The sequence below is a fragment of the Nicotiana tomentosiformis genome, chromosome 2 (genome assembly GCF_000390325.3).
Source record: "Nicotiana tomentosiformis chromosome 2, ASM39032v3, whole genome shotgun sequence".
In the NCBI taxonomy this organism is placed as follows: Eukaryota; Viridiplantae; Streptophyta; class Magnoliopsida; order Solanales; family Solanaceae; genus Nicotiana; species Nicotiana tomentosiformis.
Genome location: NC_090813.1, coordinates 34,435,607 through 34,507,695, shown reverse-complemented (window position 1 = coordinate 34,507,695; position 72,089 = coordinate 34,435,607). Strand labels below are relative to the sequence as shown.

Genomic DNA, 72,089 nt, shown 5'->3' with positions numbered 1-72,089 from the left:
TCTTTAACTAAGCTAATGCATGCATTAAAAACCATTATATTGTTGATACCAGGTTTCCTATGCATTAATTATGCATATGATAATACGAAATAGGGTGTATAACTAATGTTTGCATAACTAATAGTATATAGGTTCAAAAAGTATACCAAACAAGTCATTATTAATACACAAAGTTAATGCATACATTATTTTATCTAATGCATCCTACCAAACGACCGCGCAGAGTGTATTCTTATTGTATGTACACACTTAAATATACACACACAATTCTAATCAAAAGCAATACATTCTGCTGAACACGCAAAATTTGTCTAAATCTGACTATTTCTGGTCACGAATAAACGAAGTGATTTATTGCATATGAAATGAAAAGTCTCTTTGTTTAATGTTTTCTCATAGTTGATGAAGGATAAATTGTTTGACAAAGTGACACTAATTAATTTGCAGGTAGCAAGTGCAACATCAACCTTTTCAATGACATTCTCATCCTCCATGTCAGTTGTGCAATATTACCTTTTGAAGCGTTTCCCTGTCCCATACGGTAAGCAACAAAGACAAAATGATATATAGTAGTAACAATTTTATCGCTTTAGATAATCTTGACTGTTTATATTTCAATGTGCAGCTGCTTATTTCGTTTCTGTGGCAACAATTGCTGCACTTGTTGGTCAGCACGTTGTTAGAAGAGTAATTGCTCTACTTGGAAGGGCCTCTATTATCATTTTCATACTGGCTATGACAATATTTGTCAGTGCAATTAGCTTAGGTATATATATATACTATGTTTTAATTCTCATTGTCAAAACGACTAATATTCATTTCTGCCCATTTCTGCTTTTCTGTTTTCTTGGCCATGAAAAGCGATGTGCTTGATAACTTGCAGGTGGTGTGGGAATAGCAAATATGATTGAGAAGCTGGAGAACAAAGATTATATGGGATTTGACAACCTTTGTTACCGATCCTAGACTTGCTTTGGTCCCTTAACCAGAGGGAGAGGGTTTTAAGACTGCATCATCTACAATCTACATTATGTAATAAGTTACATTTTCAATTATTTTGTCTATTTGTTTTCAAGGAGAAATCATAATTTGGATCAATTCGAGTGTTTTGATACGTACACAATAGACTAGAAACGATGTTTCCTTTCAGTTTTATTGGAGTCGTATTAAAGTAGTATTCTATTAAGGGCTCAGCAATAGAGGTTTAAATTTAACTCATTTAAATCTCAATATTGTAAGTGCAATTTTTTTGTTAGTCACTTATTATTAGTTCTTATACGTTCGAAACATTTAAACAATGTAAGTGTTAAAATCGTTAATGCGTTCACTTAAACTGGGCGGACCCAGGATTTTGTGCAAGCGGATTCAATCTTAGAAGTATTAACTTTAGTCGTAAAATAGTAGTTGTCAAGTGGGTTCAAATAAAATATTTATACAAAATTTACGCAACTTTAATCCTAATTTATACATATACACAATATTATTTTTTGATGAAGCGGGTTCAACCCACTACTTGCGTCCGCCACTGTACTTAAATATATCGGGAATGTATCATCACCTACCACCATACAAAGAATATCACTAAGTAACAACCATTACTATCATCGTTATTTCACACCTAGGGATTGCAATGGGGCGGGGCGGGTTTATACATATATGGGGCGGACAAGTTTAAACATATGCGGGGCGGGTCAACATAACAACAAATTCAGTTTTTTGCGGGTGCGGGTTAAGATTTAAAATTTTCGAATAAGTACAACTTTTCAGCTATCGATCACTAATATTCAACCAAGAGATATTTGTTTTCCAGTTTGGACTTATAGTTCCATTCTCCTGCGAATTGGATCATTGTAGTCTCAAATTGGTTTAGTTTTTTAAATTGATTCATAGTAGAAGTCTATTCAGTTTATTGTAAATATGAATGCTTCTGCTAATTGCATCACTAGGACGAAGAGATGCTTGTTTTATATTTTATTTACTGCTTCAAAGTCTCACTTTTAACTATATAGTTAATTTGTTTTAAGTTAAGTTGAGGTATATGATCTCATTACATTGTACAATCTGAATTGTATATTAGAATGACACACCAATAGCATTCGGTGGGATTTATAGTTATTCCCTAATTATGCGTATTCAAAATATGACTTCCTTGGTTTGCTACTGGATTCTGATGGAAACTTTTATATTAGCAATGACATATATAAATATAATTGAAAAGACAAAAATAAAAATAAGACAAATTGGAAGGAAAAAAAAAGGAAAATTTTGCGGACGGGGCGGGTAACGCGGGTGGGTGGATGCGGGTAAAAATGCAATGCGGGACGGGACGGGTTAAAATTTTGCGGGTTAAGGTAGAACCTGCACCGCACCCGCACCGCCCTGCACCGTTTGCCATCTCTATTCACACCTACCAACCACCTCTATAATTTGTCACCACAACCAATAATCTTACCATCAACTACCACCACCGCCGATCAAGAACGTATTTAGGGGGGGTTCCCAGGGCATATATATTAATGTTATATTTTTAAAATATAATAAAATATATATGTGCACCTAAACTCAAAGTATTATATGACCCGATGGTTATCGAGTGCACCTCTGTAGATGAGATTGAAAGTTCAAACGTTATGTTTATCTTGTTATTTTATTTTATTTTTTGTCTAGTGTCATTTCTTGCTTTTTAATTAAGTATTTTTTTTTCCTTTTTCTTTTTATTCTTTCAAAATTTTTAATTCTGACACATTGAAATTCATATTCTCCATTTGTCACAGTAAAATTTTATATGCTCAAACCAAATGTATATATTAAAATTAGTAGTAGTGGATGGGGTGTGTGTGTATCTATATATATGTGTATGTATTAGAAACTATAATTTTAAAAGCGTAATGGTTGCAATAGTAAAAACCTAAAAGCTAAATCTGTCAAATTTATATTCTAAACTAGTAAAGTGGTATGTGCTTTGCGCGGTTGTAAAATATATTAGTGAATTTGAAATATTATTTTAATAATATAATCGAGATAGATGAGATAATTTTTCTATGTATTTTCATACAAAGTAATTGTATATCTTGGCGACACCACAAATAAAAATATTTTTGATTGAATTAGAACTTAGATGAATTACTATAAGATTTACTTAAAAAGGAAATGGAAAAATAACTTTAAAGGAATTTTTTTACTTATAGATATATGTATATACGTGGTTTTAATACATGATTCTTTAAATGTAACATATATAAAATACGGAAAAGGGCCAAGAATCCCTTAACTATTGGATTTGATTCAAATTTGCCTTCTTTCACCTATTGGTCCATAATTGCCCTCAACATTATATTTTGGCCTAAAAATACCCCTCACACTAACAGAAAATATAAGAAGGATTTTAAAAATGACATGACACCATATAATTAGTCCACGTAGAATTATAAATTACATTGATGACCCGGCCCACCATAAACGAACCGACCCAACCGTCCAACCCAATTGCCTAAAACAACCCAAATCCCTCATTCATTCTTCCGGTTCTAGCCTATTTTCACTTCTAGTTGTAGTCTTCTCAAGGGACTTGTTCTCTATCACCCTACCCATTGATGTTTGGCATATTTCGATATGTGTTGATGTTACTTTGCCCATATTTTAACCACTTTTTGATGTTATTTAATCTTTAAAACACCCAACATGGTGTAATTATTGGTTTGATGACTAATTAAGTTATGTGTGACGATTTAAGGTGTTCGGAGTGCAAAATATGAAGAAAAGGTGGTTTAGCCAGAGGAAGAAGGGTTGGATGCGTCGCATCCAACCTAGGAAAACATCATCCTGCATGCAACCTTAGCAGTGAAGTTGGGCCATAGCGTCCGCCATCGCGTGCGAAACTGGGAAGTAGAAGAGAAGGCTGGATGCGTCGCGTCCGCCATCGCGTGCAAAGCTGAGAAATAGAGGACAAGGTGGATGCGTCGCATCCACCTTCGCAGAAAAAATTGAAATGGAGGACAAGGTGGATGCGTCGCATCCACCTTAGCATCAATCCCTGAAGCCGAATTGGACTAGGAATAGGAGAGCTTTGGCCCACGACTTTTGTACGCAATATATAAGCTAAAAACGCCTCTTTTAGGTTATCTAACATAGTGGGAAGAGGGAAAAAGCCACGACAAAGCTGTGGAGGCCGGAATTCATCAAGTTTCTTCTTTCTCCCACCAAACTTAGTAATTTTTATGTTTCTTTGTATGATTTGTTGTTTGGCTACCATGTCTATATGGAGTTAAACTTCACGTTCTAGGGTTGTGGTTCTTTCATGACTATTGTTATTCGGATATTGATTTTGGCTTCTTGATTTATCATATTAGTTTATTTATTCAATCTTGCACTTAATTATTTAATTGCTTGATCACCAATTGAATATTATCTACGAATCTAGAATTGAACTCGAAAGTGGGAATTCTATATTGCATATAGGATTGAGTAGGGCAAGTTCTTGAACTCGGGCATCGGGGAACGGATTCGTAGTTAGGATAGACATATACCTAATTGCCTTGCTTGGTTGATTTACAGGAATTATAAATGCGTTCTTGTTGATTCTAACTCCATAGACATATAGGCGTTAGGTTAGCTTGAATAGGCGAGTAAGAACTCGACAGATTCTTATGAGCAATATTAACCCTGTCAACCAATAAGCTAGATAAATTAGTCGGTCAATTCAATTGAAGAATACAATAGGATTGTTAGATAGCCCATAACCCTAGATCGTTTTCATTACATTGATATCATTAAAAATCTGCTCTTTCTCTGTTCAAAGTTCATTATTTATATTTTTCTTATTTAATTAGTTTAGAATAAAATATTTTTAGATTTAATTCTTGTTTAGATAATTGGGATAGTCTAATTTAGTTAATAGTTAATCATAAGTCCTCGTGGGTTCGATATCCGACTTTTAGTCACTTTATTACTTGACGACCGCGTATACTTGCGTGAGTGTGTTTGGTCGCAACAAAGTTTTTGGCGCCGTTGCCGGGGACTTAGAAATTAGCTACGTGACTAAGTTAAGCTTTTATTAGATATTTGTTTTCAAGTTTTAATTTTCAGTTTGCCTGGTTTGTGTCAACGCAGGGTTTTCTCTCGAATGCAGAGGAGTAGAAGTGCAAACAACCTCATTCCTCTTGATCCAGAAATCGAACGAACACTACATAGAGTGAGAAGGGAACACGAAGCTAGAACGAGAATAGAAAGAGATTTGGACATCGCAGTCCAACCACAGCCAATAGATATGGCAGGCAATGAAGAGCGTCCGGTAATTGAAGCCGCAAGGCCCAATCTTGCGAATATGACTCAGGCTATTGTGAAGCCTGATATCACTGGGCATTTTGAACTCAAACAGTACATGGTACAGCTGATTCAGTCCACAGGACAATATGTGGGTCTATCTCATGAGGACCCGCAGAGGCATATTCAGAACTTCTTGGAAATCACGGACACTTACAATTATCCGAACGTCTCCAAGGACTATGTCAGGCTGACACTATTCCCTTTTTCACTGTTGGGGGAAGCTAAAGAATGGTTGCAAAAGGAGCCCGCGAACTCTATCCACACTTGGGATGATCTAGCAAGGAAATTCCTGATCAAGTTTTTCCCAACTAAGAAGACAAAGTCGTTGAGGAGCCAAATTCTTGGGTTCCAACAACGGGATGGCGAGACACTTCGTCAAGCTTGGGAAAGATACAAGAAACTACTCAGAGACTGCCCGCATCATTGTCAAACTGATGAGGTATTGGGTCACACTTTTGTTGATGGGTTAGATGAAGCATCAAAGATGAATCTTGACTCAGCTTGTGGGGGTAGTTGCATGGCAAGACCGTATAGTGAAATACAACTCTTGCTAAATAATTTCACTGCTAATGACCATAATTGGCAAGGAGAGGGGGATTCACGAAGGGGAATTAAACAGAAGGCCGCCGGTTTGATTGAGCTTGATGACTTTTCCGCCATGAGAGCCGATATAGCAAAATTGGCAAATCAGATGAATAGAATGACAACACAACAAATGCAACATGTACAGCAGATGTCTATTTGTTGCGAACTATGCGGAGACAGTCATATGATTGACATGTGCCCCACGAATCCTGAATCTATATACTATGTGGGGCAACAAAACAGAGGTCCTATGAATCAACATGCGCAATATGGGAACACTTACAACCCAAACTGGAGGAATCATCCTAACTTCTCATGGGGCGGAAGTCAACAGAATCAGTATAGGCCTCAAGGGAATTTTACTCAACCTCAGAAGCCACCCCAACAAATGGAAGAAAGTACGAATGACTTGCTGAAAAAGTTGTTACTAGACAATCAACAGCTCAGGACCGATTTCAGAAATCTTGAGAGGCAAATGGGGCAGTTAGCAGCAAACCAAAATACTAGACCTACAGGCTCACTTCCCAGTGATACAGAGAAGAACCCTCAAATTAATGCAGTTACACTTAGAAACAGGAGGGAACTAGAGGAAGTGCCAAGGAAGATAAAAGAAAAACCTATACCTGGGGGGGAGTTGACACCTAAGGCAACACAAGAGTCAAAGGAAGATGATGCAAGTTCAGAGCGAATGGAGGTTACAAGGCCACCACCACCTTTCCCCCAAAGATTGCAGAAAAGGAATGACGATCGCATGTTCAACAAATTTCTCGCCATGTTGAGTCAGGTTCAATTAAATATTCCATTAGTGGATGTACTTCGTGAAATTCCAAAGTACGCTAAGTACATAAAAGACATAGTGGCTCATAAGAGGAAATTGACTGAGTTCGAGACGGTTGCACTTACTGAGGAGTGCACATCAAGGGTCCAAAACAAGCTTCCCCAAAAGCTTAAGGACCCTGGCAGCTTCACCATTCCAGTACAAATCGGTAATATTAACGTGGGACGTGCTCTGTGTGATTTGGGTGCAAGCATAAATCTGATGTCGTTATCCTTGTTTAAGCAATTAGGTCTGGGAGCTCCGAGACCAACCACCGTGATGTTGCAATTAGCTGATAGGTCCATAGCCTACCCCGAAGGAGTGATTGAAGATGTGCTGCTGCAAATTAGAAAATTCATCTTCCCAGCTGACTTCATTATTCTAGACTTCGAGGCTGATGAACAAGTTCCAATCATATTGGGACGACCTCTCTTGGCTACTGGCGATGCAATAATTAAAGTGAGAGAAGGGAAAATGATTATGAGAGTGGACAACGAGGAGGCAGTCTTCAATGTCTACAAAGCAATCCAACTCCCCCGCCACTATGAGGAGCTCTCTATGATATCTGTGGTGGAGGTGGATGAGAAACTTCTTAACACGAGTGTATATCTAGGCGACTGTTTAGAAAAAGCAATCATGATGTTTGATAGCTTGGAGATGGGTGATGAGGTTGAGGAGATGAAGGGAATCCTAGATACATCATGTGGTTACATGCAAGGAATAATCCCGTTTGAGCCCCTGAATAGGCCAAGTGGCCCCCCACCAAAGCCGTCAATTGAAAAAGCTCCAAATTTGGAACTTAAACCCCTACCCCCTCACCTTCAATATGCTTATTTGGGAAGTTCTGACACTTTACCTGTTATTATTTCTGCTCACTTGTCTAAATTACAGGAAGAAAAGCTATTAAGGGTGCTACGTGAGCACAAGCGAGCAATTGGGTGGACAATGTCTGACATTAAAGGCATTAGTCCAGCTTTCTGCATGCACAAAATCCTCATGGAGGACGGACACAAGCCAAGTGTAGAACACCAACGCCGACTAAATCCAATCATGAAAGAAGTGGTAAGGAAAGAAGTGATTAAGTGGCTTGATGCAGGTATTGTATTTCCAATCTCTGATAGTAAATGGGTAAGCCCCGTTCAATGTGTGCCGAAGAAAGGGGGGATAACCGTAGTAGTTAATGAAAATAATGACTTAATTCCTACAAGAACTGTAACTGGATGGAGAATTTGCATAGATTACAGAAAACTGAACAATGCCACCCGGAAAGACCATTTTCCCCTTCCTTTTATTGACCAAATGCTTGATAGATTAGCTGGCCAGGAATACTACTGTTTCCTGGACGGTTATTCGGGGTATAATCAGATTGCTATAGCCCCAGAAGACCAAGAGAAAACTACATTTACATGTCCTTATGGCACGTATGCGTTCAAGAGAATGCCCTTCGGTCTTTGTAATGCACCTGCGACTTTTCAAAGGTGTATGATGGCTATTTTCACTGACATGGTTGAAAGATATGTAGAAGTATTCATGGACGATTTTTCTGTGTTTGGATGTTCTTTTGATAGTTGTTTAATGAACCTTGATAAAGTGCTAGCTAGGTGTGAAGAGACGAACTTGGTGCTAAACTGGGAAAAGTGCCATTTCATGGTACGTGAAGGTATAGTTTTGGGGCACAAGGTTTCAAAAGATGGTCTACAGGTGGATAAAGCAAAGGTGGAGACGATCGAAAAATTGCCCCCGCCGACATCCATCAAAGGCATTCGCAGTTTCTTGGGTCATGCAGGTTTTTATCGTCGTTTCATTAAAGATTTTTCGAAAATTTCTTCCCCTTTGTGCAGGCTTCTAGAGAAAGACGTTACCTTCAAGTTTGATAATGCATGTCTGAAAGCATTTGAGGAGCTGAAGGGAAGATTGGTGACTGCACCAATTATCATTGGCCCCGATTGGGCACAACCATTTGAGTTGATGTGCGATGCAAGTGACATAGCAATTGGAGCGGTGTTGGGGCAAAGGAGGGATAAAATCTTTCACTCCATTTATTATGCAAGCAAAACTATGAATCCAGCTCAGATAAATTATACAGTGACTGAAAAGGAGTTGCTTGCAGTGGTGTGGGCGTTTGACAAGTTCAGATCCTATCTAGTGGGAACCAAAGTCATCGTCTACACAGATCATTCAGCTATCAGATACCTATTTGAAAAGAAAGACGCCAAGCCGAGGCTGATTCGTTGGGTCCTCCTCTTGCAAGAATTTGACTTAGAGATCCGAGATCGAAAAGGGACAGAAAATCAAGTGGCCGATCATTTGTCCAGATTAGAGAGCCGGAACCATGTAGCTGAAGGAGGGTCAATTAAAGAAACATTTCCGGATGAGCAAATATTAGCAATCACCTCAGGTGAAGCCCCATGGTATGCAGATTATGTGAATTTTATCGCAAGTGGGGTAACGCCACTAGAATGGACAGCTGACAATAGAAGAAGATTCTTACATGATGTAAGGTTCTACGTGTGGGATGAGCCATTCCTATATAGGCAGTGTGCAGATCAGTTGGTGAGAAGGTGTGTTCCTGAGGAAGAGATGAAGGCTATACTACATGACTGCCATGCGTCACCATATGGAGGTCATCACGGCGGGGATAGAACCGCCCAAAAAGTGCTACAATCAGGTTTTTATTGGCCAAAATTGTTTAAGGATGCACATGCCTTCGTTAAAAATTGTGATAGATGCCAAAGAACTGGAACTATCACGAGGAAGCACGAGATGCCCTTGCAAAATATACTGGCGGTAGAACTTTTTGATGTTTGGGGGATTGATTTTATGGGACCATTCCCATATTCTAACGGACACAGATACATCTTGGTGGCGGTCGACTATGTTTCTAAGTGGGTAGAGGCCATAGCTCTTCCTACTAACGACGCAAAGGTTGTGGTAGGCTTTGTAAAGAAGCACATCTTCACACGTTTTGGGACCCCAAGAGTGTTGATAAGCGACGGGGGAACTCACTTTTGTAACAAACTGCTGAATAATATTCTTGCAAAATACGGAGTCAAGCACAAAGTTTCCACTGCCTATCATCCCCAAACGAGTGGTCAAGTAGAAGTTTCCAACAGAGAGGTCAAGCAGATTTTGGAAAAGACAGTAAGTATGAATAGAAAGGACTGGGCCGGGAAGCTGGATGACGCATTATGGGCATATCGCACTGCGTACAAGACCCCAATAGGCACTTCTCCGTACAGGTTGGTTTATGGGAAGGCCTGCCATCTGCCCGTCGAGCTTGAACACAAAGCATATTGGGCGATTAAAAAGCTAAATATGGAGATGGACTTGGCCGGTGAGAAGAGATTGCTACAACTCAACGAGCTTGATGAGTTTCGATTGCATGCGTATGAAAATGCCAAATTGTATAAAGAGAAGACCAAAAGATGGCATGATAAGCATATCCAACATCGTGAGTTCGAACCAGGTCAAGAAATTCTACTGTTTAATTCAAGGCTAAAGCTTTTTCCAGGAAAGCTTAAATCTCGATGGTCGGGTCCGTTTGAAGTGGTTAGTGTGAAACCTCATGGTGCGATAGAATTGTGTGATAAGGGGTCCAATACGACATTCTTGGTAAATGGCCAAAGAGTAAAACACTATTGGGGTGGTGACATTGCATGTCACAAGACCACAATGGATTTAGTGGAGGCATGAAGAACATGTTGCGTCGTACCGCGACGTTAAATCAGGCGCTTCTTGGGAGGCCACCCAAGTTAGTTAGTTTTTTTTTTATTTAATTTTTAATTTTTTTTTTTTTTGTTGTTTTTTTTTCTTTCTTTTCGTAGGACATAGATTTTATTCAAGAAAACGAGGCGGATGCGTCGCGTCCCCCTCAGCAAAAAAAAAAATTGACGGGCCAATTGCTCAAGGCAGTGAAGTCTGCCTATCGCGCCCGTATCGCGTCCGAAAATTTTTGAAGGAAGACAAGGGGATGCGTCGCGTCAAAGCTCGCACGCACAGGTAAGTAATATATATTTTAACACATCTTAAGATAACCTATTCGGAAAAAAAAACGTTTCTTGCGACGCATCCACTCGTCTCTTTTTGGTGACGCCTACGAACGCAGAACAGAATTGTCTCATCGAAATTGTAACGCAATAAGCTCAAACGCGACAGGTACACATCATCCTCTTCGTTCTTCCGTTGGCTTCTCTCCTAATTCGTCTCTCCTCCCTCCTTCAATGGTAGCAACAAGTAGGTTTTGCAATTTCAAGATTTTTAGGGTTGTCGTTCTTGGTAGTTGTAATGGTTGCGAGATGATAAACTATAATTCCCTTCATCTCGTCCAATTTTGGGAGGGTAGTTGCATTGCTCAACTGATAGAATGAACTAGGCACACTTGTTGCATACCACATGTTCGACGAATTGTCCCTGAGGAAAATTTAGGCGTCGGTGAAGTCTGAGTTAACCGAGCAACATTGGTGTATGCTTGAGAATAAGTGTGGGGTCGAGTGAGGGGCTATGTGAAATTGAATTTTTGAAGAGAGTTATCACATACTTGCTGAAAGTCATGAGCTACAATTCCATGAAGAGTGAATGGCATGACTTTACGAATAAATTGAAGTCTGCAAGCTGTTGCAATTGCTTTCAAGCTGAACTTCGCTGTTTCATCTGCTAATTGTTGAATTCTTTGCATTGCAGGTACTTAGATTCGTAAAATGACAGCAGCGAGTAAACCATCCAAGCAACAAGACAAAGATGGTAACAAGCAACCGCCCAAAAAGCCTACCGGAAGGGCAGCGGGCGGTCCAAATCCACAGAAAAAGGAAGCGGACGGAGAAGGAAATGGAACTGCTGCCTAGGCAGTTAAGTGATGATTCAGAGCAAGAGGAGGAGGAAACATTGGTCAGGAGGACAGTGAAGAAGGGTATTACACCAAGCAAAGGAATAGAGATACGAGAGCCTGTGACATACCAAAGAAAAGCTTCGAGAATGAGTGCTCCAACTGATAAAGGGAAGGAGAAGATTACTACAGAATCTGAATCCGATTCCGATTCGGACAATGACCACCTACAGATCAACATGAGTGATGAAGACGAAGGTGAACCCATAGACCGAGTTGATTGGGAGAAATACTTTGTTAATGAGAAGGCATTCCGAGCCTATAAGAAGATATTGGTTTCAAAGAAGTACATTCCGGAAAAGCCGATAAACATCGGACCACTTAAGACAAAGTACTCAGAGTTTCTCAAGTCAATTCGAGAGGTGCAAAAATGGGGACCCATTCTGAAAGGTCATGGCAAAGCCAACCTCACCATTGTTAGAGAGCTCTACGCCAATTGGCGTCACGCAAGGGGAAACATTGTGCGAGTAAGAGGGGTAGATATTAATGTGTCAGCTGAAGCTCTGAATAACTTCTTAAGGGTGCCACACACACTCACAGACAGGTTTGACGCCATATGCAAAACACCAGATTATGCACACATTAAGTCTGTCCTATGCCCTACCAGGAAGGATGCAGAATGGAAGCATGGGAGTATGGAGTACCACTCTATAGCAAAGGAATTCATGAGTGCGTTAGCACGTGTGGCTCTAAATTTCATTTGTAACCGACTGCTGCCATTGCCAACATAAAACTGATGTCCCTCGTTACCGCGCACTCGTATTATATGCTTTATTAGAGGGGATACCACTCAACTTCGGAGCCATCTTGCATGATCAAATGCAACGAACCAGGATGAATTACAAGTGGAGGCTGTTCTTTGCTAATACCCTAACGGTTTTTTTAACAGAGAGGGGAGTACTATGGGACAAGGAGAATGACGACATTGAGGCTAAAGCTCCAGGACCATATGATGTCACTCATGTTCTAGAGCCGAACAAGGGAAGGTCTTCTAAGCTCACCATCCAACAATTATTTGAGCATATGCAAGCAGATATGCAAGAGAACAGGGCTGAGCTGATAGCGACTCGTGTCGAGTTGAGTGCCACCAGGGATGAGTTGAGACAGACTCGTGCGGATCTAAGCCGAGTTCAGACCGAGCAGGCCACGATGATGAAGGAGATATCATTACTCCTCAGAGCTCTGGTTCAATGTGCAGGTACAGACATCTCCCAGCTGATTGCATCATCCACTGCCGGACCATCCACTCCTGTTCCTCCCATAGTCACCGAGGCTCCACTCAACAGGCCTATTGAGGTCGCTGTAACACCTGATACAGAATCCGCACCAGTTGTTGATGATAGGAATGCTATGGATGCAGATGCTCCTCCACAGACTGCGGATGAGCCCTCCACCTTGACTTGAGGGAGTTCTTCTCACCCTACTTTACCTTGTTTGTGTGCGTTGGGGACAACGCACAGTCCTAAGTGTGGGGTGGGGGTGATTTATGTTTGATGTATGGATGAATGTACTAATATATTCACTGGATTAATGGCATAAAATAGCAGTAAATTCATCTATATGGAGTAACTATCAGTTTATCTATCAGTTTATCATTATGAAAAAATAAAAAATAAATATATATATATATATATATATATAGTATCTTTGTAGATAGTAATAATCCCCTGTGGTTTTTCTTTGTGCCTCGGTTCTTTTTCATGGGATGTAGTTTGAACCGGGTAATTTTGTTTTCTTTTTAGAGTAGAGTAGGAATGTAGGGAATAAAAGGAGGAAGAATGATGAACCTAGGTGATCTTGACTTGGTTGATACTGGCATGTTTAAGCTTTTACATATGTAATATCTTCCCTTCTCACTCTGAAATTATTGATGATGCCTTGTTAGAACGGATAGCATGTTTTGTGGCGCCTATTTCTCATTTTCTTGACTTGTGTTCACTTTGCGCTTAATGCTTAATATCTCGTTGCTCCGTGAATACTTGCATTACTTGAGAGTCGGAATGTAACCGTCCTTAATGAGTCATGTGCCATGTGTGGTAAGGTTTTTGTATTGTCCATGTATTGTACTTGTGTCTAGAACTTGCCCGGTATGTGAGTTGAAGCGAAATTTTAGGTGATGCTCGGTTTGAAAAATGATTTTAGGCTTTCTTTGATCTTTTTGAGCTTATTGCTTATCACAAATAAAATCTATCCCTAGTTAACCCTTTTGAGCCTGTAGACCTTTTATTTGGTACCCACATTACAAGCATATACCCTTTTTATTCTTAATTGACATTGTTTTGATCCTTTTACCTCTTAAAGCACTTTAATTGTTAGATGAGTGCTAAAAGAAGTAAGAAGGGACTAAGTGTGGGGTGACTTTTGAGTGAAACCAATGAAAGAAAGAAGGGTGCACTTATTTTGTAAAATAATACACCACTAGCGAAAATTAAAAGAAGAAAAATAAAAAGAAGAGAAAAATCTGGAAAAAAGAAAAGAAAAGAAAGAAAAATATAAATGAATAAATTGTTATCTTGTTCTTGCTAGTGGGTATGAATTAAAGTAGTGCTTAAAGAAAAAGGGACTGTTTTGGGGGTGATATTGTTTGTGAAATTGAAGTGGTGTTGAAGAATTTGCGCTTAAAGTAATTTTGTGATGTATTAAAGTGCTTAGGAGGGTGAGTCACTATTCCTTAAATATATCCTACCCGTCCCTTAGCCCACATTACAACCATGAAAAAGTCCTAATTGATTTTAGATCGAGCGAGCTTACATTAGTAGAGATTTACATTAAGGGCAAGCCTATGGTACCAACTACATGCATGTGACTTCTTTTGTGAGAGTGAGCGATTTTCTTTGTGAGCATGAGATTCGAATGTGTGGATTGATTCTACTCTCTCTGCTTTTGTTGTGAGGGCACATGGTTTCACGAGGGATAGGTAACGTTATTAGACTTCTCTATGATGTTGGTTGTTCAAGCCATGAGTGCATAGTGACATTGAGTCGGTTTTTGAGGTTAGGATTGTTGTGAGCATGTTGTCTTTGTTCGAATATTTTTAAAAGAATGGCTTAAGTAAAGCGAAGGGTATGTGATGCATAGCCTAGAGCCTAATTGTTGCAAATAACCACGGTCAGAGGTGCAGTGTGCTTTGAATGATAAGAGCTCAATTTTGTTTCGTCTACTATAGGATGGTTTGTTCGAGGACGAACAAAGGTTTAAGTGTGGGGTAGTGATGTTTGGCATATTTCGATATGTGTTGATGTTACTTTGCCCATGTTTTAACCACTTTTTGATGTTATTTAATCTTTAAAACACCCAACATGGTGTAATTATTGGTTTGATGACTAATTAAGTTATGTGTGATGATTTAAGGTGTTCGGAGTGCAAAATATGAAGAAAAGGTGGTTTAGCCAGAGGAAGAAGGGTTGGATGCGTCGCATCCAACCTAGGAAAACATCATCCTGCATGCAACCTTAGCAGTGAAGTTGGGCCATAGCGTCCGCCATCGCGTGCGAAACTGGGAAGTAGAAGAGAAGGCTGGATGCGTCGCGTCCGCCATCGCGTGCAAAGCTGAGAAATAGAGGACAAGGTGGATGCGTCGCATCCACCTTCGCAGGAAAAAATTGAAATGGAGGACAAGGTGGATGCGTCGCATCCACCTTAGCATCAATCCCTGAAGCCGAATTGGACTAGGAATAGGAGAGCTTTGGCCCACGACTTTTGTACGCAATATATAAGCTAAAAACGCCTCTTTTAGGTTATCTAACATAGTGGGAAGAGGGAAAAAGCCACGACAAAGCTGTGGAGGCCGGAATTCATCAAGTTTCTTCTTTCTCCTACCAAACTTAGTAATTTTTATGTTTCTTTGTATGATTTGTTGTTTGGCTACCATGTCTATATGGAGTTAAACTTCACGTTCTAGGGTTGTGGTTCTTTCATGACTATTGTTATTCGGATATTGATTTTGACTTCTTGATTTATCATATTAGTTTATTTATTCAATCTTGCACTTAATTATTTAATTGCTTGATCATCAATTGAATATTATCTACGAATCTAGAATTGAACTCGAAAGTGGAAATTCTATATTGCATATAGGATTGAGTAGGGCAAGTTCTTGAACTCGGGCATCGGGGAACGGATTCGTAGTTAGGATAGACATATACCTAATTGCCTTGCTTGGTTGATTTACAGGAATTATAAATGCGTTCTTGTTGATTCTAACTCCATAGACATATAGGCGTTAGGTTAGCTTGAATAGGCGAGTAAGAACTCAACAGATTCTTATGAGCAATATTAACCCTGTCAACCAATATGCTAGATAAATTAGTCGGTCAATTCAATTGAAGAATACAATAGGATTGTTAGATAGCCCATAACCCTAGATCGTTTTCATTACATTGATATCATTAAAAATCTGCTCTTTCTCTGTTCAAAGTTCATTATTTATATTTTTCTTATTTAATTAGTTTAGAATAAAATATTTTTAGATTTAATTCTTGTTTAGATAATTGGGATAGTCTAATTTAGTTAATAGTTAATCATAAGTCCTCGTGGGTTCGATATCCGACTTTTAGTCACTTTATTACTTGACGACCGCGTATACTTGTGTGAGTGTGTTTGGTCGCAACAAGTTTTACCCATCCCCATCCCATTTTGAGGGAACGACTTCCCTATATCTGTCATCTCTTCCTCTAGCATCAATATTTGACGAACAAGTATGAATAAATAAATAAAGATTTTAATGTGTAAAGATTTGATTTTGAGATAGTTTGACAATGGGCTATTGTCTTAATCGATTCTTGGCCTTAAAATTTGATGAACAAGTTCGATTATACATTAAGAAAATCACTTCTATATCTAAAAATTTGATTTGAGGTGTTTTGCTCACTGACCCATTTGCAGTTAATCTGAATCTCTAGCAATAGATTCACTGAACAAGTATGAATTAGTATACAAGGAAATAACTTTTTATGGGTAAAGATTTAATTTTTATGTATTTGGCAGTTGACTCATTTGCAGTTTCAATTGATTCTGGCATCAACTTGGAGAAGAAGTGTGAATTTTATATATAAAAAAAAACTATTTTTATGTGTAAATATTTAACTTTGGAGTGTTCTATAATTAGTCCATTTATAGTTTGAATTGATTATAGGGTCAGAAAATGAACAAGGAAGGTCTGAGTCGAAGTGAAGAAGAACTTAACATGGGATGAGCTTTACAATGTCTATCTGATGCCTTAAAATATTTTTCTCAAGTTCAGAAAAGAAGTTGATGCTATCGAGTTAGTGAAGAGGGAAAACTAAAGAGGATGAAATAATTGAGGAGAAAGAAGAATGAATTAATGGGGTGTTTGGGTTGCTAAGACAATTGGGTTAGAGGGTTGGGTCGGGTTCAATTATGGTGGAGCGGTTCATTAATTTCTTTTAGATTTTCTGTTAGTTTCAGGGGCATTTTAAAGCCACGTGGACTAATTTTATGGTGTCATGTCATTTTAAAATCCTTCTTATATTTTCTGTTAGTGTCAGGGGTATTTTTAGGCCAAAATATAACGTTAAGTGCAATTATGGATCAATAGGTGGAAGGAGGGCAAACTTGAGCCAAATTCAATAAGTTAAGGGCATTTTTTACCTTTATATTTTATATTTTTTCCTTCTATTGGATGGTAAAAGAGTTACATTAATCCTTTTGATGAAGAGAAAAGGCAAGAACAAAAACAAAGTTACAAGTTTATTTTCATCTGAAATAAAAAGTAAAACTCTCATAATTTTAGAATTGTTACAATGTTGAGGATGACATTTTGAACCGTTAAAGGGTTAAGTTTACTTGACGTCTTTAACCATATTTTTTATTTCAACCTTGGCTTTTTCAGGAGGTACAGTGTTTTTGTAGTAGGTTTTTAACTGGTTGCTTATCAGAACTCATCATCTCATTTTTCCTCCTCTACTTTTCCTTATGCTCTCACATATCCTCAAAATTTCATCTTTCACCTCGATTTTCACGTCCTCATTTCCCAGTCATAGCATAGAATATTGTAGCTGATCTTGTCATTGTCCTTATTGTAATGACCCGCCTCGTCATTTTTGAAATTAGCATTCCATTTGGCGGCTTAAAGTCTCGATCAGCTTTGAAATGTGTATTATGACTTGCGAGGGTGGTCAAGTTTGATTTTCGGATGATTCAAGAGTTAATTGAAAGAACAATTCTTGTTTTGGAAGTTTAAGTTAAAATAATTGAACGGATAGTGAATTATGTGTAAACGACCCCAGGATGGAATTCTGATGGTTTCAATAGCTCCCTATGGTGATTTCGGACTTAGAAGTGTGCCCGGATATTTATTTTAAGGTCTGTAGCTAAATTTGGCTTGAAATGGCGAAAATAGGAAATTTAAGTTTGGAAGTTTGACTGGGGAGTTGACTTTTTGATATCGGGATCGAAATTCGATTCTGGAAATTGGAACAACTCTGTTATGCCATTTATGAATTGTGTGTAAAATTTGAGGCCTCGACTAAGTCCGTAATATATTTTGAGACTTGTTGGTATGTTCGGACGGGGTCCCGAGGAGTTCGGGTGAGTTTCGGAGTGGTTTCGGACCATTTCTAGGCCATTTTTTGTAACGATCCCACCGGTCATTTTGCTTTCTAGAACCCCATTTCCCTAAATAATACTTCCCGTACTTTGGTTTTACTGATTTATGACTTGCGGGATGGTTGGTTCGGGATTTAGAAGAGTTTGGGTTGAAATCGGAACGCTTAGTTCCTTAAGGTTGGCTTGAAAGGCCAAGTTTGAGTTTGGTTAAACTTTTTAGTAAACGACCTCAGAGTTGGGATTTGACGGTTCCAACAGGTTTGTATGATGGTTTTGGACTTGGGCGTATGTTCGGATCGGGTTTTGGGTGACCCGGAAGCGTTTCGGCGCCTAATAGTGAAAGTTGGTTCTTGAAGGTTTTTGAAGTTCTTTAAATTTGATTTGGAGTAGGTTTTGGTAATATCGAGGTACGAATGAAATTCAAAAACCGGAAATAGTTCTGTAATGTCATTTAAGACTTGCACGCAAAATTTGGTGTCAATCTGAGTAATATAAGTATGATTCGACGCGTTCAGAGCGATTTAGAATCTTGAAGTTCAAAGTTTGATTCAATTTGGTTTTGGGGTGTGATTCTTGGTTTTGTTATTGTTTTACGCATTTCGAGAGTTCGATCAAGTCCGTATTATGTTTATAGACTTGTTGGAGAAGTTGGACGAGGTCCCGAGGGGCTCGGGTGCGTTTCGGACCACCCGGAGTTGAGTTGAAACACACCAGATTTCTGCTTCTGGTTTCCTTCTTCGCGAACGCGGTTAGACCCTCGCGTTCGCGATGAAGGATTTGGGGTACTGTGGGTTGGGGAGCTTTTGCCCTTCGCGTTCGCGGAGCTCTAGGTCCTCTAGCCTTCGCGTTCGCGTGACCTGGCCCGTGTTCGCATAGAAGAGGCTGAGATGGGTGGCCGTTATTCGTTCTTCACGTTCGCGAAGAAGCCCTCGTGTTCGCGTAGGGTAGGCCAAGCGAGCCTCCGCGTTTGCGTTGCTCTTGTCACATTCGCGATGGGTAGGTTTTCCTGGGCCTGGGCCGCTTGCCTTCGCGATCGCGAGGCCTCTTCCGCGATCGCGAAGAAGGCAGACCTGGGTAGAAACTTTTTTTAAAATGGGACTTAGGCTATTTTAGCTTATTTCTTCCATTGTTGGGCGATTCTTGGAGCTCTTAGAGAGAGGATTTCACTTAGCACTTTGAGGTAAGTAATTTCTACACAATGTGAGTTAAATACATAGTTTATGGGTAGATTATAACATGTAAATTAGTGAAAATCTTGGGTTTAGGTGAAAACCTAGGTTTTTGATAAAAATACGATTTTACCATGAAATTGATCATGGAACTAGGTGAAAATCATATATTTATGTTCCTAAGGTTATGGGTAACAACTTTCTTCAAAAATTTCCGAAATCCGAGCATGTGGGCCCGGGGGTAAATTTTAGGAATCTTGTAATTTAGGTTGGGTAATCACTCAAATGGTGGAATTATGAACTTTTGAGCATGGACTGATTAGTTTATGTAATGTTTGACTAGCTTCGAGCCGTTTGGCGTCAAATTTGGAGGTTTGAGCTCGTTCTTGAAATGGGAAGTAGGCTTTGAGACGAGGTAAGTCTCCTTTCTAACCTTGTAAGAGGAAATTAACTACATAGGTGAATTAAATAAATGTTTGTACCTAATTGTGGGGGCTACGTATGTACGAGGTGACGAGAGTCCGTACGTAGCTACTATTATGCTATTGTCCGGGTAGTTTAGGACCCGTATCATGCTATACTTGAAATGTTTGTGCCCTTACTTGCTAATATAATCATTTAGTCATGATAGAAATCGATAAAAGAATTGTATAAGGTTAAATTCACTCACTTGAAGGTTTGTATGAGATACTTGACTGTAAATGAGAAACTTGTGTTTTCTTGAAAAAAAATTTGGTATTTGTGGATTGGGCCGAGCACCTCGGTAGTAAATAGATGCATCTATGGTTCGCGTCGTTCGACCCTCCGGCAGTGCACAGTTTAAATATTTTGTTGGATCAGGTCGTACGACCTCAGCATAATCGCGCATGTTAATTATTTGAAACTCTCCGTGATTTATACTACTTAAATGCCTTTAAATGTAAGTGGTTAAATGATATGTCCGAAATTGAAATTTTAAATTTATGAAAGAAGTACTTATCTCTTCCTGTTATTGAACTGTCAGAATTATTCATGATATTTATACTTAGCATAACACTTTAATTACATTATTATTGGCCTTAGTAAGTGTCTAGTCGACCCCTCGTCACTACTTCTTCGAGGTTAGGCGGGATACTTACTGGGTACATATTATTTATGTACTCATACTACGCTTCTGAACTTAATTGTACAGGATTTGAGGCTGGTGCATCTAGTTACCCGCTCGACGTGCATACCTGATCTTGGACCGAGACTTCACGATGAGCTACCCCTTCTGAGCCGTTCAACAGCATGCCGGAGTTTCTCTTTTATTTTTATCTGTCTATTCTGTTTCGGATAGTAGGATAGTCATCTTTTGTATATTCTACTAGTTGCCCACACACTTGTGACACCAGATCTTGGCACGTATTAGTAGACTTTGTTTTTTGGGTTGTAATTCAATAGCTATAACTGATTTTAGATGTTTCCGTTTGTTTGCCTTTAAAATCCTTTATTTATCAAATGCTTTAAATGTAAGTAAAACTAAATGTTGGAATTGCTTAATAAACAAAAATGGGAAATCACTAAGTAGTTCACTGTTAGCTTATCCGGCAACGGTGCTGGATGCCATCACGGCCTGACATGGAGTTGGGTCATGACATTTTTAATTGCTGGTTTTTTCTTTGCTACAGCAATGTGCATCGCATAAATTTCTGCTACACATGACTGACTTTAGAAGCTTATATCTCGTAATCTATAAGGAATTTGGCGATAATCCAAAAATAAAAGTTGTAGCCCTTTGTATCTAGTTTTTAGAAATTAAAACCATTTAGCAGTTAGAGTTGGGTATGATAAGTTATGGTTGATACACTACAGGCTGTCGGGGAAGAGTTTTTGAAGAGTTTGATTTTTTCAGCATAAACATGTAATGATCCAAAGGTCCATTTTTAGTTCTAGAGATCGAAATTTGTTTTTGAGACTTCTGGGTGTTTGATAATGAATTATAGGAATGATCTGAAAAGTTTGGTCTAATTTCATCAAGTCGCGATTGGATTTTTAGCGCAAAATATGAGTTAATTATTTAACAAGCAAAATTGGTATCGCATTGAGCAAATTAGCTTCGAATTAAGTTTCGATTGAAGGATTAGGTTCGTATTATTATTTGTGACTCATAGGAACAAGAATCGTTGAATTCCGAGTTCGTATGATGGAGTTAAAGACTTTTTAGTAAAAATAAATATTGTCAGTGCAAGCAAGTTCTGGTGTGGACCTTTAGTGACGGAAAATTGACTTTTAGAGACGGAAAATGAACTTTTAGTGGCGAATGGGCAGAAACTTAAGGACAAAAAATGGTCATTTCTTTCATTTCGTTTTGAATTTTTAGAGCATGGTTCTTGGGCGATTTTGAGGATTTCTTCACGACTTCGACTTGGGTAAGTGTCCTATATCCAAAAGTGATTATATTTCATAAATTCATGGTTATATTCATCATTTATTTCGGATTTAAATGTAAGAAATCAAGATTTTTGCAAAACTTTTCAAGAACAAAAATTTTAGATTTAGAGGTCGAGTTTTTATCAGAATTTGATAAAATTGGTATGGTTGGACTCGTAATTGAATGGGTTGTCGGATTTTGTGAGTTTCGCCGGATTTCGAGATGTGGGCCCCATGGAAACTTTTTGAGTTAAAATTCAGATTTTGTTTAAAAATTAGTATTTTCATATGGAATTAATTCCTATAATTAGTATTGGCTGAATTGAATTAACTGTGGCTAGATTTGAGGCATTCGGAGGCCGATTCGCGAGGCAAAGGCATAGCAGAATAAAGAATTACACAGTTCGAGGTAAGTAACACTTCTAAATTTGGTTCTGAGGGTATGAATCCCTGAATGTTGTGTTATATCAATTGTTGGAGGTGACACACATGCTAGGTGACGAGCGTATGGGCGTGCACTATAGAAATTATGACGTAAGTAAATGTTGTGGAGTTGTAAAATTAAAGAATCATGTTATTATCCGCGTATCCTCCAAGTGTTAGAGAAATTGAGCTGAGGCTCGTATTAAAGACCATGTTTAGGCTACGTGCCGATATTTTGGGACCCATAGGGTCGTGATGCTGTCGAATTAATTATTTTAAAATATACATTTCATACTTAGTCATGCTCATCCATTGTGAGGATATTTATGAGATCGGGGTTGCCCGCCTACAACAGGTCATATCGGCTTTATATATATTATTATAATTATGGGATCGGGCTGCACGCCGCAACAGACCTTATAGGCTTTATTATTATGGGACCGGGCTGCACACCGCAACTGTCCCTATAGGCTTTATTGTTCTGGATCAGTGTTGCACGCCGCAGTAGGCCTTATTGGTTTTATTATTATATGGATCGGGGTTGCCCGCCTGCATCATGCCTTATGGGCTTATTTATTATACGGATCGGGACTGCCCGCCTGCAGTACGCCATATCGACTTTATATTACGCTTGGGTTGAAGGAGCCCCTCCGGAGTCTGTACACACCCCCAGTGAGCGTAGATGATTATATATTCGGGATGGATTAACCAGGGCATGGACTTGCCTTAGTTATTTATATTGTGATGAATTCCCTGGACATGGATCTTGTCCGTATCATTTACATTTGGAGATAAATTACCCCAGGGCTGGATTGGCCTTATACGGTACTGAGTGACTGACTGTCAGTCGATGTGTATATATATACGGGATGGAATATCCTTAGGCTGGATTGGCCATAAGCAGTACCGAGTGACCGGGTGATTAGTGACCAGTAGTATATGAGGTTTTTCCACTGAGATGTCATACCCCTCATATCATGCAGTATTGATCTATTTTACGTGTACTGAATTTAATTGTGGAACTTGAAAGCATGCTTACATTTATGTACTGTTATTTCTATATTGGACTGTACCTGCGGAGCTAGTCACTACTTTCAGCCCAGAGGTTAGTCTTGTTACTTATTGGGTTGGTTGTACTCATACTACACCCTACACCTCGTGTGTAGATTCAGGTACTTTCGGATGCGGCGGTTGCCATAGTTGAGGACTTATCTGTTGGGGACTATCAAGGTAGTTGCCTGGAGTCCGCTGACTTTGTTTCTCTTTCTTTCAGTTGTTGTACTGTTCTATACATTCAGACAATGTTTTATTAGTCAGACTTTGTATTCATATTGGGAGTGCTAATATTTGTATTTGTGAGATTTCTTCCGCATAATTTAATTATTATGTTTTCAAATTTAAAATATATGTGGTTTATTGAGATTGTCGGCTTGCCTATTATTGAGATAGGCGCCATCACGACAGGGGAAATTTTGGATCGTGACATTTATATATGCCTGTAAGTTATTAGAGGTTCATGTTATAATCATTGTATAAGCGCATTTGGCGAATTAGAAATGTAACTTGATTGGCTGGCTACCATGAACTATATATATATATATATATATACACGTGGAAGAAGGAAACAGAACTCACGAGTAATTTTAAGAATAGAGACAAATTGCAATAATGAGAAAAGATATTAGTATAAAAAATGCTGCAAAATTCAAGAAATTAGAAGAATCTCAGGAAGAGTCTCAAAAAAAATTTGAATTTGATTGTAAACCTGACGATGTACTGATTCATGGGCATTTCGAAAAACAATATAGGTCTCAATTGTACAAGGCCTCCCTCGTTAGCTTTATTAATCAGAGATGACAACGTCTGCAAAAGAAAACAATTTGAAGCTAAAAAATAGTAAAGTTTTAAGCCAAAAAAGGAAAATAGATTGAACATTTAGAACACTAATATCAAATACTGCTTAATATTTTTGAAGAGTCAAAAAAAAAAGAGAAAATTTACATCACCTGTGCTTCGACGGGAAAGGATATCCAGATCTCTAAGAATTGAGCCATAAAACATAAAGATTATATATATTCACCCACAAAGTTAGACTGAAGTAATGAGTATTAATAGAGAATGAACATGAGTTTATAAATAGGAAATAAAATTTACGTTACATTTGATGTAGTAATACATTTGAAGTAATGGTGTTTACTGGGGAAAGGAACGTGGGGCTGTTGAAATGGAAGAATAATCCAATAATTACTTATAAGGAGGAGGAGAAGTCCCAAAATCATGGAAAATAGCCAAAAATCTGAGAAAAAAGAGAAATACAAATCCTGGACTATGAGAGCTTCCACGTCACTTTCTTATTTCACTTTTATATATATATATATATATATATATATAGATAAATAGATTCACTTCTTCATGATAGTGCACTCACTCTCTCGAAATCCTGGACTCTATCACTTACCCACCTTTACCATCGATTTCCACCACAACCACTATCGTCAACCATCACTACCACTAGTCACCACCACTAACCACCAATCTCGACCACATAATCACCAACACCTCTATTGCTAGTCATCATCTCACAACGATCACTTTTGGCCACCCCAACAGTGATCGTGCTACACAACAACTATCACCGACTTCCTTTACCAACCATGGCAACCCACCACTTTACGACCATTATTGCCGACCATTGCTATCGTCAACTACCAGCATCGCTAGCTTGTAGAGAGTGATCATCAATGAAATAATTTATACAACACTATGTACACTATTATTTCTTTAATATTTTATGAATATAATATTTGTTTATTATCAATTTATTTGAATTTCTATATATATATATATATATATAAATAGTAGTTTTTAAATAAAGAAAAGTTAGACAAAAAAATGTTGAGAAAAACAAATAATTTTAATTACTTAAGATTTAAATACAATATCTTAATAGTTAATATAAGTTCATATACAGATTCAAATATCTTAATAAAAAAACATACCTAAATGCTCTCCCTTTCTCTACTTTGTCCTTGTATATTGGTGAAATCGGATCCATGAGACGGCCCGATTTCCGATAAAATAAATCGAGTAAGGGTCGTGATGACAAGGAGCCGGAATCGAGGTAAGGGACTCATCGAGACAGGTTCCGGGGTCACGATGCCCGCCCTCGAGAATATCGAGGTCATGACCCCGGTATCGGTCCAAATCTTAAAAGACTTCAAGGAGCATTATCGAGCAACCGAACATGATTAACAGGAGGTCGTGATATTCATGACCGGCCGGGTATCGCGGCGTGGATCTCGACACGTACTGGCAGAAATCCGATGATTAGTTAAACGACAGATTATTTACCTTTTATGGAATTGTACCTAGAGTAGGACTCCCCTACTATATAAAGGGGGTCGGATTATTCATTCAGGACATTGTAACATACATACCAAGGCAATATACTATTATTTTTTCTGTTATTCAAAGCTCTTATGTTTGTTGATCAGTGTTTCATCATTATAAGCCCAGGATCGAAGATGGATACCTCATTAGGGTAAACAGTTTGGCGCCCACTGTGGGGCTAAGGATAATAGTGGCAATTTGATACAAATTTTCATAACACACCCTATTTTACACCTGTTCTTTGAAGTGACTTTAATTTCAGGTCAAAATTTAAAATGTTGAACTCCCAATATGCCCCTCTAAACGTGGATGCTGAGTCTAGTTACCATGGTGAGAAAAACAATATGGTACCCAGTAACGAGGTGCCCCTTGTCGATCCTAATGGAGTTTCGACTATGGACCCAATCGACGCCAACTCATATGTGGCCATTGATGCGAATTTGCCTACAGATCCTGAGAACAACGTCCGCGGGAGAGTCCGATCGGTAGCCCAAAATACGCACGACGGTGAAAGAGATGGGATCAACTTGCGAGTGATCTTCGAAATGCTACAGGCTCAACAGGCAGCGATAGCCCAGTTGCAGAACCAAAGTCGCTCCCCCAGCAGAGTTGAGCCCGAGCCATCCCGGGAAATCACTCGCAGAAATGAATCAGTCACGGAGAGGCCGAGTGAAGTTGAACCTGGAACTAATCCCGAGATCATAAAAATGCTCAAGGAACTGACAAAACGGGTAGAATTGGGAGAAAAGAAAATCAAAGCCAATGACAAAAAGATGGAAACCTATAATTTCAGGGTCGACCAAATCCCAAGAGCACCACCGATATTGAAGGGCCTGGATTCCAAGAAGTTTGTTCAAAAACCTTTTCCTTCGAGCGCAGCTCCGAAGCCAATCCTAAAGAAGTTCTGCATGCCCGAGATTCCTAAGTACAACAGAACAACTAACCCAAATGAGCATGTGACCTCCTACACGTGCGCCATCAAAGGGAATGACTTGGAGAATGATGAGATCGAGTCTGTCTTGCTGAAAAAGTTTGGTAAAACTTTATCAAATAGAGCTATGATATGGTATCACAAGTTACCCCCTAATTCTATTGACTCATTTGCTATTCTTGCAGGCTCCTTCGTGAAAGCACACGCCGGGGCCATTAAGGTCGAGACCACGAAGTCATACCTTTTCAATGTGAAACATAGAGATAATGAGATGCTCAGAGAATTCGTGTCCCGGTTTCAAATGGAACGAATGGACTTGCCTCTAGTCGCTGACGATTGGGCCGTTCAGGCCTTCACCCAAGGACTCAATACTCGAAGCTCATTGGCTTCACAACAGTTGAAGCAAAATATGATAGAATATCCGATTGTAACTTGGGCCATCATACATAACCGATATCAATCAAAAATTAGTGTCGAAGATGATCAGCTTGGGGGACCCTTCCGGGTCTGTTATCACGTCAGATTTATTGATAGATCCAGAAGAGACATTGATTGTGAACCACGATCAAATAGGGATCGGTATCAACCATACAATGGAGACCGAAGAGGTATTGGGTATGGGCGAAACCCCGTGAGAAGTGAAAGGAGAAGTGATCGAGGTCAAAATAACCGGGGACTCGTGAGCAAAAGCGATTTCGACAGGCCCATCGGGCCTAATGAAGCATCGAAGTTATCGGAGTGCAACTTCAAAGTCGATGTTGCTGCCATCGGATGCATCAAAGATACCAAGTGGCTTCGACCTTTACAGTTCGATCCAGCCCAAAGGGACCCCAACCTAATGTGTAAATACCATGGCGCTCACGGCCACAGAACTGAAGATTGCCGACAACTGAGAGAGGAAGTAGCCTATTATTCAACAACGGACATCTCCAAGCATTCCTAAGCAATCGAGCCAAAACCTATTTCAGGAATAGGGACTCGAATAAGCAGATCGAGCAGGAGAAACCTCAGCACATCATTAACATGATCATCGGTGGGGTCGACGTCCCACATGGGCCGATGTTAAAGCGCACCAAATTATCTATCACAAGGGAAAAACGGACTCAAGATTACGCGCGAGAAGGAACCTTATCTTTCAACGACGAGGACGCTAAAGGCATCATGCAACTACACAACAATGCACTGGTAATATTTGTACTCATAAATAAATCTCGAGTTAAGCGTGTGTTAATTGATCCAGGTAGCTCGGCCAATATCATCAGATCGAGAGTCGTATAACAGCTGGGTCTACAAGAATAAATTGTGCCTGCAGTCCGAGTTCTAAACGGATTTAACATGGCATGTGCGATCACTAAAGGGGAGATAACACTACCGGTGAACACCACCGGAACCATCCAAGAAGCAAAGTTCTACGTGATCGAAGGAGATATAAGATATAATGCTCTGTTCGGAAGGCCATAGATTCACAACATGAGGGAAGTGCCCTCAACACTACACCAAGTGTTGAATTTCCCAATGCCATGAGGGATTAAAATAATTTACGGAGAACAACCGGCCGCAAAAGAGATGTTCGCGGTCAACGGGGTGGTCCTGATATCCATACTTTCGACACCAAAGTGTCCGAGTTTGGTCAACAAGGAAGAGGCCAAATAGAAATCACCGACGCCGGCCCCAACCAAACCAGAAAGATAAGGGACGGGTGAGGATGACGACTACGAAGTTCCCAAGTCTTTCATAGCCCCCGACAATTCCGGCGCCACCAAATCAACGGTCGAAAAAACTGGAGCAAGTCATATTGATCGAGCACCTGCCCGATCGCAAGGTATACCTGGGCACGAGGTTAAGTCCCGAGCTCACGAAAAAACTCATTAAGTTCCTTATAGCTAATATAGATTAACAATATGTGTAGACTACAAAGACTTGAATAAGGCATGCCCCAAGGACTCTTTCTCTTTGCCTAACATCGATCGCATGATCGATGCCACAACCGGCCACGAGATCCTTAGTTTTCTCGATACCTATTTTGGGTACAATCAAATTCGGATGGACCCGGCCAAGAAAAAACGTCCTCCATCACTAAGTACGGCACCTATTGTTATAACGTAATGCCATCCGGGATAAATAATCCTGGTGCCACTTACCAACGCCTAGTAAATCAGATGTTCGAAGAGCAAATAGGAAAATCAATGGAGGTTTACATTGACGATATCTTAGTTAAGTCCCTGGGAACAAAGGACCATTTGAAATATTTGCAGGAAACCTTCAACATATTGACGAAATATAATATGAAGTTGAACCTGGAGAAATGCGCATTCAGAGTCGGGTCCGGTAAATTTCTCGGATTTATGGTCTCTAACCGGGGAATCGAGATCAATCTTAATAAAATCAAGGCCATAGAGGGCATTATCGTGGTGGAAAATGTCAAGGCCATTCAAAGGTTAACTGGGCGCATAGCCGCCTTGGGGCAATTCATTTCAAGGTCCTCCGACAAGAGCCATCGGTTCTTCTCATTAATGAAGAAGAAAAAAAATTTCTCATGGACCCCGGAGTGTCAAAAAACCTTGGAAGAACTCAATCGGTACCTTTCGAACTCGCCTTTGCTTCATACTTCGAAGGTAGATGAACATTAGTATATGTACTTAGCGATATCCTAGATAGCAATAAGTGGAGTCCTGGTCCGGGAAGAGGAAGGTATGCAATTTCCTATCTACTATGTTAGCAGGACTCTAGACGAGGTCGAAACTAGGTATCATCACCTGGAGAAATTGGCGCTTGTTGTGCTAAGCGCCTCCAGGAAATTAAAATCGTATTTTCAATGCTATCCCATATGTATCGTGATTACTTACCCATTGAGGAACATAATGCATGAGCCCGAGCTCTCGGGATGATTGGCCAAATGGGCCGTGGAAATCAGCGGGTACTATATCGGATATCGACCCCGAATCGCCGTTAAATCTCAAATTTGGCGGACTTCGTGGCCGACTTCATGCCGACCCTAATACCCGAGATCGAGAAGGAATTGTTGTTGAACTTGGGGACATTCTCCGAAATTTGGACTCTCTTTACGGACGATGCCTCAAACGCAAAATATTTCGGACTTGGCATCGTCTTAAAGCCACCAACGGGTAATGTAGTTAGGTAATCTATTAGAATTGTAAAATTAACTAACAACGAGGCTGAGTATAAGGCCATGATTGCAGGCCTCGAACTGGCTAAAAACCTGGGGGCCGAGGTGATTGAAGCTAAGTTTGATTCCCTCCTTGTGGTGAACCAAGTCAATGGAATGTTTGAAGTCAAAGAAGAACGAATGCGAAGGTACCCGTATAAACAACAAGTGACGTTACATCTGTTCAAGGAATGGACTTTGCAACATGTACCTCTGGATCAAAACAGCGAAGCCGATACTCTTGCTAACTTAGGATCGTCGGTTGATGATGATGAATTCAACTCGGAAACAATCGTACAACTCATGAAATCGGTAGTGGAAGAAGGTCACGCCTAGATAAACTTGACAAGCTTAATCTGGGACTAGAGAAACAAGTATATAGATTACTTGAAGACTGAAAAACTGCCCCTCGGATCCTAAAGAATCGAGAGATCTGCGCATAAAGGCGGCCAGGTTCAGCTTGTTCGTATACAACACCCTATACAGGAGAACGTTCGATGGCCCGCTCGCCATATGTCTGGGACAGGGAGATACCGAATATATTTTGAGGGAAGTTCACGAAGGAACCTGCGGGAACCATTTGGGTGCCGAATCGTTGGTTCATAAGATAATCAGAGCCGGTTACTACTGGATCGGCATAGAGAAAGATGCAAAGGAGTTCGTGCAAAAATACGACGGATGTTAGAGGCATGTACCGATGATTCATCAGCCCGGGGAGCTACTACATTCAATCATGTCACCCTGGCCATTCATGAAATGGGGAATGGACATCATTGGTCCCCTGCCATAAGCACCTAGTAAGGCTCGATTTATATTATTTATGATTGACTATTTTTCTAAATGGGTGGAAGCCCAGGAATTTGAGAAAGTTATGGAGAAAGAAGTTATCGACTTCATTTGGGACCACATAATATGCCGGTTCGGAATGTCGGGCAAGATTGTGTGCGAAAATGGGAAGTAGTTCATCGGCAGAAAAGTAAGTAAATTTTTCGAGGACCATAAAATCAAAAGAATCTTATCAACACCCTATTACCCTAGTGGGAACGGGGCAGGCGGAATATATGAAGAAAACCATACTCCAAAATCTTAAGAAGAGGTTGACCGACGCCAAAGAAAAATGGAAAGAAATATTGCCCGAAGTCTTGTAGGCATATCATACGACCTCAAATTCTAGTATCGGGGCCACCCCGTTCTCGTTGGTCTACAGCGCCGAAGCGATAATATCGGTCGAAGTAGGAGAATCGAGTCTTAGGTTCTGATATACAACCGAAGAGTCAAATGATGAGCCCATGAGTACGAGCACGGAACTGTTGGACGAGAGGCGCAAGACCGCCCTCGTTCGATTGGCCCCCAAAAATAACGGATCGAAAGGTATTACAACCGGAGATCCAACCTCCGACACTTCAATATCGGGGACTTGGTGTTAAGAAAAGTGACACTAAACACCCGGAACCCGAACGAAGGTAAGATGGGACCGAATTGGGAAGGTATGTATCGAATTATCGAGATCACTGACAAAGGATCATACAAATTCGAAGCAGGGAACAGTGAGCGACTACTAAACAACTGTAACGTGACCCACTTAAAACGGTACTACTACTAAGGTACGACCCCATTCATTTTTTCCTTTACATATATTATGAACTGAACTAACACTTTCAGGCAATGACCAAAGAATGATGCAGTTATTAGGCCTGAAAACACGCGTTGCATTTTTTTCCCCCCTGAACAGGTTTTGTCCCAAATGGGTTTTCCGGCAAGATTTTTAATGAGGCATCAATATATCGTGTTAACTTAGAATTGAAGACCGGCTATGAACCAGAATCGAGGGTCACATCAACGATATCCGAGCCCTCTCTATGATCGACCTCGAATACTGGCGACTATCACCCTCGGATAATAATTTTAGCAAGGAAAGAAATTTTGTGCTCAAATAGTCTGGGCTCGGTGGATAGGATTTATTGTAAGGTCCAAATGGTCAAATGAACCGTGTCCACATAGACCACTTAAGCCATAACATGAAGCTTGTACACATTTGCAATCCTGCATATTGTGCACAAAAATGAAAGAAAGATTCTACCTTGCAGATACATATTTTGTCTCCTAAAAACTACTATATTTTGTTCTTTAAGGACATCGAGCCCAAGGGCTACCTCTATCCGGATCCAAGAGATCACCCCCACTCGAGGACTATCGTCCCGGGCAAGCCCGGACGGCTTGAGTATCAAAGCCAGGGGTAATAAGCCTATCGAGCAATACCGGACTTAAAAGGCTACGACCATCCTAGAAATGGCTCGGAGACATCCGAAACCTGTAACCAAAACATAAGGCCTTCAAAAATCCAAACTGGTGCAAAGGCTACCCTCAGTAAAATTATAATCTAAAAACTTCTAACTAAGCACTTTGGAGAAAGCTTCCGGTCATACCAAGCCCTCATGAGTTTTAAGCAAAATTATATCGAGAATAAGCCTTGTTCGAACCTCTGAAAAAGACCTTATTACTACGTGCTAAGGCATTTGAAATATTTGCAATCGTAAAGAAAAAGCCAAAAGAAACAAACTTGAAAATTGCCAAAGGGAATAAAGAAAAGCCTTATATATATATATATATATATATATATATATATATATATATATATATAAAAAGATCTTTACAAAGGCCAAACAACCTCAATAAAATATACAAAAATAAAAAACAAAGAAAATCCACAAGGCACCTAAGCCTGATCCTCATCGGAGCCCACCTCGTCACCGGGACCATCTAGGTATTCTCCGCCCTCGGATTAGTCGGAACCCTCAGAGCCTTCCTCGTCCTCGGGATTTGCCAACTTCTTGTCCTCGGCCTCGGGCCTCTTAGCATTTTTGATCTCGACCGAAAGGTCAAAACCCCGGGCATAAACTTTATCAAGAGTATCTCTTCGAGACTGCCGCTTCACGTATTCGACAATGACTTTTAGACGGTCCTGGGCTGCCTCAGCATCAACTCTGTACTGGGCCACTATCTCTTCAGCATCGGCCCTGGTTATTTCCGCCGCTAACTTACCATTTTAAGCTCCTTGCCAAGGGTATCCCGTTCAGCAACGACCGAGCCCAGTTGAGACTAGAGGTCTTCGATTTTTTGAGATCGTGCCTTAGATTTCTCCCTCTCCACTCGAAGTTGGACCTCAGCCGAGGCCAGCTGCTCCCGGGCAGCCTCTTTTTCCAAAGCCAATCGGTTCATTTTGCCCTTCCACTCTTCAGCTATGGCCTTGACCTCGTCCATCTCAGCTCGAAGCTTGTCGATCCGGTTAAGCTTCTGCTGGAACTGTGGGTTTTGACCGTTAGTCGCCATGCCTAACTCGTCATTACTAACTTCAAGGATCTTTACTTGTTCCACCAGGGTGGCATATTCTTTCTGAGCCGCGTCCAACTCAGCTCAAAGATTCATGATTTCTCCTTCACGTTGCTCGCCGAGAAGCTTATACATATCCATATTCTCAGCAAGCTTTTTGACCTCAGCCTCGAGTTGGCTAAGCTCATCCCGGTACCGAAGAAATGTTTCATGGTGGAGCACAGAGGCCTGCAAAATGTGAATAAAGGCATTAGAGTCATCAAAAAGTGAATTCGAAGATAAAAGAGTGTGATAACACCTTACCCGGTTCAACGCCTGTTGTGCTTCATTGAACAAGCATGGCGCATCCACCTCGTTCATTTTTGACTGTTCTTCTTCGGTTACCATGCACCAGAGGTAGCTAGCTACCCTGATAGGGGTGGAAAGAACCCGGGCATCCTCCGGGATAGTGATAACAACTGATCGCTTTTGGCCAGGATCCGTGCTCGGAGCGGGGAGCCAATTGATCAACCTCGGGCTCGAGTTTGGCCCACTGACCTCCGAGGATGGACTTTTCCTCGACACCTCTAAGTCAACCAACCTGGAGAAGTCTTCCAGGGCGGTTGAGTCTACATCATGAAAGAAGCATCAGAGGGGATCGTCCGCTCTATGAGCCCCTTCATTGGATCGCTCCTTCGTCGCTCGGGATTCATCGAACATGGACTCTATGAACGAGGGTGATCCCGAAATTCCTATAACATCGGGTGGGGCGAAGCCAGCGACTCGAGAGGTCTCGACCCTCACCTCTGTAACAGCCTCATGAATTTGAGAGGGATTAGCCCATGTCATTTCTCTCCCCCGGCTGCCACCCATTCCTCGAGAACGGACGACTTGCGGGCCATAAAAAGATCGTCCTCCTCGAGCTCATCTCTGAGCCAGAAGAGTGAATTCGAGTCAGGTATTCGGGAGCTGGAGCTTTCCTTTGGCTTACGAGCCAACCTTCTCCTTGGTTTCTTCTTCTCCGAGCTCGGGGAACTAGGGGCCCTCCTCATTTTCTTCTCCCCTGCCGTGGTTCTGGGCTGCCCCAAAGCATAAGGATCAGTGGGCAGGTCCTCGCCCCCTGCCAAGGGCCTAAGCACGATGGTCTTAGGCAAACCTGCAAGAAAGAAGAGAAGAATTATGGGCATAGTGTTGAAAAAGAAAGCCTTGTGCTACTTACTCGGAGAGAAGAACCTTATCGTGAGAACGAGCCTCCCAATGACCTTTCGAGAGCTCGCGTCATGAGCATTCGGCATAAGGCATCTACGAACAAATACCTCTGATCCACTCCTTGTGCCGAGGAATGACGTTTGGGACTCGAGAGCGAGGGCTGCACCACAACAAACACCGATGAGAAAAGGGAAGATAAAACATAAAATTAACGTTTTAAAGGAGTTATACTTACATGATAAGTTCCACTTCTCGGGGAACGACCTCCACTCGGCAGGTATCAGGTCGGCGGTCCTCACCCAGACAAAGTGTCCTTGCCAACCCTAATCCCGGTCCTCGTTGATACTTGAAAATGGGGCTTTGGTGGCCCTGCATACAAGCTTTATCAGTTCCCCCCGAAAAATTTGGGGGTTGTACAAGCGGAGCAGATGATCGATGGTGAACGTACATGAGTCAATTTTGTTCACAAAGAATCGGAGGAGGATCACAATCATCCACATCGATGAGTGGATTTGGCCGAGGCATACGTCGTACCTTCTGCAAAAGTCCAAGATGACCGGATCCACCGGGCCCAATGTAAAGGGATAAGTATAAACACTCAGATATCCCTCAACATGGGTAGTTATGTCGTCATCGGGGCCGGGAATCACTATATCCTTATCCGCCCAGTTGTAGTCCTTTTGGACTACGTGAAGAACGATCTCAGTAATGGAGCAGATGTACCGTGACACCGCGTTGCATCGGCTTTGAACCGAAGAGGGCTTTTCGACCTTGAAGTCATCATTAACCGAACACCCCCGGGGACGAACATTTTCAAGGGGGGCTCAGCTGCCGGTTCTTCAGTGGCCGTGCCCGGAGCGGACTTCTCGAGGACGACCATATCAGGGGCAGTCTCCTCGACCTCAGTGGTCGGCTGCGTAGAAGAAGGAGCATCCTTTGGGGAACGATCTTGGAAGTCTTTGGCATTTTTATCTGGATAAAAGGTTTGAAGGTATAAAGTAGAACGGGGAGATGAAGGGTGAGAACTTGCTAAGAAAATCAAGCACACTGGCTTAAGTGAGGGGTAAAAGAAAGGTTGCAATTTGAAGAACGAAGGTAAGAATATTGAAGAATGAAGGAAGATAGTGATATCTTGAAGGAATGAAGGTAGAAGCTTGGTCAAAAGTAAAAAAATGAACGAAAGAAGAGGTCTTTATAGGGGCTTCGCGCTGTTTCGCATCCAGGAGCGGCCTGCCGATGACTGACACGCGTTGGGGGTCATTATGACATGACTGACGGGACGTTTTGGTTTCTTTGTTGTTTTGTGTCGCAGCGTGTTAGAGAAGAGATCGAAGAACTCATGTCGTTCCTCGTCGTTTCCGTTAAACTTATTCTCCGAGAAACGAGAGGACTATCTGTATACGGTGAAACCAGACCCATGAGGCGACCTAATTTCTGATAAAATAAATCGAGTAAGGGACGTGATGATAAGGAGCCAAGATCGAGGTAAGGGACTCATCGAGATAGGTTCCGGGGTACGACGCCCGCCCTCGAGAATATCGGGGCCGTGACCCTGGTATCGGTCAAAATCTTAAAAGACTTTAGAGAGCATTATGGGGCAACCGAACATGATTAACATGAGATCGTGATATCCGTGACCGGCTGTGTATCACGGCATGGATCTCGGCACGTACCAGCAGAAATTCGGTGATTAGTTAAACATAAGATTTTTTACTTTTTATGGAATTGTACCTAGAGTAGGATTCCTCTGCTATATAAAGGGTCTGATTATTTATCGAGGACATTGTAACACGCATACCAAGACAATATACTATTATTTTTATGTTATTCAAAGCTCTTACGTTTGTTTATCACTGTTTCATTATTATAAGCCAGAGATCGAAGCCGGATACCTCATTGAGGCTGCCCTCGAGTCCAAAATCACCCCCCCTTATTTTCAAGCGGTTTGATAATCTATTATATTTCTTATCTATTTTTTCTAGCAATCTTTACTGTTTGTATTGAATAAACCCACGTATCCTTAAAACCACTAACAAATTTAATTGTTATTCGTTTTTGAGGGTATACCGTCCTAACTCGCAAACTCAATATTGGTATTGTTTTTTAGTTTAGTAAGATAGACGATAAGTACCGGTTTGGATGCATTTCTTATTGGTTCTTTTTTGATTGATTGTAAATCGACAATGAATTAAATGAACTTGTTTGTAGACAATTTAGGCCTAACTAAATGGTAAAATGAGTCAGTGCGTTCCTTTTTTCTTTTTCTTCCTTAATGAGAGTGGTTGAGCTCATTGCTTAAATTTGAATCGATAGTATTAAAAGTACATCAAATTTTTAATTTAGAAAAATCTAAGAAGGACAAGACTTGATCGTCCTACTCCAAATCCATTCGTATTCTTTTGACACAAAAAGAGTAATTTAGCATAGTAATGCAAGTTCGAATAATGATTGGCTCTTGACGGGTGCTAACTTAAGCAAGCCAAATCTCTTACTCTGGTCATGAATTGAGACCAAATAGAGTGTTACAAAGCTAGGCAATTTTAAAAATCACTCGATCATCGAATCAAAGATGGATTTAAAATTTTAACTCTGAGTTTAATTTTAGGGTTATTAGTGTTGAAACCATTATATTTTGTAAAGTACGGGTTCATAGCTATTATTTCTTATAATTTTACGCATAAATTTGTTCTTCATGACGAAAATACTAATACTAAATTTAAATGAACCGATACTATTGTACTACATCTGCCCATTCGTACTCCAAGTCTAAGTTCCCGTTTGACCATAAAAAAATTATTTTTCCGGAATGAGCGTTTGACCATGAAAAATTTAAATTTACTTGAAGTTGAATTTTGAATTTTTTCGAAAATTTTAATTACTCCCAAAAGTCATTTTTCAAAATTTTCATTTCGCATTACTCACAAAAATTCAAAAGCAACTCCAAATTATATTTATGTCCCAACACAATTCTAATTTTTTAAATACCATTTTCACTTGATTTTTTTTTTTTACCTTTTTTTTTTTGGAATTTCACAATTTTTATGTCAAAAAGCCCACTAAACCAATTCATGTTTTTTTGAAATGAAAAGAGTAATTTAGCAGAGTAATAGCCTGTTTGGCCAAGCTGGAAAAATCATCTTATTTTGAAAAGTGTTTTTGAAAAAAGTACTTTCGGAGATAAGCAGTTTGTGTTTGACTAATCACTTTGAAAAATACTTTTGAACAATAATTTGTGTTTGTCAAAATTTTTCAGAAAGTGCTTTTAACTTTTAAGTATCAAATTACGAATAACAACATGAATAGATTTACTTAATAGTCAATATTATAAGTAAATAAATAATATATATTTTTTTATTACAAGCAATAATTAAATATTTTTATTTTATTTAAGTAAAATATGAAAATAAAATTTAAAAATACTTAATTCTTTTAATATAAGTTAATATATTAAAAATCATTCAAAAAATATAAAAGCATTCATCTCTAAAGTCACTATATATTAAAAAAACTATCCAAAAATTAATAAGAAATATTTATACATTAATATCCTAAGTATTAGGTTTAACAGTTATTTTGGTATATATTATATTTTATTAAGAGTATTCTTGGTAATAAGAAAAGTCAAAGCTGCTTCTGATTCTGCTTTTGGGAAAAATCTATTTTTTTCTGCTTCTCGTAAATTGTTTATTCCCAAAAATACTTTTTTTTCCCAAAAACTTAAAGTTAGGAAAAAAATTCTTTTGAAAAAAAATAAATACTTTTAGCCTTTTAAAAAGTTTGCCTAACATGCTATAATGCAAAGTAAAAATATGGTTCTCCAGGAGTGCTAACTTAAGTAATCCAGCTTTCTTACTTTGGTCATGGAAGCATACCAAAGTTTCTTTGTTAGTGTTATCTCTCTGCAAAATTTAAATACGGAGTACCTAAGCATCCGTTTGCCCGTAATTTTTTTTTCCTTTTTTTGTATTTAAAAAAAATAAATATATTTATTCATAAAATTTTGTAAATTTTTGAATATTTTTCACAAAACCACTTTTTCAAAATATTCAAAAAAAAACTACAATATTTTTTCAATTGAATTATCTGTCCAAACATAATTATAATTTACAAATAGTATTATTTTTCAACTTGTCAAATATCTTTTCTTTTTCAAAATTATAATTTTTATGTCCAAACGTTAGTCCAAACACCTACTAAATTACTAGTACTATTGTTTACGGGAATTACGGGACAGAATTTTTGGGGCAAGAGCACAACTTTTTGAACAGACATGCGCAACATCCACATCGACACCACCGATGGCTTTCTGGATATTATTTCAAACATCCTAGGGCAATCGTATAACATCAGTTTCCCGCCTTTTTGTCTTCCTGCACGACCATTTAATTTTAATAAAGTGTAGAAAATTATTTGCCTTTTTGCTGCAAATACCGTACACCTTTTCCGTTACAGCCCATTCTCTCTGGTCTCCTCCATTGCTTCCCATTTTCTTCCGTTCACTGAAGAAACTGATTCCAGTATGTTCGTTTGCTTCAACTCTTTTTGGATTTCTTTTTTCTTTTTGGGGAGATTTTTTGGTGCATTTTTCTGATGATTTTGTCACTGTATTTGATTTTCGTTCTCTTCCGCTTTTCTGAGGGAATGTAAGGACGTATATGCCTGACGTTTGATTTGGTTACGTTTTGGTTTAATCGGAATGCTTTTGCTTGTGTCATGGTGTTTTATAGGAGCTTAGGGTTTGGACTGTGAAATGGTGGCCGACGACAAGACAGCTTCGGACTCTCCTGTTTCCGTTCTGGAAGATGAGGTATTGCTTTTTTGTTTTTCTCTTTCTTCTTCATCTATCATTTCGTATTTTTATTTATTATTTTTCTAATGTTTGTTTGAGTTTTGTTGTTCACTGCCGTTGTCCTTACTCGCTTTCATTTAAGGTTACAGGTGTTGCGATTGGAAGTTTAGTTTGTAGATATTATTGGTTATAAGATATTTTGGCTTTTAATTTTCAGTCCCTTACATTTATGGCTCTGTATTTTGTTGTTTTAGCTCCTATATATGAGGAAGTATAGTAAGTCTACCGTTCAATCATTGGGTGAAATGTCGTATCGTGTTAGCTCCAGAGGAGGTTTCTTGAGCAAAAAATTAGTTAGTGAAGCAGCACAGATCTGAACTCCAAAGTGAGATTAATTTTTTAATGTGATATTTACTCTACTAGTCATCACTGTTAGTATCAAATGTCCTGATGTAAAACTAAGCTTTTAGAAGCTTTAAAGTTACAGGGTGCTGATCATTCTTAAGTTTCTGAAGTGAATAGATACTCATTTTCTTGCTTTCAGTTATGTGTTTGATTCACAGGCTGAATTCACTTACCAGTTCTTTCTGCTTGGAGATTTACTGAATCCAGGAACGCCTTCCTGACGGGGATTTAAGCTTGTCCTGTATTTTTTTCACCTTTATTGCTGTCTTTGTACCGTCTTTCGTTTATTATGATTGATGTTTATTACCCCATCAAATTGAAGAAAAAGTATTGAAGACTCATTCTGAGGGTCCAATTAGAAAGTGTACCGTTGGTGTAAGGAGAACTATCTGCTGTATTTTCTTCTGAATCACATTGTGTGCTCTCATTTTGAAGGATACCTGCAAAGAGGAGCCCGCTGTTAAATTGGAGGAAGTAGTTTATGATGCAGAAAATGAGGATGTCACTCATGTACCTGAATCCATGGAGGAAGAAATTTTGAGGAAAGCATGTGCAAAGGAGGAAGAGGTACAATTAAATGACCTCAACCAGGCGCCCAGTTTGAATGAAACTCAATTTACCAAGTTGGATGAGCTTCTTACCCAGACACAACTTTATTCAGAGTTCCTGCTGGAGAATATGGATAACATCAAAATGGTATCTCCCTGATTTTTCGGAAGAATTATAATTTGCATGTGGAGAATTTGAAGCTCTTTTGCTTATCAAGTTCATTAATTCTTATTGTATGAACAAAATCAGATAGAAGGTGAAGAGAAAAGTGTCAATGAAAACAAACGAGGCCGTGGCTTGAAACGGAAGGCGACAACAGGCTACAACAATGTAAACCTTTTCTTGCCTCCTGAAGCCTTACCTATATCTTGAATATGTCATCAGACTTAGAACTATAGTTGATTAGTTGAGAATGTTTGAACAATTTTATACAGACATAACACTATTGAGTTATTTTTTTTACTGGATGATTTTTAGTATTGTTTTTGTATCATGAAAATAATTAAATAAATAAAATTAGTATTGCTTTGAACAGAATGGCATGCATCGGTAGGTCTTTACATTTCTGTGGCCCTTTTATTCATGTCTGAAATTTAAGTTGAGAATCTTGTTTTTTGGAGGTCATTTCCTTTGCTTAATTGCAACCTAGCTGCTTGTTGCCTTCATTTCTTTGAAATGGTTTCAAATACTTACGCAGAGGAAAGCCAAGAGAGCTGTTGCTGCCATGCTTACAAGATCTAAAGAAGATGTTTCAAATGAAGATTCAACCCTCACAGAGGAAGAGAGAGTCGAAAGAGAGCAGGCCGAACTTGTGCCCTTGTTGACTGGTGGGAAATTGAAATCTTATCAACTGAAAGGTGTCAAGTGGTTGATCTCATTATGGCAAAATGGATTGAATGGTATCCTAGCAGATCAAATGGGACTTGGAAAGACAATTCAAACGATAGCTTTTCTTGCTCATTTGAAGGGGAATGGTTTGGATGGCCCTTATTTGGTCATTGCTCCTTTGTCTACGCTTTCAAATTGGTTGAATGAGATAGAGAGGTACATTGACATCTTCATTGTTCTGCAATTAACTGGCAGTGCTGTTTGTGTATTGGTGGAGCTGCTTCCCTTCTGGGATGAAATTGTCTTGTGTTATTTGTGTGCAACTAAAGGCATACCTTTTTTTTTTTCTTTTTTTCTTTTTTCCATTAAAAGGTTTGTGCCCTCAATCAATGCAATCATCTACCACGGTGACAAGAAACAGAGGGATGAGATAAGGATGAAGCACATGCCGAGGACCATAGGTCCCAAATTTCCCATTGTAATTACTTCTTATGAAGTTGCATTAAGTGATGCAAGGAAGTGCTTGAGGCACTACAGTTGGAAATATCTTGTGGTGGATGAGGTACCTACAATTGACAGTCTACTTTGTAAACTAGTATTGTTTTGTAAAATTTTCTGTCTGCAGGTTTGGTTCTTTCATTTAGGAAGCAGCTCATTTTGTACTTTGTGCTGAAATTCTATTGCTTTCTTCTTTCCAAGGGGCATAGGTTAAAGAACTCAAAATGCAAATTGTTCAAAGAATTGAAGCTGTTGCCCATTGAAAACAAGCTCCTTTTAACTGGAACACCTCTGCATAATAACTTAGCTGAGCTGTGGTCCTTGTTGAACTTCATTTTACCGGACATATTCTCTTCCCACGATGAATTTGAGTCATGGTAATCAGCTGATTATTTCTGACTATTTTCGTTAAAGTGTTTTCTTGTGACTGCTGAGGCGTGTTATTATAATAGAAATATACATGTGATTTCAAGTTATCTGCTCAATCAATACTGTGGTTACAGTTTGCTAAATTTGCAAGCCACATTGTTTCATCATCCTTAAAATTATTTGGTTGTCTATCTTATCATATCAGCGAAATGGTTACTACAGTTATCATAGCCTTAAATAGATATCCTGTGCATATAGCCCTCTAATCGCTCTGTTGGCATAAAGTGTCTCAGTTTCTGGTAGCTGACTTCTATGTGATAGTTTATTCATAGGAATCTAATACGTGCTGCAGTTGCATTTATTTAGTCACTTACATCACAGTAGTTATGCCGATTCTTGTCAGAGTTCATAAGGGCAAGATGTGTTGTACTTAGTCTAGCAGAATGTAGGTGCATGTAATAAGAGTCTCAAAGTAGGGTCTATCACTATTAGTTATCTCCCCAATTTCCTTTATGTTAAACCTAAGTGAATGTCAATCAGGAAGCGTTTTAGTGTAATGAGGTTTCTTTATATATCAGGTTTGATCTGTCGGGGAAGTGCACCATTGAATCAGAAAAGGAAGAAATGGAAGAAAAGAGGAGAGCACAAGTATGAATATTATCCAGTGTTATAGCCTAGCCTCTTCTTATCCGTTTAAGACATTTATCATCTGTTTAGTGAATGTTTTCCAGTATACCATGTCTTTTCCATCTTAAAGTATTTATCTTAATAATGTGGTAATTGCAGGTTGTGGCCAAACTCCATGCAATATTACGTCCTTTTCTTCTACGGAGGATGAAAGTGGATGTTGAGCAAATGCTTCCTCGTAAGAAGGAGATAATATTGTATGCTACCATGACTGAATACCAGAAAAAGTTCCAGGAACACCTAATTAATAGGACACTGGAGGGCTATTTGATTGAGAATGTGTCCACTGGTAATTAGTGCAATCTTAAATACATATCTGATTTGGTGGGAAATGAGTTGATTGATCTCTTCTAGATTTTCAGTTTGATCGATAATGTGTGCACTGAAATACTGCAATCATAAATATGTAACTGGTTCTGTTGAAATTGAGTTGGTTTATCTCTTTAGATTTTTGGTTTTATAGAGAATGTGTCCACTGGTACTGGTACAAAATGTTAATATGTATCTTATCCTGAGGGGAATTGAGTTGGTTTATCTCTGCTATATTTTCTGTTATAATAAAATGCTGATTTTCTTTTACCACACTATAGCATCTCCAATTTATTTTGGAGCATATCTTTTTTTATGTTGGTTTTGTCCAATGAAGTGAATTCCTTTTTTACGTACCTTTAGCGTTTGCAGTCCTAATGCCTCGTCTGGCTAATTTTGCAGGGCATGGTTTTAAAGGAAAGCTTAATAATTTGATGGTTCAACTTCGCAAGAATTGCAACCATCCTGATCTCTTGGAGTCCTTCTTCAACGGTTCTCGTATGTGATGGATGATCTGTGGAACTGATTATATTGATTATGTGCTGGTTGGTAATAGCATTTTTTGTTCTTTTATTGACAGCTCTTTATCCACCTGTGCAACAAATAGTTGACCAATGTGGCAAGTTTATTTTGCTGGACAGACTGTTAACAAAACTGTTTGCTCGCAAGCACAAGGTATGTGAAGCTGTCTGGTGCTTCGAGCTTTTCTGTCTTCCTACTTTGCTCAAACTTTTAACCTCAGTTCGTTAACTGCCAACAGGTTCTGATATTCTCTCAGTGGACTAGAGTACTGGACATAATGCACTATTATTTTAGTGAAAAAGGATTTGATGTTTGTAGGATTGATGGCAGTGTGAAATTGGACGAAAGAAAAAGACAGGTAATTGGTCTCAGTTGTTCTATCAATCTAACTTTTCTTGCTCACAAAAGTTGTGTGCTGTTATGGCCATGCGATTAGGATAATCTTCAAGAGTGTTTATGAACATCTGGCTATTACCATTGATCTGCTGATAACCTTCTCGTATTCGTAACTCTGCTTGTGTGTGGAACTTCACTTCTCCCTAGGAATAAGCCTATTGATGGACCAATAAACTGTCATTATCGTCAAGACGAAGCGCCTGGGATTACTGATTTCTGTTGATGCAGTATTTGCTTTTGGACTCTAAGTTGGTTCACTCTATAATCTATTCTCTACAAAGTTGATACAATCTCTTGTTATCAAATACAAAATATATGCAAGTCTTTTTATTTCTTACTGATTTACCTCACCTGCTGACCTTATCATTTTTCATTTAATCACAAAGTTTCCATCTCTTTGGTTGTGTATTGATATCAGGTAGTGCTATGATGCTGTATTTTGGTTTTGATGTGACATCTTTCTTATTGACTATTCTCTATGTTGCATTAGTTTACTGTCTCTCACTTGAACTACCTATAAAAAATTTAGACTCTTGTTGTAATTCTATGTGCTATTGGAATGGGCTTTAGGGAGGTTACCTGATCTAGTTCGTTTTCTGGAATAATTTTAATGAAGTTGATCTGTTTGTATTTACTTGTTCATGGAACAGATCAAGGAGTTCAATGATGTTAGCAGCAAGTACAGGATATTTCTTCTTAGTACTAGAGCTGGTGGCCTTGGTATCAATCTGACTGCTGCCGATACCTGTATTTTATATGATAGTGATTGGGTATCTTCTTCACGCCCCCTTATGCTTTTCATTTGTTTTGCCAAGGTTTTTGCATGGTTTCATCCCTTTGTTACTATGTCTTTGCATTATCATGTCACACTTCAGCTGTTGTAGTGTCTGCCTTCACTGAAGTTTGCTCTGCTTAAAATCTCTTCTCTTAAAAAGAACAATAGTTATTGCATCACATTTGCTTTTTTCTTATTTTTGATTTCTTTTTGTGCTGTACTATTTTTCCATGTTTTGTAGCATTTGTGAATTGATGTCCATTTAGACTGATCACTATGCATTTCCTTTTCAGAATCCTCAAATGGATCTACAGGCAATGGATCGGTGCCATAGAATTGGTCAGACCAAACCTGTTCATGTTTACAGGTTTTCCACAGCTTTGTCTGTGGAGGTATGATTCAGGCTACTCCTAAAGTTATGTTTGCATCTCTTTATTGCTCATTGTGATAAAGAAAGTGTTTGTGCTTCAGGGTCGAATCCTCAAAAGAGCTTTTAGCAAGTTGAAGCTTGAGCAGGTGGTAATCGGGAGAGGACAATTTAAGCAAGAAAGAAGCAAACCTTCCATGGATGTTATGGAGGTTAGTGTTATTTTCCCTCTACTAGTTTCTACTTATCATTCTATGTCGCAAATTCTCTTTTCCTTCTATAGTGCGTCAATGAGTTGCTATCTTTCCTATACGTTTTGAATAGCGTAGCAATTGTTGCAGGTGTTTTGATGGTTTCAGCTGATTGTAATTTTTAGTTAACATTCTCATTACTTGTTTGAACATGTTCCCACTTTTACCTTTGTCATTGAACCCTTCTTTTCTGGGGTTTTTGGTATGTAAGCTACAATATTGAGATGTATCTGATCGTTTGTGGCACTGAGTAGAAGAAAATAATAGATGAAGATTTTCTAATTGATCTTTGATGTTTCAGGAGGAGGACTTGTTGGCTCTCATGAGAGATCAAGATAGTGAGGAGGACAAGTTGGTGCAGACAGATGTTACAGATGAAGATCTGGAGAGGATTTTAGACCGTAGTGATCTAGTTGTTGGTCCTTCAAGTGAGGATGGGAACACTGAATCATGTGTTAATGTGCTTCCTCTCAAAGGACCTGGTTGGGAAGTAGTTATTCCAACTGCAACTGGAGGCGTGCTTTCCACCCTCAACAGCTGATGAGAGATTTGATGCGGTTAATTAGGGGTTTTAGATCTATGTTTTCTTAGTCAATAGCTGATTACATTGCCTTGTGCTAAAAGTTGAACTATATTTTGGCGACACCAGCAGATTTTTGTAAACTTGTGCTGCTGAAGTCGGTGGACTTGTACTAAGTATTAAATTATGTTTTGCTCACAGCACCAGTTTTTTGTAAAATTTTGTTACTTGAGAAGCTATTGACTTCACCAATCATGTTATGTTAACAATTACTTTGTCATTGGTATTCAGAACTTATATGAGCGCTAAACTAGCAGTTCCGTGTTTTTAATGTTTTTTCTTTTTTTATCTGTTTAAGTTGTTAAATTTGGTTATGGTGGCTTACGTAGTCAGTGCGATGAAATTCTTCATAGACTAGAAGCAAAAATTCTGAATTCTAACATCTTGTACCATCGGCGTAAACATGTACTAGGATTTTAGGGTTCAGATTTGACTGTCAGTATTCTCACCTTGAAATTAGTAACCGTATGTGCTGGAAGTGAGTTTAGGTAAAAAGGTTATTATCAGAAAAAAAAAATTCCGTTACCGGGAATCGAACCCGGGTCTCCTGGGTGAAAGCCAGATATCCTAACCGCTGGACGATAACGGATGATTGATTTTCTTTCCTACGAAACAATATACTTAGAATATAATTCTCTAGCTTTTGGACCCACCATTTTAACTTTTAATTCTTTCGAAACAAATTTAAAATGGTTTTCAAACATTGCATTCTTTTAATGGTAGCAGACAAAAGACAATGGATTTTCGATCTCATAATATTGCTCTCTACAGAGATGAACCGTAATTTTTTTTTAATGAACCGTACGCAATATTCAACTAGAACTCATTTGACAAAATCTTGTTTGTTTACTGTTGTTTTACAAAAATCAGATAAATGTACCTAAATATCATAAAGATCAGAGGAGAAAGAGTGAGGATATATTCTTTTCAGAGCCTCTATCCATGATTAGCTACAAGTCCGGCCATCTTTTCCGCGGTTTCTCAGGGATGGACGTCGAAATTATGAGTAATCAAATTTGTGGAACTGCAAATTTTCCAACTCTTGGAGATAAAATGGATTGCACTTCCTGTATGTTTGTTTAATATCTTTGGTACAGCCATGCCCCCGGATATGACAATTTCTACATCATTTGCAAGTTAAACATAGTAACATCACTTGAAGAGATGAAGGTGAAAATTGCAAAATTAGTTTGTAAATTTTCCAATTTAGAGTCTTACCTATCCCCTCTCGAACAGAGAGATTAGGCCTCATAATATCCTTAGAATTCACAAGAAATATATCTCCCAGGTAGAGGTGATTAGTTGGGACATAAACACAGCAGAGTTCTTCTCCACCTGTATTCTTGTGAAGTATGACAGTTGAAGTTATGAAGCCAAATGCATACTCACCAAGACGCGGATGCCTAATTATGGCCACTTCTTTGAAGGCATGTGAAGTCTTATCTGGAAAATTTTGCTGCATTATGTTTAGTATTTGGAACATTCCGAATCAAAATTCAAAATAAGTACAAACACTAATGATAAATGCAGAGCTCTTTCCCCTCTCCGAAACTTACAAAACAAATAAAAAAGAAGAGGAAGAAAACCTATGAAATCTAGATGTCAGTTTTTGTACGGTCAAATCAAAAGAATGTGGGGGTACTAACCGAATACATGATTGATTCCAAGATGATTATAGATTAGAGAAAAGAAGTCATCCACAAAATGAATGAACCACCAAGTGATGTAAAAGGTTAATGGTGACACCGCATATGAAAATTTCTAATTGATGCTGGAGCACTGAATGGTAAGGATATAGATACATTTTACGCCAGAATTCCAACAATTAAGATACTTTGGGAAAAGGAATTACGGAGAGTTGGTCATATGATAAAATGAAGATATCTCGAGAAAATAAATACATGGCAACAAGTGGAACAGAATTGCTGAGCAAAAGGAGACTAACCATCCGCTGACAATGTCAATGCATGCAGAATTCAATGAGAAAAACAATGACATTGCTGGTAGTTTTTAATCCAATAATACCGATACAAAGTGACGTGACATGTATCAGATCATTTTTTTATGGTAATAAAGATGGTGGGTACATTCATGAGAGAGAGAGAGAGAGAGAGAGGAGTGATGAGACATTGAAGAAGAAGGAAGGGGGGATTGAGAAGGAGAAGAAGATTTGGAGTGAATGGCGCCTATATTATTCTCTGCTGTAACAACATGACCTATGCCTCCCACTGGTATCAGAAACTCTAATTAGTGCTGTTAATCCAAATGCACTGCCTAGCCCACCCAACGCCATGTTCTTTTTTCTTTCTATCCTTTTTCCTATAATCTCTCAAAATTAATAAATTTTTTAAAGTTGTGACCCCAAATGTACATGGATTGTTTATGTATTAAAAATAATGAAAATATTATTATACCGTGACTAACAAACTTTTATATGGTGATTAATAAATGATAGATGAAAATAAAATAAAATAAAATAAATGATAAATAATGGTATTTAAAATTTTAATCTCCATATTACTATATATTCTTATTCTACGTTCTGTTTGACATTAAATAATTTGGTATTACATTTTTTAATTATATATAAAGTGATTGTCCTTATACAACCAACCAAATGTGCATTTGTATATTGTTATATGAATGTATTAGTATTTTAATTTTCTTTCCTGGCAGTTATTTTTTGTACATTTTTTGGTCTTTTATTAATTAATTGCATACCTTTATACATTTATTAATCTTTATCTCATTTAATTTTTTTTTTATCAATTGGTATACCATGTGCTAATACGTATCCCTCTCAGTTTAGCATTTTCTTCTTTTTCTTTCGGTAGACAAGTGTAGCAGTTTCATCAGAGGGTCGTGTTCCTTTGAGATCTCTTCAATTCCGAATCCACCACTACCTAGATATAATTCTCTGCTTCTGAATTTGCAATTGGATTTGGACACAAAAAAAAATTGAGATCGGAGAAAATTTTCCGGTCGTTTTGGGGGGAACATGATAACAAGGTCTAAACTGGTGGAGCAGCTCAGAGATTACCAGATCCGATCTCAACACAAGTGCCCCCCTCTTTCTTTCTTTTCCCCTAAGCCTCTTCTCTCAAACTGGTACGTCTCCATTTGTCTGTGTTACTGTATGTACATATTTTTGCACATATTGACATCAAATTAAACACTTTTAGCAGGAAAAAAATGTTTCTGCTTCGACTTTTATGTTAATTTATTTAATTTATTTTGCTTATTCATGAGTTATTTGGAAAAAAAATATGATTTTGTGATGTATTTAATTGTTTGCATTGCCACCGGGTACCTGCTATCAGCCACTATCACATGTACAGGTAACTTTTGAGAAGAAATTATCTGAATTGTTTTTGGTCATTTTAACCTTGGTCTTTCACCTGCTTCATTGACCGTTAAGCTACACCGTTGGGTGCATTATATTATGTTTCTGATACTTCCAATTTAATTTGGGGAACTACTTTAACTATAGATATTTCAAGTGATTCAACTAGATTGAAATAATTTAACTAAGACAAATGATGATTCTAAAAGTTTCTGCTGAGGCACAAGGTAAGTAGCTCTAATTGCGAAGGCCATGGACATGACTCACTACTTCCAAAAAATCACCATCCGAAAAGTTTTTGGCTAGACGCAAAGTCACCTTTGGTGCAAATTGCTAAGGCATTCTACAAAATAAGACCTTGTTCTTGCCAGTTTTTTTTTCCAGGGGTTGAAGTGATTAAAAGTCTTGTTTAGTTTTTTTTCCCCCTTTTCTCTTGCATTTTCTTTATGGGGTTGGGGAGTCTACTTGAGTAAGTTTGATGTTAGATGCTAAGGGAGCATCCTAATAATATTTTCTACAAATGTTAATTCCTACCTTGAAAGTTAGAACCATTCATTAAAAAGTAGAACGATTATTTGAGAAAAAAAGGGGGGAAGGTTGCTGCTTTCCTTCCTTCATTGTTAGGTCAGACGTATAATCGAAACCTTTCAATTTGAATTTCCTTGGACTTTTCTCTGCATTTGTGACCAGACAATAAAAATTTTATGTGCTGCATAGCGAGACTCTTTTATAGGTTGATCTCCCAAGGAGATGTGCTATATACAATGCTTAGCTATATTAATACTTTTCTAAACCTTCTTTTTCTCTTCCGTTGATGCTCATGGTGGATTATTGGTTCCTCTTGAAAATTTCAAATAGTAGTGTTTTCACAATCCAATGATGCCTTGCTTATGGTCTCCCCTAGCTAATCTTGGATATAAATACATATTTCCCAGCTTCATGGATATGTTTAATTCATTTGAGTCTCTCTCTGAGATGCTGCTGTAAGATTGTCTCTCTCTTAGGTTACATAGCCATTCGTAGGGCGTCTATTGTCCGTTTCTATGTCCGGTTGCCTTTAGGATGTTGCTAGTGTCAGACATTAGAAAGAAAGTCTAATTTAACATGTGTGAGAGTGATATTCTCAATATAGCTTTCCATAAAGGATCCTCGATTAGACAGCATGATCTTTAACTTTGAAATAGGCTCCTTCTTCTTTTGAGCTTCCTTTAGGCTGAAGAAGCAGGGACTAACCACTTTGCATCTGGGGATGCACTCCAGACTTACTCCATTGTGATGGTATTGAATCTTTCACTGCTAATCAGTGGAACCTAAATTAAGAAATGCCAGTCTTCTGGTGGCTTTTATTTTCCTTCTTTTAGGACATGCTAAGGCCATCTCCAACCCTTGCCAGAATTTTCTCCTCCAAAATGGAGTAAAGTTACTCCAACCATTACTCCATTTTTTATTCCAAAAAAGAATATTCCATTTTATATTCTTCTCTCTTCAATATTATATTATTATTTTTATTTAAATTTTATTTTCTTATTTCTATTAAAGAAATTCTATCTTTTTTTCTTTTTTACATATTCATCACATATAATTTAATATAAAATTATTTTATACCATAAATTTTTAAATAATATAATTTGTAAGCAAATATTATAGATTATATATATATTAATGGATAATTCAAATAAAAGTGAAATCATTGAGATACAAGATAATTAAATATATATTACATTATGGTAAAATTCATATTAAATATTACATAAATATTTAACTTCCATCTCTAGTATGCTCCCATAAATGATCTATTAATGCAGTACGAAGTACAAAATGAGCATCTTTGTCCTTAATTTTTGTGTCGAGCTAAAAATTGCTCAAATCGGTGATTTTCATAAAATTAACTTACAATTTTACATAAAAATAATAAATGTACGAAAATTAATTTATCAAAATTATACACCAAAGTTAAGATGTAAAATTAATATTATAAAGATATTACATAAACATAATTAGGTATATATGAAGAGATAAATTAAAAGAGTTAAATAATAAAAATAATAATAAAATAAGGATGAATAGTAATGAAGGAGATGAATAGTGTCACTCCATATTTGAGGTAACACTATTCATCCCCCATTTTGGGGGCAAAAATGGGGGAGCATTGGAGCCCCATTATGGAGAAATGGGGGAGGGTTGGAGATGCCCTGATCAGGAAGCCCCAAATTTCATGGTTGTAGGATATCCAATCTACATAGAATCCCTGGACTTCTCCCTTTAACTCTGGTATCCACACACTCATTTGCTATCAATGTCGCATCCATTATCTGCCTGCCTTTGATGAATGCCATTTGGAGATGATCTTATACACATCCCTATATAGGTCTAAAATCTCTCAGTACCTTGGCTCCACGCTTTTTAGTATTAAGAGCCGCATATGTCGCATTGAAGCTTTTGGTCAGGAAATTTTTCAGAATCTTCATAATATCATCCTTGATGGTTTCCCAGTAGCTATAACAGAAACTCATTGAATAACCATCAGTCAGTCTTAGGTGCCTTGTCTGTTGCACATCTCTTGATAAAATCTAGTATCTCTAATTCTTCAAAAGGTCGTTCTAGCCACTGCTCCTCTTCCTCATTAATCCTTGGACCACTCACAAAGGAGAATTCAGGTCTCCAATCTTCAGTCTCTGCGTATAACTTCTGATAAAAGGATAATATCTCCCTTTTAATAGCCCCTTGGTCTTCCACAGACTCACCATTTATTCTAAGCTTATCAATAGTGTTGGCTCTTCTATGAACATTTACCATTCTTTGGATAGTGTTTCTTTCATCCTTCTTTAGCCATAGCACCCGTTATCTCTGTCTTCATGCTATCTCCTCAGTTAGCAATCTCCTCTATATATAAACCATCCTTCAGGATTAATTCACCTTCCTTTAAAGCTCTCTGCTCCTGAATACTATCCAGCACTGCCATTTGTTCTAGGAGTTCTGATTTCTTCTTCTCCAGGCTGGAGTTCATGCACTTGTTTTTCTCCATCATTCTGTCTTTAAGATGATTTTTCTTATACTTTTGGTTTGCTATCTTCTTGCTGGCCCTTTTCAAATTGCATCATCATTTGCTTAAAGCCTGACTCCCATTTAACACCTATAAACTCCTTGACAAACACCTAAAAATTCTCTAATTCCTTAATGCTTTAGCATTCTAGTCTGATCCGTCCTGGTTAATCAACTCTTTCTTATGTGATACTATTTAATTAGGTGCAAATTGTTAATGTTTGTTTGGCATTTGTAATATATTGGCTGTGGTGGAAGTAAAAAAAAAAGTTGTTAACAAGCTTTTTTACTTTGATAAATTTAATTTTTTGAAATTTGTGAAAGTTGTATAGAACAATACTATTAGCGTAATGGATCAAACATTTTTGGATGATGCAAAAGGGAAGATTGTCATAAAATTGGGACGAACACAGTGGTAGATATTCGTCATTGTCATATCTCATCCTTTGGCTTTCTGTACCTGATTATTATCTTGTTTTAATTCCTTATTATTCTGTATCCTAATGTTGTTCAATGTTTCAAACTTCTCCTGGTTGTTGGAATTCCTTCTCTCCTTGTTTAATGGTATGTCAGGGAATTGCACTTTTAAATGGGCGGAGTGCTACTTGTAGTATAGTATTTGCCAATCATCTATTATCTGTAACTTGTAAAATTTTTGGTGTATTCTTCTTCTCATATATTGACGAACTTGGACGAACAAGAAGATCTAGGTCTGCTTGCACACACTTACTGAATTTCCATGTCCGTTTCCCGTTCAGTTCTGTCTTCAGTTGTTGGTCATTAGAATAATATTTGCATGATGTAACCTTTGTACCACAAGTTCATATAACCTTCTAAACAGTTATGGAAGATCTGTGCCATTTTTACTACTGTAACAAACTTGTAATTGTCTCAAATTGTGTAGGGCTGATGTTGCTGTTGCTGTGTTCTACACCTTGCTATTTGCTGTGCTTATAGTATCATCGTATCTGACCCTCTATTTGCAACATTACTGGAGTTCCTTTCTCATCATAGGCCTTGCCATTTCCCTTCCAGTTCGCTTGAGAATTTTAAGACAGGCTCATGCAAGAAAGAGAGTAAGACAATTACCTTTGTCTATGTGAACTTCCATCTGCAGCTGCAAGTGCCAAACAGCAGTTTAAGTGAAAGGAATACCTCTTGCACAGAATTGCACTCCTATTGTAGAAATACAATTTTTTTGACCTTCGTCACATATGCTGACCGAGCTTCTGCTGTGAAAGATGGGTGTAACATCTTTGTATTCCTCTTGATGATCCATCCTTGAAGAAGTATTATTAGACGATGAATTAGTTCCCTGTGAAATGAAGAAGCGGAGTTCAGAGTTCAAGGTTTCAGAAATTTTAATATTTCTTGCTTTGTTGTAAACTAAACTTGGTGGGAAATAAAGATGCTCAATTCTGGATAATTTCCAAGCAGGTGTTACTGCTGATTGTAGTAATCTTTGAGGCGTATGTAGAGTTTACCAAATCATATCCGAATGACCAGATATATTAGCAGTTGAATGGTTGAAATGATTTTGGTTCAGGACTACTTTACTGAACCGTATAGGAAAGTTGAGTTCTGTAAGAGAAATAGTATTTGTATTTTTCATTAATTAGTACTTTGTGTTTCAAATAGTATACTCAAAATTTAGATGTTTTCAAAGGAATCGGATTGCTAAACTTCTTTTTCAGTTATTTATTTTCATTAAGCATAATTTTAGATGCATAAGCACACTAAAGTTTTGACTCAGTTGACCATTTTCTAAAGACAGGTAATCCTAACTCGAAGTAAATCCCATTCACGGCAGTGGTAAGTTAAGCAAAATTTTGACATAGAGTTCATATTTTCTAATCTGCACATCCCCTAGTTTCTAGCGCTCTTCCTTATTGTCCTGTCGAAATTTCTAATAAATTAAAGCAGTCAATATCCTTTCCTTGCCTACGTGTAGTTGGTGGATATTGTCACAAGACTGACAATCAGTTTTCCAATGTTACGTTGCCGTTTGGATTTTGGGAGGCATCTAACTTTTTTATTTTTATTTTGTTGTGTTTGGTTTAAAAAGGTCTGTCAAAAGTCTGCCAAATTCCAAAACACTTTCTTTCAAATATCAACTCAATCTTTCAAAAATCAACTCAAGGTCTTTTTACTTGATGATTTGAGTGTTCCATCCAAGGAACCCGTGCGAAACTTGCGTCTCTATTTCTCCTTCTTTAGTTTTCAGAAAAAAACATTGTGTTTGAAAAATAAAATCCAAAAACTTTTTCAAGCGCATTCCACAATTCTTTGGATGTCTCCATGCTACTGTATACATTATACAGATTATCATCCAGTCCGCTAAGAATATAATTCTTACATAAAAAATCAGAATGCTTCCACGCTTCAATCACGAGAAAGCGTTCATTATCTGGAGTTTTATCCGGCAGATCAGGAACATCTTCCTTGATGAACTTCTGTAGACATAACGTAGTCAAGTAGAAGAACATCTTCTGCTGCCAGCGCTTGAAATCAATCCCGGAAAATTTTCCGGGTTTTTCTGCCGGTGCCAACGCCGGTGTTCGGCTTGTCGTTGCGTTGGCAGTTGCCATCGGAACAGCTTGGTTCTCGTTTTCAGTCATCATCTTTTCTGTAAAAGAATGACACAAACAAACGTTTAATACACGTTTTCAAACTGGAGTAAAAATCACGTAGATTTTAATATCCAACAAAACGCCACGAAGGCTTAACTCTCCAAAACGGGAGTACACAAACCACAAAGGTTTTAGTTTGCAGAATAATAAGAATAACACAAGTACAGAAATAAATATTAAATTCCTTAAGATTGTTATTCCCGTCAATATTCCTGTATTTGTAAATATTAATTCTGCAAAATATAAGTTAACGTAATGAAACAATAATAATAAATTCGAGCCCACTGAATTCACAGTGTTTCCTTAAGGAATTTAATCCCCTCCTAGTACCCAAGGTAATGGATTATTTCCTCCCAGGATAGAACGAATAACACACTGGTGTAGCGGTACTTCAAACCCCAGTGTTTCGGCGAACACAAAGTTCGGTAGCAAATCACACTTACAGTTGCTTTGTTTGAAGTTAAAAAATAATGCAGAACGAATGAGTATATACTCAGAAAAACGTATGGAAGTTCTGAGAGGAAGGAGTGCAATGTATAGCCAATTTGTTGAGCGAATTGTATGTTGAGTTGAGTTTTTCTTCAACATTTGCTGCTCATATATATAGCAGCCAAGAAGGAGTGCAAGACCAAACGTCCACCCTTCATGGTGGAGCAAGCATTACATGTTTGTGGAGCAAGCACTTCATGTTTGTGGAGCAAGCACTTCATGGTGGGAAGACCATTATCCGGCTGCCAAATTATCAATACACGGATTGAAAAATATCCGTTTACAAATACGGATAATCTTACGTTAATATTTACTATTAACAAATAAATTTGGTCCAAAAAATTAATCAATCAATCGATCATTTGACCAAATCCAAATCCAAATCCAAATCCGAATCCGAATCCGAAGCCGAAGCCGAAGCCGAAGCCGAAGCCGAAGCCGAAGCCGAAGCCGTAGCCGTAGCTGAAGCCGAGCCGAGCGAGCGACGACGACGACGGCGCGAGGCTTGCTTTCTTCTTAACTCTTTAAGAGCTACAAGAAGAGCAATTATATATATACCCACCAAAAATGTCTTCCACTTCCAATATGGGACAATGTCTCATTGTTAAGAGGGGGAAACTTAAAATTTTACTCAAAATTTCATTTTCCCTCCATTTCCCATTCACCCTCATTTTAAGAATATTACATCTTAAAATAAAACCTCAACAATCCCCCACATGAATGGGGAATGGCTATATCACGGAAGTATGCATGAAAAACTGTGTGATTTACAAGCAAGGATTAATTGCATCTGGATAAGTAGGTTTCCCTTTGAACTTTCCGTAGTAAACTTATGTCGGATATACTCGGTCAATCGGTAGATTTGATATCTTTGAACCGTCGATCTTTGGTGTATACCTAGACAACCATAAGTCACACAATCAACCCTTAACCGTCTTTGGTTCTCATTGTTGTGTTCGTTTCAGCCATGAACACCGCCTGGTTTCATAAGTGCGTAGAAAACTGGCCTTACAAAGTTCTCCTTGAAGCGGCTCACACTTCACACTTAAATAGGTGATTCCTAAATGTGTCATCCTGTAGATACACTATTTGATATACCCCGTATCAAATTTAGAAATCATTAAAAAGCCTTAATGCTTTATCCTTGGTACTGAACATTGTCTCATCACGAGAATGGACTAAAATTTTATTTGACAATGTTGAACCGTCATTAATGACTTTGTTTGATCTCTTTGAACCTAGATCTTGGGATCTCCAGTCTTCTAGGTAGAGTTACCGCCACAATGACTTGTTCTCGGCCATAGCCCCATTCCCCTTGATGATTTCTCAACTACCTCTCTAGTTAGGCCTTTTGTAAGTGGATCCGACACATTATCACTTGACTTTACATAGTCAATTGTGATAATTCCTCTAGAGAGTAATTGCCTAACGGTTTTATGTCTTCGTCGTATATGACGAGATTTACCGTTATACATGACGCTCCCAGCCCTTCCAATTGCCGCTTGACTATCACAATGTATGCATATTGGTGCCAACGGTTTGGGCCAAAATGGAATGTCTTCCAAGAAATTCCGGAGCCATTCAGCTTCTTCACCGGCTTTATCTAAGGCTATGAATTCAGCCTCCATTGTAGAGCGGGCAATACATATTTGTTTGGACGACTTCCAAGATACCGCTCCTCCACCAATAGTGAATACATATCCACTCGTGGACTTAGAATCAGTTGAACCGGTGATCCAATTTGCATCACAGTATCCCTCAATCACCGCAGGGAAATTACTGTAGTGCAATTCAAAGTTCTGGGTATGTTCTAAATATCCCAAAACTCGTTTCATTGCCATCCAATGAGATTGGCCTGGATTGCTCGTATATCGACTCAGTTTACTTATAGCACAAGCTATGTCTGGTCGTGTACAATTCATGATATACATTAAGCATCCCAATACACGAGCATAATCCAATTGTGATATGCTTTGGCCTTTGTTCTTTGCTAATGCAAGATTCACGTCAATTGGAGTCTTTGCAACTTTAAAGCCCAAGTGCTTGAATTTTTCAAGTACTGTCTTAATATAATGAGATTGTGACAATGCCAGACCTTGAGGAGTCTTATTGATCTTAATTCCCAGAATTAAATCAGCAACTCCCAAGTCTTTCATATCAAACTTGCTATTGAGCATACGCTTAGTAGCATTTATGTTGGCAATGTCATTACTCATTATCAACATATCATCCACATATAGGCAAACAATGACTATGTGATTTGGAACATTTTTAATGTACACGCATTTATCACATTCATTTATCTTAAAACCATTTGACAACATTGTTTGGTCAAATTTCGCATGCCATTGTTTGGGTGCTTGTTTTAGTCCGTAAAGAGACTTAACAAGTCTACATACCTTCTTTTCTTTACCTGGAACCACAAACCCTTCAGGTTGTTCCATGTAAATTTCTTCCTCCAACTCTCCATTTAAGAAGGCCGTCTTAACATCCATTTGATGAATTTCAAGACCATACACTGCAGCTAATGCTACTAACATCCGTATGGACGTAATTCTTGTAACTGGAGAGTATGTATCAAAGTAGTCTAGACCTTCTCGTTGTCTATACCCTTTGACTACGAGCCTTGCCTTGAATTTATCAATAGTGCCATCATCTTTGATTTTTCTCTTAAAAATCCATTTAGAACCCAAAGGTTTATTTCCAGGAGGAAGATCAACCAATTCCCATGTATGGTTGTTCAATATGGATTCTATTTCACTATTGACTGCCTCTTTCCAAAACAATGATTCCGAAGAAGTCATAGCTTCTTTAAATGTTTGAGGCTCATTCTCCAATAAGAAAGTCACAAAATCTGGTCCAAATGAAGTAGACGTTCTTTGACGTTTACTACGTCTTGGATTCTCCTGATTACATGTACTTTCTTTTGTTTCTTCCCGAGGTCGTTTAGATCCTTCACCAAACGACTCACATTCCTTTTTATACGGATATATATTTTCAAAAAACTCAGCATTATCTGATTCTATAACCGTATTATTATGAATGTCGGGATTTTCTGATTTATGAACCAGAAATCGATATGCTTTACTATTTGTCGCATATCCTATGAAAACACAATCAACGGTTTTCGGTCCTATCTTTATCCTTTTGGGTTTAGGAACTTGCACTTTTGCCAAACACCCCCACACTTTAAAATAATTCAAGTTGGGCTTCCTTCCTTTCCATTGTTCATAAGGAATGGATTGTGTTTTGCTATGGGGCACTCGATTTAATATTCGATTAGCCGTAAGAATGGCTTCCCCCCACAAGTTCTGTGGCAAACCAGAACTTATCAACAACGCATTCATCATCTCCTTTAATGTGCGATTCTTTCTTTCCGCAATCCCATTAGATTGGGGCGTGTAAGGGGCTGTTGTTTGATGAATAATTCCATATTCTAAACATATTTCTTCAAAAGGAGATTCATATTCACCACCCCTATCACTTCTTATCATTTTTACTTTCTTGTTAAGTTGCGTTTCAACTTCATTTTTGTATTGCCTGAATGCGTCTATTGCTTCATCTTTACTATTCAGTAAGTAAACATAGCAATATCGAGTACCATCGTCAATAAAAGTTATGAAATACTTCTTTCCACCGCGAGATGGTATTGACTTCATGTCACAAATATCTGTGTGAATTAAGTCTAAAGGATTTGAATTCCTTTCAACTGACTTATAAGGATGTTTAACATACTTAGATTCCACACATGTTTGACATTTTGATTTTTCGCATTCAAACTTGGGCAGTACTTCCAAGTTAATCATTTTCCGCAAGGTTTTATAATTGACATGACCCAAACGTACATGCCATAAATCATTTGACTCAAGTAAGTAAGAAGAAGCTGAAATATTATTATTATTTTCAACAACCATTACATTTAGGTTGAAAAGGCCCTCGGTGAGGTAACCTTTTCCCACAAATATTTCATTCTTACTAATTACAACCTTGTTGGATACAAAAACGCACTTAAAACCGTGCTTAACAAGAAGTCCAGTAGAGACTAAATTCTTTCTCATTTCGGGAACATGAAGGACATTGTTCAAAGTCATGACCTTGCCAGAAGTCATTTTTAGAAATACCTTCCCATATCCTTCAACTTTTGCTGTTGAAGCATTTCCCATATAAACTGTCTCTCCGGGTTCAGCAAGAGCATAGGTAGCAAAAGCCTCTCTAACTGCACAAACATGGCGAGTGGCTCCTGAATCAAACCACCACAGTTTAGGATTTCCCACCAAGTTACATTCAGAGAGCATGGCACACAAGTTATCAACATCATCATGGTTTACTACCATGTTTGCTTGACCCCTTTTCTTGTCTTTCTTCGGAGCACGACACTCCGTAGATTTATGTCCGGTTTTCCCACAGTTGTAGCAGTTTCCACTGAACCGCTTCTTGCTTGGGTTGTATTTCGGACCAGAAGCCTTCTTCCTCTTTTTGTTAGCTTCAACAATATTTGCTCCCATTATTGTTGAATTTCCACGGCCTTTCCTTTCAGCAGCTTTATTGTCCTCTTCGATTCTCAACCGAACAATGAGATCTTCAAGGGACATTTTCTTTCGTTTGTGTTTCAAATAATTTTTGAAGTCCTTCCACAACGGAGGCAACTTCTCAATCATTGCTGCTACTTGGAATGCTTCGTTGATTACAAGACCTTCAGCAAGTAGATCATGAATAATCACTTGCAATTCCTGGACTTGAGTAATAACAGACTTGCTATCTATCATTTTGTAGTCCAGAAATTTTGCGGCAACGAATTTCTTCATCCCGGCATCTTCAGTCTTATATTTCTTTTCAAGCGCATTCCACAATTCTTTGGATGTCTCCATGCTACTGTATACATTATACAGATTATCATCCAGTCCGCTAAGAATATAATTCTTGCATAAAAAATCAGAATGCTTCCACGCTTCAATCACGAGAAAGCGTTCATTATCTGGAGTTTTATCCGGCAGATCAGGAACATCTTCGTTGATGAACTTCTGTAGACATAACGTAGTTAAGTAGAAGAACATCTTCTGCTGCCAGCGTTTGAAATCAATCCCGGAAAATTTTTCGGGTTTTTCTGCCGGTGCCAACGCCGGTGTTCGGCTTGTCGTTGCGTTGGCAGTCGCCATCGGAACAGCTTGGTTTTCGTTTTCAGTCATCATCTTTTTCATAAAAGAATGACACAAACAAACGTTTAATACACGTTTTCAAACTGGAGTAAAAATCACGTAGATTTTAATATCCAACAAAACGCCACGAAGGCTTAACTCTCCAAAACGGGAGTACACAAACCACAAAGGTTTTAGTTTGCAGAATAATAAGAATAACACAAGTACAGAAATAAATATTAAATTCCTTAAGATTGTTATTCCCGTCAATATTCCTGTATTTGTAAATATTAATTCTGCAAAATATAAGTTAACGTAATGAAACAATAATAATAAATTCGAGCCCACTGAATTCACAGTGTTTCCTTAAGGAATTTAATCCCCTCCTAGTACCCAAGGTAATGGATTATTTCCTCCCAGGATAGAACGAATAACACACTGGTGTAGCGGTACTTCAAACCCCAGTGTTTCGGCGAACACAAAGTTCGGTAGCAAATCACACTTACAGTTGCTTTGTTTGAAGTTAAAAAACAATGCAGAACGAAGGAGTATATACTCAGAAAAACGTATGGAAGTTCTGAGAGGAAGGAGTGCAATGTATAGCCAATTTGTTGAGCGAATTGTATGTTGAGTTGAGTATCTTTCTTCAACATTTGCTGCTCATCATTGAAGTTTCAATATAACAACTAAACATTATTGATTAAACTCAACAGGAACTGATGTTAATTAATAATTCTTGTGATCGAGTCCTCGTCCTTTAGCAAATCAGTGGTTTGCTAGAGAGTGGGACCTAATCAATGATGTTTGATGTAACATAACTCATACCTAAAGTCATCAGCAGCCTCTTAACAACCCATCCCTAAGCTAGTTTAAACTGGTTAGAATTTTACCCCCTCTTTTAATTTCTTCTATAGTAATTTCCTTTCGTTAAACTTGTCTATATTTTGCCATTTTTGTTTTTGCTACTTCTATGTAAAGGTTTACTGCCAGCTATCCTAATTTAGCACATGATTGATACTGTTAGACAAAAAAGATTAACTTATATGCAAAGTTCGCTAATTATACGGAGACGAGATGTTTGGCTTTATCATTTAAGTGTGACAACTGACACGGTGAACCTCTAACATAGGGACATGGCTACAAAAAAAAAGCCTAAGAAATCCAAAATGGCTGCTTAATCAAGTGTATATTTTCAACCTTGATGTGGGTTTGATCTAAAAAAACAAGTGGGACTTATCTAGATGGAAAAAGGTAGCAGAGATTAGTCATTAGTCCATTAGTCCATTAGTCAATGACTGCAACACAAAAGTTAGGTAATGATTCGGAATGGGCACACCAATGCCTGGAATTCTCTGAGCATGGTGTAGCCACGTTTTACGAAACCAGGCGTGCGCAATGATTTTTAATGCCCTTTGGCTTACAGAATTATGATTTTTATGGTCTGGACTCTGGAGTCGTGGACCAAAATTAGCTATTTTTCCATTTGCCCATGACTGACTCCTCTTTTGATGGAGAAAGAGAGAGGGACAACGGACAAAATGGCTTCTTCTCTCTTGCTTTTACGCTTTAGTCTATGCTTTTTTTACATCTACTCATAAAAAGGGGACTTGGTCTCTTTTCATGTAGCCTCGACATAGATTTTTCAAACAGGATTTTTGGCTTATGTTTTGAGACGAGCATTTAGAGGATAGCATGGAAGAGTGTCGGCTATCACACGCAATTAGCCCTCCCATCTCCATTATTACAAAATAGTAGTCCTTTTGCTTGAAATTTTTCTTATGACCAACTTTAACGTTAAATGCCAATTTTCTCTCATGTGGAGTTGCTATCCATTATTTTCCATAAAAATTGTTATATATGTGTTGTTTTCTTAGATGAATCGAATCATGGAAGCATTCACTAATGCTTGTATTAATTAGAATAAACTCTTTATATTATACCCCTTCGGGCAGTGGTGTATCTAGCACTATAGCTACGGATTCAATTCAACTCATATGTTTCGAAGCGGGACATAAATTTCCTAAAATTCTAAGAAATAGTGAATATGAACTCATAACTTTGAAAATAAGAGGAGTTCAATGCTAAAAATCTTAAAAATTGAACCCATAAAATTTAAATCTTGGATCTGCATCTGCCTTGGGATGCAGTCCTTCCTTGTACCATGCATGAACGTGAAATACTTTGTGCACCGGGTTTGTCCCGCCTGAGATGAACACTAAATGCTAGAATAATTCTTTCTCCCCTTATATGTAGAATTTGTGATAGTTGACCCAGAGTGAGGTTGTTTTATTAAAGGCATATATTATACGTTATACATGCAATTAGCCCATGTTTGTTTTGCTATTGAGAGAATGTTATGGATTCGATTGGCCCTAGTGGGATGTGATACATCAACCCCTCAATTGGTTGCGTATTAAAAATGCTTAGACATACGTTATCAGCCCCTAATGGATTTATGTAACTCAATTTCTCTACTCAGCGAGGTTATGATGGCCTATGCAACGATAGTGAGGTTTTATCTAGAGTAGAAGTTCGACGATGCTACAAAGGGAGGTTTTTCTATATTACATCGTGTGAGGGAGGAAAGGGGGAGGGAATGTACGCTACTCAAGGAGCTTACCAAATGAGCCAACCCTCAACTCTCATATGAAGGTTTGACTTAAAATCGTGTGGTGCTGCTATTTGTCAAAGGGGTTAATTTCACTGATGGTCATTGAACTATTTTTCAATTTCACTAAAGTTATTTAACTATTTTTTGTCACTTAAAAGTAACTAAATTTTATCATTATCACTTAAAAGTCATTTTGCCTCAAAACCCGACCATAAATATGACATGACATTAAATTTTATGATAAAATTCAAAAATAAATGCCACATAAGCTAATATGGGTCATATCCATTTTAGATCCATTTATCCTTTAATGTAATTTGACCTATAATTCAAATGAGTTTCGATAAAAATAAATAAATATTAAGTTCCATGTTAGTTTAAAATGATTATCCTTTGTCAAAGTCCAGATGATCTTGACATTAACTATAATTCGTCGGTTGGTCAGTTGGTATAGGTCTTGAATTCAGATAACTACAATTCATTAGATTTAGGGAGTACATGCCCTACTATAAAGCATAGATATGCAGTGGTGATCGATAGTCATATACATCACTGTCCATTTAACTACTTTTTAATGAACCATGCGTCACAGCGAATCAGAACTCCTCTTCTTATTATTACAAGTTGGCTGTTCAATGAGTTATCCTATTCAATGAATACAAGTACTTCATAAACTCAATTCTTCATTATCCAAGACAAAATGGTAGTACTAATCAATTAGATCCCTTTTTTTCCCTCCCTTGACAAGGCATACGCCAAGTAGAATCGAGGATGTTTGTCCTTTTCTACCATTAAAGATCTCTTTATTTTGAGCTCGACTCTTGCTTCCGTTTTACTATATATAAAAGTTAATTTTTTTTCGTAATTAATTTTTATATTATATTATAATATATGTCTTATACTTTATTATAACAGTCAAAAAATATCAAAACAAGTGAGACTATTACAGAAAAATTGGCTCGATAAGAAAAACTGAACATTTCCTTTCCTTTGGGTTGTTATGGCAAAGTCTAATCAAATCGGGCTGTAAAGAAGTCTCAACCCTTTTCTCCCAACTCATGAATCACGGCCAGCGTTATGGCCTACATTTAAAGTTCGCAGTTGGTGCGCATTTAATCTCCTGGCCCCCCTCTGCCACACGTGTGGAACTGACACGGGGGACTTGACATACAGGCAATGATTGGGTAGAGATAAAAATGTTCATCTGAAAAAAGGTCCACCCCGCACGAATGGTGAGTTGTTTTTTCCTATTGGTTGGTCCGTTGGTTCCACAATTATGGAGAAGACAGCTTATTGGGCCAGGTGGATGCCTTTTATACTCGTTCTTTTATGATAAAAGCCATATCTCCAACTTTAACGGTTTGGATCTCACCTTTTCTTGTTAACAATAATAAGAATTCAATTAGTATGTTTTGGTTTCAAATTAGCTGAAGTCAGTCGGTACTATTTAATACTTGGACTCCGTAACTCTTTCTTTCTCACTATATACAACAACAAGAACAACACACAAATTCATTATAATCGAACAAGTGGGTCTAAAGAGAAACTGTTCTTATACACCTTCGGCTCACAAACAACATAGTTACAACATTGTTGAAAAGAAATGTAATAGTAATGGATAAACTATAAAAAGAAAATAGTAACACAAAACAGTACCAACAACAACAAGATATATAACAAGAAAACAGAAGCAACAAAAATACTGATAGTAATATAAATCTAAGGATATGAAAGTACGAGAATACTATTGATACTACAGGTAAAAAAAAGGATAAACTCGTGACTACTATTATCATTCTACCCTAATTCTCGATTTATATGGGTGTGAATATAAATTTAATTTAAATTTATATCTATATCATGTTTGCAACGATTAAGGAAAAATGTCGTTGTAGTCTTTACCACTTGGCGTTTAAAACTGTTACACCCCATATTTTCGTATGTAAGAGTACATCGTAACTCAATTGATATAAGCTCGGAAATGAAATCATCTTTGAAAAGTTTATAAAGTAAGTTAATCATGTTACCGGATGTTACAAATATTTAAGATCGTGAATACCAAGTACCAAGAGGGTTGGAAAGCTTAGAAACTAAACGAATTGGAGAAAATAAGTTTCGTCAAAAGTCGACAAGTTGGATTGTTATAACATATACTTTTTGGATGAGACTAGGGTGCTTAACATTATAAGGAGGTTATTGTCACGACCCAAAATTCAACTAGTCGTGATGGCACCTAACCCAACCCGCTAGGTAAGCCAACTTTCAATTATCCAATTCCAATAACAATTATTAAAGAAATTTAAGTAAATAATTATCTTAACCTTATACATTCCCCAAGAACTGGTAGTACAAATCATGAGCTTCTAAGAATAGAGTATACAAAGCGGAAATGAAATAAATACATAGTCTGTTTGAATGGTACATAAACAAAGCTTTCATAAATTTAAGGCTACCATGAACAAGAGGCAGTTACAACAGGAATGCAGGTACATCTTCAAATCCCGCAACCATCGAGCACAACAACAACAACAGTCAACATCTGCACGCAATGTGCAGAAGTGTAGTATCAGTACAATCGACTACATGTACTGAGTAAGTAACAAACCTAGACTTAGGTTGAAAGTAGTGACGAGCTTCCACCAAGGTCGGGTCCAAAACCAATAGTCCACAACAACCCATAACAACATAAAGCAAATAATACCAGAAGTAACTCAGAGATAAAATGCTCAGTCACCTCATGATTTCAGCAATAATAGTTCTTCCTTTCAAGTACATGAGTGAAAATCCAAATCTTTTGCCAAAGTTACCAAAAATGTGAATAAGTTTGGAAACAGAAAATTTTCCAAAATCCTTTCAATAATAAATAAAATATCTCATTTTCTTTCCAAATAACCAGTATAAAATAAATACATCACTATTCCCATCTGTCAACATGTGTGAGAAATCATGAATAATGTGATACCGTACAACATGAGAAAAATACATCTCTATGCATATATATGTCATGTGTGCATGTCAATGCAATGTATCTCAGAGATTGTACTCATGTACTCACACTCTCAGAGTACTCAATCTCACTGTCTCGCATTCTCTCTCACAGTGCTCAACATACTCAATCACTCAGCGTTATACAATACCTGCTGCGGCGTGCAGCCCGATCCCTGTTTATAGTCGACTGCGCTCGCTGGGGGTGTGTACAGACTCATGAGGGGCTCCTACAGCCCAAGCGCTATAAGCACGGATAACTCACGTGCTGCACGGACAACTCACGTGCCATAATATAAATATCTGGATCCGCACGGCCAACTCACGTGCTGCACGGCCAACTCACGTGCAATAATAATATAAGAATCTGCTTGACCAACTTACGTGCTATAATAATATCTGAATCCGCACGGCCAATTCACGTGCTATAATAATATCTCGATCCGCACGGCCAACTCACGTGCTGCACGGCCAACTCACGTGCAATAGTATAATATATAGATCCGCACGGCCAACTCACGTGCAATAGTATAATATATATAAAACCAACATGGCCTGCTGCGGTGTGCACCCCGATCCCAAAAAGAATATCCTCACAATCATGCCCTCGGCCTCCGTCAGTCATCAATCTCTCCAGTCTCTCTTTCATGGGCTCACAATGTCATGATAATAATCCAAAATGATGATATGATGTATCAATAAATAACAACAGAGACTGAGATATGATATGCAATGAAATGAATATGATTGAGTATGAATTTTCAATTTAAAATAAATATTTCACAAAAATATGACCTCTGTGGGTCCCAGTAATACTGGCACATAGCCTCAACATGATTTTTAATATGCTTTTCAGCTCAACTTCTTTAACTCATAAAATCGCATGGAAAATGCCAAGATCATTTAACTACAAAATTCCACAGAAACAATTATGTCACAATTTCTATAATGCATGCCCACACGCCCGTCACCTAGCATGTGCGTCACCTCCCAACAATTTACGAAATACATATATTCAGGGTTCATACCCTCAACTCCAATATTAGAATAGTAACTTACCTCGAACAAGCAAAATCCAATGTCGAGCAAGCTAAGCAATGCTTCAGAAATTTTATTTTGTGCATATTGACTTCTAAACGGCTCGAATCTAGTCATAATTAATTTGATTCAACTCACAAAAATTATAGGAATTAATTCCATATCAAAATACTAATATTTTCTATAAAATTCGAAATTACGTCCCAAAAATCACTCGTGGGGCCCACGTGTCGAAATCCAATGAAACTCACAAAATATGATAGCCCATCCAATTACAAGTTCAACCATACTAATTTCACTCAAATCCGACACCAAATCTGTATTCAAACTTGAAAATTTATTTTAGGACCTTATAGAAATTTTTTTCTATTTCTCTTGAAGATTCAATAATCTTACACCAAAAATGAAGATTAATTCATGGAATATAATCACAAGGGAGTTAAGAACACTTACCCCAAGTTGTGTGGAAAATTTCCTCTCCAAAATCGCCCAACCGGATCTCCAAAATTCGAAAATGGATGAAAATGTTGTACCCTCGAATTTAAGGTTCTGCCCTAGCGATTTCCGCATCTGCGGACAAGATTTGCACACATGCGCATCCGCTTGTGCGAGGGAAACGTCGCATTTGCGGACTCCACTCGCCTTCCCAGTTTTCGCTTCTGCGCCCATCTGTCCGCATTTGTGCTCACGCAGGTGCGGAATTTTCCCTCGCACCTGCGACCAATGGCTAACAGCCCTCTGCCCGCATCTGCGCTCCTTCTCGCGCAGGTGTGATTTCGCACCTGCGAAGCATTTTCCGCACCTGTGCACCTCATTTCAGCGCACCCCTGCTCGCACTTGCGACTACTTTTCTGCAGGTGCGATTACACCAGAAGGCTTCAATTCTAGCAGTCTTCCAAATTTAAAAATTAATTCGTTAACTATCCGAAACTCACCCGAGGTCCTCGGGTCCCCGTCCGAACATACCAACAAGTTCCATATCATAACACGGACCTAGTAGAGGCCTCAAATCGTACCTAACAGCCTCAAAAATACGAACTACATACGGATTCAAGCCTAATAAGTTTCCAAATTTTCGAATTCTACAAACGACGCCGAAACCTATCAAATCACATCCGATTGACCTCAAATTTTGCACACAAGTCACATTTCACATTATAGATCTATTGACCGCGATATCAAAAAGTCAAACCCCCGGTCAAATTTTTCAAAAATTCAACTTTCGGCAATTCAAGCCAAATTCCACTACGGACCTCCTCATAATTTTCCGTATACGCTCCTAAGTCTAAAATCACCATACGGAGCTATTGGAATCATCAAAATTCGAATCCGAGGTCGTTTACACATAAGTTTGTATCCGGTCACTATTTTAACTTAAGTTTTAAACCTTGAAACTAAGTGTTCCAATTTCTTCCAAAACCTCACTGGACCCAAACCAATTACCTCAGCAATTCACACAACAACCATAAAGTACAATTTGAGAAGTAAATGGGAAACGAGGTTGTAATACTTAAAACGACCGGCCGAGTCGTTACAGTTATGTTATGATTTATTTTAGTCGTATGATAGTCTTTTGTTATGTTTTAAAGTCAAGCGAGTTGTGGAAAAAAAGTTGGCAAAGGTCATCACAAGTTATATTCATAAATGTTTGCTGAAAATTAGGTCAAATATAGCTGAGCTTTTCTCCAAATATACTTAGAATTATGAGGTGATCTACCTGCAAAATTGAAGATCTATGAGTCTAGTTTCTAATGCATTAAACCGTTCATCGATACGACATCCAAGTATAAAGATATTCACATTTTTGTGAGACTACACAAGCAGTTACCAATGGGACCCACTTAGGCGGTGGACGACCCTTGAACATTTTAAAGGGATTGGACGGCTCATTTTGAGTTATTTTCGACCAAGGGAAGTTCCAAAACTCTCTCAACAACTCTCTAATAGTTCTCCAAGGTTCCAAGTCGAATCCAAGGGTTATTTGCCTAAACCTAAACTCAAAAGCTGGCCTAAGTGAAGAAGAGAGTCTCTATGATGTTATGATGGATTTAAGGGTGCTTGTTAGCTAAAGGAAGCTTTGGTTTGAATTTTTTTGATTATTTAAGGTATGTATAACACCTTATTTCTTGGGCTTAGGTTAAGTTATTTGGATGAAGAATTACAAGATAGAACTTGAAGTTATATAAGAAGTTGTTATCTCTTATTGCATGGAGTTGTGTATATGACTTAATGTGGCTAGAAGTTTTGGGGAATAACTTGGTTATAATGTTCTTATTTTTGTTACGCTTGTAAATATGTTGAGTGTTTTGTAAATAGGAGAGGAAGTAACCACACAATACTTAGAAGTTGTCCATGTTGTTATTTCTTTTTGGGTTGTTTGATGTTACTTTTATAATATATATAAGGTTAGAATGTCATGTCAATATATATGTTTATATGCTAGACCTCTTGATGGTATTTTAAGTACATGGGAGATGGAAAAGATTTGGGGTTTGGTTCCAATCCAAGATTGCGGCTCGTCGTGTTAAATAGTAGTTTCGTTGGTGACATTTGTGCACTTGTTGTTGTGTAGATTGATTGGTATTGTTGGGTTATTGGGTTGGGTGTGTTGTGGTGCTGAAGGTATATAGTTGAAGGTTATATGTGTTCTTGTTATTTTGATGGACTTGGGGAAAGCAAGAAAAATAGGGGAGATGCTGCCCGTTTTAATATAAAATAAGATTTTCATTCGTTGTACAATAGTTGTATCATTCGTAGCCGAGCAAGCATGTACAACACCTTCTACCCAACTCACCCATAAATAAAGAGAAGAATTCATTTCGTTAATTAGACAGTAAAAGGTCATACGAATAACATCAGTTCATTTCCATGAGTTACGCCATTAACAAGTTCCCAAAATAGTACACTATACATTCGTAGTTAAAGTGTGACAGATGATACAATTACAACAAGCTTAGTTCAATCTTCCAAAAACAGGATACAACCCACACTATGTCTACGGAGCCTCTAACATAAATAAAAGAGTTCTAGGACAATGCCGGCAACAAGGCCCCGACTATACCTCCAAACACTATGTATATAGAACAAGAGATACATGACCCCGAAATGAAGTGGGGCTCACCAAGTCAGCTGAGGAGAGGGCGTGTTGCTATCACTGATCACTAGCACCTGCTATGGAACCACTTGCATCCATTAAAGATGCAGCGTCCCAGACAAAAAGGACGTTAGTACATATGGAATAGTACTAGTATGTAAAACTAAACACCCTCTCAATAGAAGGAGTAACAGTAAATAGAGAATAAAGCATGAAATCAATAAGGAACTCAACTAGTATCGAGGTGTCAAGTTAAAGTAAAAGTAATTTTCAAGTAAGCTTCATTAATTTAAGTTGGGAGATCTTTAGCCCCGATACGCCACCGTGTGTTAACACGGAGTACGATTTCAACCCGACCGGCTAAGTCGTCTCACCCAGAGACATACACTCATAATACCACCATGTGCACGATATGGCGTCCGACCTCAGCCCGATCGGCTAAGCCGTCTTACCACAATATCGTGTGGGTCGACATCACATCACAGTTCGCTAGCAATAATCTCATCCCATTTAAGGGAAAATATCTCAACACACCAATCTCATCCCATATAAGTGGAAACAATCTCATCACATTAATACGGGGATTTACCCCTCAATCACTCCTACAACGGCACATGTAATTTTGGGGTTAGGTTGTTTTGACCTACCTTTCCTCGGTGGCTAAACGATACTCCCAAGATATTTATTATTAAATATATTTATCGCTTAATTCATATTCTTTTACATGTCATTTATTTTATCGGCATCATTGTCCATAAGCAATATCATTCTTGGCACGTTGGCCGTACTTTATAATTCATGCTCACCATTCCATTTTCAAACATTACACGGATTGTCAACAACAAACATTTCTATTCAAAACTTTAAGCACAAATTTGAGCAATTTAGGGTCTTAGGAACATGTGATATCTTACACAATTTGATATGATCACTTTCATTTGGGCTTGACTTGAAGTCTCAACATTTTAATACATACTCATACTTTGAACACGCTCCCGAAGAACAACATAACATGATAAGAATATTTCGAAATATATTTTGAACATATTCATATAAATACATCTTTCGACACCAAACTTATTCATAAAAGTCAATTCATAATGGACAATTCGGGACTACAAGAACATCATGGGAATTTAATTTTTAAGAGAGAAGTTTAGCCAACACTCGAGCTTTTTAAATTACTACAGTATTCCAAAAATCTTAGCCACTTCGATCTATTTAGAGATATAGCAAAATTAAACACAAATTAGGAAGGAGTTCATAGTTCCAGCTCACTTGAGCATTTTATCAAATACTAGGTGTGCATTAAGGCTTCAAGATCTTCCTATGGTGAATTCTTCCACCCCACTACCCAAAGTTCACCCAAAAGAGCTCAATAATCTTTCCACTACCCTAGATGGTACATGCATGTAAAATAAACAACTCTCACACCCAAGAATTGCTTGGCTTATTACCTATTTTCAATGAAAATCACGAAATTAGGGACTATGGAGTGGAACCTTAGCTCTAGGATGAACACCTAGTGAATTCTTCTTGCAAATTCTTCAACGTTGAGAAAGTATTGGTGGATGATGAGCTTAAAAACTTTCCCTCTCACTCTATGTCACTCCCTCTCTAGAATGTATGTTTTTCCTTTTAAAATGATCCCCAAGGCCGTTTTACAAGAAGGGTTGGGTTCAAAAATTAGAAAAAATAAATACCCGACGCAAGTCTGCGGTCCGCAAAATGGACCGCAAAATGGCCCTCCGGAACTGGGCACCCCTGCCTCACTCTGCGACCGAACTACGGTCCGCAGACCTGTTCTACGGTCGCATAATGCGCCGCAGAATGTTCCTTCGGAATTTTTTGTGCTGGGTCTACGAGGGGTTATGCGGCCGCATAATGGTCCAAAACTTTTGCCCAGATTTTGCCTTGGTCTGCGGTAGATATGCGGTCCGCATATCAGTTTTAAGACCGCAAAAAATTTCCATGTATTTTCAAAAAAAAACTTTTCAACTCCCCAACGCACTGTTCAATACAAAAAGTTTGAAACCCCGGGTTTTAGGTAAAATTTTACGGGGCCTTACAATATATCAAGTATTCCTTTATGTTTTATTTTGATTATCTCATGACGGCCTTTCTGGCTCATTTACCCATGATAGTATGATAAGAAAGATATGTTATGTTGGTACTCGGTTGAGTAAGGCATCAGGTGCCCGTCGCAGCCATTCAGTTTGGATCGTGACATAAA

The 72,089-nt window shown here is 38.3% G+C and overlaps 2 protein-coding genes, 1 long non-coding RNA gene, 1 other non-coding gene and 1 pseudogene across 4 annotated transcripts in view; 3 read left to right on the top strand and 2 right to left on the bottom strand.

Moving 5' to 3' along the window:
- The window catches only part of LOC104121277 (sulfite exporter TauE/SafE family protein 3-like), a 5,150-nt gene extending 4,052 nt beyond the window's left edge, over nt 1-1,098 (top strand). Inside the window, exons 10-12 of the mRNA XM_070195143.1 lie at nt 448-541; nt 626-766; nt 884-1,098. Of these exons, the coding sequence (XP_070051244.1) occupies nt 448-541; nt 626-766; nt 884-966 (318 nt within the window). The 3' untranslated portion in view covers nt 967-1,098. The remainder of the gene's footprint in view (nt 1-447; nt 542-625; nt 767-883) is intronic.
- A 37,424-nt stretch (nt 1,099-38,522) lies between these two features.
- Nucleotides 38,523-45,739, top strand: LOC104115810 (ATP-dependent DNA helicase DDM1-like). The gene is made up of 16 exons (XM_033661229.2): nt 38,523-38,681; nt 38,892-38,971; nt 39,794-40,054; nt 40,157-40,237; nt 40,605-40,951; nt 41,108-41,297; nt 41,435-41,610; nt 42,181-42,250; nt 42,389-42,578; nt 43,001-43,096; nt 43,179-43,273; nt 43,359-43,478; nt 44,167-44,286; nt 44,585-44,683; nt 44,763-44,870; nt 45,211-45,739. The coding sequence occupies exons 2-16, from the start codon at nt 38,915-38,917 to the stop codon at nt 45,448-45,450; spliced, it is 2,250 nt and encodes a 749-aa protein (XP_033517120.1). The 5' UTR covers nt 38,523-38,681; nt 38,892-38,914; the 3' UTR covers nt 45,451-45,739.
- Nucleotides 45,740-46,006: 267 nt separating this feature from the next.
- Nucleotides 46,007-46,078, bottom strand: TRNAE-UUC (transfer RNA glutamic acid (anticodon UUC)). Its single transcript has one exon. It is a non-coding gene; the product is annotated as a tRNA-Glu (tRNA).
- Nucleotides 46,079-46,428: 350 nt separating this feature from the next.
- Nucleotides 46,429-47,782, bottom strand: LOC104115853 (protein LIKE COV 3-like; annotated as a pseudogene).
- A 502-nt stretch (nt 47,783-48,284) lies between these two features.
- Nucleotides 48,285-53,543, top strand: LOC104115820 (uncharacterized). The gene is made up of 2 exons (XR_011413784.1): nt 48,285-48,597; nt 52,779-53,543. It is a non-coding gene; the product is annotated as an uncharacterized lncRNA (long non-coding RNA).
- The last annotated feature ends 18,546 nt before the right edge of the window (nt 53,544-72,089 follow it).

Bases quoted from the DNA above. Each gene is read 5' to 3' on its own strand.
- LOC104115810 (XM_033661229.2), top strand. From the start codon at position 38,915: ATGGTGGCCGACGACAAGACAGCTTCGGACTCTCCTGTTTCCGTTCTG. The intron at 40,952-41,107 runs GTACATTGACAT...TTCCATTAAAAG, and splicing joins TGGTTGAATGAGATAGAGAG to GTTTGTGCCCTCAATCAATG. The intron at 43,097-43,178 runs GTATGTGATGGA...TTTTATTGACAG, and splicing joins GTCCTTCTTCAACGGTTCTC to CTCTTTATCCACCTGTGCAA.